We start from the raw sequence: 72089 nt of genomic DNA on the forward strand, positions 1-72089 counted from the left end.
TAATCCCAGGACCATTTTCCTTGGAATAGAAATATGAAGCAAAATTAATGTCTACTAATTCTACCTTCTCTACAATTCCTCTTATCATCATCCCATCCATATCAAGCACACCCAGTAATAAAGAAAACCCACATCATTCCAGTATTTTTAATCGCTTTTGGCATTTATTGCAGTCTTAGCTTTAGTACTGTTGATATGGTTCTTATAGGAACTATACATTTTTAAATTCATCTTTGATTATCTGTTCTTGATTTTTTTCTACATGTGCCTCACTTTTAATGTTATCTTTTGTTTTTACATTGCCTTTAATTTGATTACGTCTTTCCTTCCTCCTTTAGTTATCCTATGTAATGAAGAGTAAGAAAGAAAATAAATGAGTAAGCAAAATCAATCAACAAGTCAACTGTGTCTGATAGTGTATGTGATATTCCACATCTATGCTCCCTACATCTCTTCAGAGAAGGGACATAGGTACATTTTCTCTGCCTTTCTCTGGGACTAAGCTTGCTCTTATGATAATTATACTGTGTTTGGTTTAGTTGTTTTGTTCTTCCCATTTATATTGCATAGTCATTGCTATATGTGCCTTTTAAGAATCAGAGTGGTTAATTAATTTTCTTTGCATGACCATTAGTCTCTTTAGATGGTTTCCCTTCTTACTCCCAATTAGGATTATTTCTCCTCGTATCTTTAGAATTTCCTTCCTGAGAGCCCTCCATCTTTCATGAGCCGACTTACTCCACAAAGTGTTAAGTTATTTGGACCCTACTTATTCTTTTGCTAAGCCCTTTGAAATATGCTCTTGGAAAAACTGAGGGGACATGTCAGAATAGGATGGCTTTTCAGCTCCTTGCAAACATTAATGCTATCACGTATCAAGTGCCCTTTACCTTCTGTCATTTCCATTTCACCAAGTTCTTTGTTGATTACAATGAGGTGGAAAAAGCAACTTCCTTTATCATGTTCTCTACCTTCTCCACATAAAATTCTCATTTAGACAAATCATCAAAATTTCCAGCTACTCTGCTTCTGGCAGAGAAAAAGCTTCAGCATATATTTTCTTTCCATGGCTGTATCTGAACAGAGGCTGTCTCTATGGAATGCTATAGAAAAAGTTTTCCACATTAGATGGGAGATTGAGCTAGGTGACTGATAATTCTTCCAATTCCATGATTTTAATCAATACATACCTTTTTTAAATGTTACAAAAATGTGTACCTCTCCAAATCCTTTTTTCATAATCTCAGAATCAGCATAACTTTTGAGAGAAGACAAAAGAATACAAAGTCAATTGACCATGACCTCAAATGTCAAAGCTGCCACTAATTTGCTAAATTGCATTGAGCAAGCCACTCAAGCTTCTGCTTAGTGGCTTTAATTTCTCATGGGTAAAATGGCATAAGTAATACATCCCAAGTTTGAAAGTGCAAGAAAAAAAATAAATTCAAATTTTAAAAGTTGAAAGTATTATATATTGGTGAAGATTCCAAAATATTAGAGTAGTTGCTAAGAAGGATAATGGTATCAATGTATGTCATTCAAATAATAATATCCTTATGCTGAATAACCCACATAAGGATAACCTCCTTATAAAAACAAATTAGGCCTGGATTTCAAGTCAAGTCCTAATAAAGGAACTGATATCCCTGAGTTATCAGCAGAAGAAGGCAGATATGAACAAATGAATGAAAGAGAAGTTGAATGACTGCTACTCAGTACAAACCCTATAGTTAGACCTCAGAGAGGGGCGAGATAGTTTGAATTAAAATTATAACTCAACATCAATATTGAGTGTTATTTTATTTTTTCAATGACATGCAAAAATAGTTTTCAACATTCATCTCTTTTGAAGCTTTTGAATTCCCATTTTACTACCTCCCTCCCTTTCTTCTCCCCTCCCCATGACAGCGAATAATCAATCTGATATGGGTTATGCCTGTACAATCATAAACATTAGTATTGCATTTAACTCAGAGGCTCTAATTCTCAGAGACATCTTCAACAAGTAGAGACAGGTGGATGCTTGAAAAGGTCAAAATGAAGCATAGATTGACTCAGAACTATAACAAAATGAATGACAAACTAGAAAGGGTGCAATGTTGAATGTGGGAATACACAATCCTACTAGTCTGGCACACTAGAGTTCCTGAATAATATACATTATGCATGAAAAGACAGGGAGGAGAGCAATTTGTATTTAAATTAGAAGTGATAGAGAGCTATGGAAGCTTCTTGAGTCAAGGAATAACCTGATCAGATCAAATTTAGGAATATGTTGTCAACTGTATAAGATTTTTCTTTTTTACTGAATATGCTAGATATGGATGGGATGATGAGAGAAAATGTAGAGAAGACATTAGTAGTAGACATTATTTTGTTTCATATTTGTATTCCATTGAAAATGGTTCTTGGATTATAGATATCAGATTATAAGTGAAAAGCAATCAAGCAGTATCTAACCACCCTCAAAGGTTTCAGGTCACCAGCTTCAAACTAACCTTAAAGCACAAAAAGGCAAGAGACAGATCAAGAGACTAGATGCAGGTAGACTAATTAGGAAACTACTGTTATAGAATAGACAAAAGGACCTGAACTAGGGTGGTGGCCAGATGAATGAGAAGTGGGCAGATGTGGATGAAGGGAAAAGCATATTTTAAAGTGTTTATTATGTGCTAAGAACTGTTCTAAATAGGGAATGTGAATTAGAAAAGTAAAACAGTCTTTGCTTTCAAGGAATACTCCTCTGTACCTGGGAAAAATAACACATAAAATAAAGTTGATTTGATAGGATTTAGCAATTGTTTGGATATGAAAGGTAAAGGAGAGGGAAGAATTGAAAATAAATCTTGAGGTTGTAAACCTAGATGGCAGAGATGTAGGAGTTCCATGAAGGGAAAGTATGGAGAGTGGTGGTGTCCTTGACAGAAATACAAAAAATGTGGAAGAGAGTGAAAAAAGATAAAGAGTTCTGCTGTAGCACAGTTTTGTTTTGAGTTTTTTGTGGATCATCTCAATGGAGATGCACAATTGGTTGGTTGGTTGATTGTTCAAAGAACTAAAATAGCATCATTTTGTTGGAATCAAGTTACAATGTGCCCTACTGTGGCTGATGAGACCAATTGTATTATATTGTATCGTATTCCAAACTATAAGCTTGGAAGACTGTACCATAAGTTGGGCACAAGTAATCCATATGAACATTTGGAGTGGAGAAATACCTAAATTTGTACATCTTGAGGGTGTTTTTTCAGTTATTGCAATTCTACTTCACTCATAGAGTGATGTGAGCTTGCCATGCTAGGCAGTCCTTTGCTAATGTCTCCCATATCACTTCCAAAGTACTTCAGAGAGACAGATGTTCATTAGGTATTTGATGATGTGGAAATGGAGTTCAAGAGAAAAATAGGGATAATTGAATTCATAGGAGCTGATGCGGTTACCAAGAAAGAAGCTAGGACAGAGCCATGGAGATAAACTATGCATGTTGGGACACAATATGACTGATGATCCAGCAAAGGGAGACTGAGCAGTGGTCACAATGTAGGAGCAGAACCTGAAGAGTGTAATGTCAGAGAAGTAGAGGGACTGGTTAACAGCGACTGAAGACTGAGCAAAGATCATTGGATATAACAACCCTGGAGAGGGCTGTTTCAGTTGAATGCTGAGGTCAGGAGTCAGACTGCAAAGAGTTGAGAAATGAGTTGGATATGAAGAAGTGAGAGCAATATGTCTATAGATGATTTTTTTTTTTACATAGAAGTTTGGATGAAAAGGGAAAGAGGGGTGATGAGATAGACTTCTTCTTTGTAGCAAGGTGGAGAACTGTGGGAAGAGTGCTGCTTTTGTTATCAGAGAATTGTTTTTTCAGTTGGTTGTGTTTAACCTTTTTTCTCTGTTACAAAAGAGGGCTCAGTAGCAGCCAGGGTCATTAGTGTAGAGTAAAAGATATCCACAATCAATATAATTTAAGAAAAAATAAGATGAAAAATGAATAATAGTCATATCTTTGACTCCATTCCTTAATTTTACTATACAAAAAGTATCATTTTAGCTTTTCTAAGCTACTACAAATGATAGGAAACTGGGCAGTATCACAGGAATCTGATTTATGCTCACCTAATCAAGGAGATGGTGCATAATATCACAGGACCTGAGATTGAGTCCTGACTTGACCATGGACTAGCTGTCTGACTCTGAACAGATTTCAACCATCTAGAACCTCAATTTCTACATCCTTAAACAGGGATAATAATTGTACTACCTATCTCACAGGACTGTAGAAGATCAAATGAGACAATGTATACAAAATACTTTGTGCCATTAAAGTTGATCAGTGAGTCAAAAGAATTTATTGTTTGCTATGTATCAAACACTGTACTAAATGCTGGGGATCTAAAGAAAGGCAGAAGATGGCTCTGCTCTCAAGGATAAATCATTATATAAATGTGAGTAATTATTATCACAATGATGATGATATATCTATGGACTATAACGGTCATCTTCAAAACATGGAACAATCGAACATACTTTTAAAAAAAAATTTGTGATTTTCTCTGCTCCAAGAAACATTACAGAAATGGCCCTTATGATACTCTGCCATTCCTAATTATTTTAATTATAAAAATAAAAGTGTTTGACAGCTTCCTTTTCACTGCCTCAAAGGCATATGACAATCTCTTCTCCATAATAAAGCCCAGCAAAAAAGTAGATTGTGAATCACAGAAACTACGAAACACCACTTGACTTTATGCTTAAGGGAATCATAATCCTATATTCCATGATAACCTAGTTTGGTTTTTCTTGTTCTTTTTTTATTTCTATAGCTTCTGTTTTGATATTTCCATGCCCTATGTGATTCGCAAGTTAATAAGATTCTGTTTCTGTTCTTTAAGGTTTTTGCGAGGCAAACGGGGCTAAGTGGCTTGCCCAAGGCTACGCAGCTAGGTAATTATTAAGTGTCTGAGGCCGGATTTGAATTCAGGTCCTCCTGACTCCAGGGCCGGTGCTCTATCCATTGCGCCACCTAGCCATCCCATAAGATTCTGTTTTTGCTCTCCAGCTCTCAGTGTAAATCCTATTCAGTTCCCTCTATCAAAGTTTGGGACTCTCCTTTCTTTGCATTATTTCTTCTATGATTACAAAATTAGGTCTTATTCCCTTTGAGTATATCTCTATCAGTATTTGGGATTTATTAAGGGATTGTCAGAGGGGTTTTCCTTCTAGAAAGGGCTCTACTGGAAGACCTTATGAAGAATAGGAATATCAGATCCCTGAAGCAAAGCATTTTGAAAGAATCCAAACAAATAAGACATCAGATGTGGAAGATGACTATTGAACAAAAAACAAACAATATTTATTATGGATGGAGAGTATCTATCAGGTCATGCAAAATCCACTCTTTCAGAGACTGAACTAGGTCTATTACAGTTTAGTAGAAAGATTAGGAAACCTCAGTTTAAGTCTCAGCTGTACAATTGACTTACTATGTGCTTTTGGATAATTTTCATTCTTTAGCATCCTATTATTGCTACTATAATATTATTGTTCAGTCATTTGAGTAGTGTTTAATTATGACACCATTTGGAATTTTCTTGGAAAAGCTATTGGAGTAGTTTGTCACTTCCAGTTCATTTGACAGATGAGGAAACTGAGACAAAAAAGGTTAGGTGACTTGCCCAGAGTCATACAACTAGTAAGTGTCTGAGGCTGGATTTGAACTCAGCTGAATCTTCCTGACTTTAGACTTGGTGCTCTATCCACTATGGTACCACCTAGTTACCCATACTACTGATAACACTTGCTTCAGTTTGACTCAGTCTCATTCCACAAACATTTATTAAATTAAAATTTATTAAATTAAATTCTGTAAAGTGAATTGGAGACAGCTAGGTGGCGCAGTGGACAGAGCACTGGCCTTGGAATCAGGAGGACAGGAGTTTAAATCCAGCCTCAGACTCTTGACACTTACTAGCTGTGTCATTTAGCCCTGCTTGCCCTGCATCCAGGGCCATCTCTAGTTGTCCTAATTCATATCTAGCCACTGGACTCAGATGGCTCTGGAGGAGAAAGTGAGGCAAGCTGGTGACTTAGCACAGCCTCCCTCACTCAAATCCAATTCATGAGCTTGTTGTGGCATCACCTCCCTGATGTCATGATCTTCAAGAATGAAGGACACACATGATCACTGTGTAAAGAGCGCTGGGCTAGGCACTGGATTGGAGGGGATATAAAGTTCACCTTATCTCCACCCTCAGAGAATTTACAATCTAATAAGGAGATAAGATATAAACAGATTAAAGTATAAAACTTTCAATCAATTAATCAATTAGTAAGCATTTATTATGTGCCTGCCATACACTGAGTAGTGAGCTGGATACTGGAGATACAGAGACAAATGCTTGCCCTCAGGGAGCTTCTATTCTACTGGAGGAAATAATATCTATGCAAACAAAAATATGAAGCATACAAAATAAACACAAAGCAAATTTATATTGAGAAGTGGTATTAAAAGGTGTTTTTTTCTGTAGAACAGGGGTCAAATTTAAGAATACTTCAAAGGACCAAGCACATTGTTAATCTATTGATGCACCTGATTCTTCTGGTTTATACCTGAGGTTAGCACAGTGGATAGAGCAGCGGCTCTGGAGTCAGGAGGACCTGAATTCAAATTGGACCTCAGACACTTAATTGCCTAGCTGTGTGACCTTGGGCAAGTCACTTAACCCCAATGCCTTGCAAAAACAAAAAAAATCCCAATAACAACATCGAAAAAACCTGGGGTCATTAACTATACAAAAAAATCCTGGAATTTTATATGCCACCTCAAATTTATATTGAAGAGTGGGCACTAGAGACTGTTCAATCATAAAAAGTCTCATGTAGATCAGAGAGTCAAATTTAAGACTATCTGGAAGGACCAAGCACATTTTTTCTATCAGTTGGTGCATCTAGTTCTTTTGGTGTTAACCTGAAGTCATTAACTTTATAACTCCCCCCCCAACATGTTGATAATTATATTATATTTATATTATATTATATTATATTATATTATATTATTTTTATTATTTTACAGAAAACATATTTATATTATATTATAATTAGATAATTACATTTCAATGTGTCTGATTTCCTTTGTAATTCTATACATTTTAAAATGTATTTTACAACATGATTCATGGAATTTATACATTTTTAACAATGTATTTTACAACTTGGTTTTATTGGCTTCACTAGACCTCCAAAGAAATCCATGATACGGAAAAGTTAAACCTGCCCCAGATAAAGGCACCAGATGAGCAGAATCTTGGAGGAAAAGGGGATTCTTAAAGGCAGAGAGATAAGGAGTGAGAGCATTTTAAGTATGGATTACTAATAATGTAAACGTTTGGAGTAAAGCGATATTATGTTGTACATGAGAACCAGCAAAGCAGCCAGTTTGGCTGAATTGTAGTTTGTGAAGGTAATGCAGCAGAAAGGTAGAAGGGGAGTGATGGTGTCAGATCTGTCCTTTATATGGAAAAATATCAGAGAGATGAAGAATGAATACTTACTGGGGTGACGGTATCAGGGAAAGCTTCTTGTAGGAGGCAGCATCTGAGTTGTTCTTTAAATGATTAGCAGAAGTTAAATAGGTATAGTGGGAGAAGATACTGAGAACAGAGATAAAAGGCAGCCAGGTGGGGCAGTGGATAGAGTACTATGCTTAGAATCACAACTACCTGAGTTCAAATTCAGCCTCAGATATTTATATGCTATGTGGCCCTAAGACAGTCATTTTAACTCTGTTTGCCTCAGTTTCCTCAACTACAAATTGGGAATGATAATTGCACCTACCTCCCACAATTTTGTTTTGTTTTTAGTTTTTGCAGGGCAATGGAATTAAGTGGCTTATCCAAGGCCACACAGCTAGGTAACTATTAAGTGTCTGAGGTCAGATTTGAACTCAGGAACTCCTGCCTCCAGGGCCGGTGCTCTATCCACTGCGCCACCTAGCTGCCCCTTTCCCACAGTTGTTGAGAGGAACAAATGAGACATGATTTATAGAGTGCTTAGCAGAGATCCCTGGTACATATAATAGAAATAGTCCTTGTTTCCACATTCCCCATCCTGTACCCAGGCAGCATACAATAAGTAGGCTAGTTTGGTCGAAGTGCAGCATGTGGAGGGGACTAAGATGAGATTAGGCTGAGAAATTAAGGTGGCATTTAGAAATCCTTACAGTAAAGGAGCAGAAGGAAGGAAACCAAATATGAATGTCACGATCAGCTTTTTTATAGACCATCTCTTAGATCATTACAAATGTTTTCACCAATTTTCCCGACAGAGGGACTGTTCTGCAATCTAATAGATCTACCCATCAGAAAGACATTTTTTCATCAGCCAGTCTGTTGAAATTTGACTTAATTTCACACTATTCCTCTTCATTTTTCTCCTTTGTGATATACTTGAGACTTTAGAGGATTACCATCCCTTTTTCAGATGCTGCAAACAGTGATATGCTTTTTAACCACTGCTTAACCAGCTGCACGATTCCGATTCTCTCCATCTCTTTTTATTTATAAGCTGGCAAGAGCCATGCCCTTCCTTTCCCCTCCCTCCCTTCCTTTGGCTATTCCCGAGCACTGTTAGCAACTTTAAGGGGGAAGAAGGATGAGAATGAAACTAAGGTCTGATACCTGCCAACAGAATTACTGATTAAGAATATATTCAGTTTTTCAGATCTCTCTATTAAGAAAACAGGTGAATACCCATCATGGCTCCTCACCAGTACTTCTCTGAAATGCCCTTTTCCTTCTAAAGAGTAGCTCTAACTCCTGTGGACACTGACTTATCTGCCCCTGAAATGGCCATGGAAATGTTTGTTGTTTTTATAAAGTGGCACAAGGCTTTGAAGCTTCCTCTTTAACTCACCCCAGCATCTCCCAGCTAGTAATGAGGACGGCATTTCCCTAGTCAAAACATCCTGATTCTATTTATAGGTGTTCGGTTCTCTGAATAATAAACAGAGAAATGGCAGGCCATTCTTATCATATCATTTTACTCTCAATTCTCCTATTATCTCATGAAATACACTGATGATAAAAAAAATAATTCCAAAGCTAAAGTAGTTCTTTGGGAATGCTGTTAGACTCACTGGTGGGGATGCTGACCATCCCTGGCCACGCAGGATGCTTAGATCTGTCTTTTGTTTATCCGGGGTTCCAGCCTTCTGCCTGGATAATAATACACAGTACAGTCTAGTTCAATAAAAGGTTCAGTCTTTTAAATGATTCCAGAAATATCCAGTCCCCCGGTTGGGAAGTGGGGCTGTTATTCATCTAATAAGTCATATCCCTTAGCAGATGTTGCTTTAAATAGGGACAGCTGACAAGACAGCATCTGCAGAGACAGCTACAATCTACCTCTATTCTTTTTCAAATGTAAGTTTGTATTAGGTTATTTAATGGACCACAATATATTCAGTAGATACAGAATCCATAGCCCCAAATGGCTGGTGCTTAATTCTATCCCTCCAGTCTGTTTTAACTAAGACATTTTCTCCTGTGCATATAATCTTCATTATCATAGAAGTTATTTTAAATTTATAATTAACATAGTCTCCTTCTCATTATGTGCGCCTTGATCGACTCAGACCCTCCAGATATATGGGGCCGGCATGGTGGTTGCTGAGTCCTGTAGTACTCCAAATGGGCAGTAGGTGTCTATCTTAGCCTTTCCTTCATTTCTCCCCTCCTTGTCCCTGACATGGTGATATAGTGCAGAATTCCAAAATGGCAGCTTTTTGAAAATTCACCTTGATTATCAGACATTAAAAGTGACTCATCCCGCAGTGACTGTCTGGCAGAAGGGATGGGATCAGACAGCAAGACAATGAGAGACTGGCCGCATTAGCTCGCCAGATTACAGAGCCCATCAAAAATACCTTTGTTCTGTCAAAGACCCAATCATTTACTAGTTGTGTTCCTCTGAGGGGAAAGAATGAGGGGAAAAATCCACCAACCAACCAAACAAACAAAACCCATCTAAAAATTGAAAACCTCCCCAGATCTCTTTATATGAGATGGGGAGGCACCTGGTTTCTTAATAATTTCTGACCATCTACCACCAGAGCTGGGAGAAGAGGCAAATGGGTTGTTGGGGGACTAGGAAGCTGCACTACCACAATAGGACTTATTTGTCTGCTCTCTCTCTCTCTCTCTCTCTCTCTCTCTCTCTCTCTCTCTCGCCTCTCCCTTTCAATTTTTTCACTATACTCTGCTCACTGAAAACTCATTAATAGGGAAATTGGCCAACTCACTGTGCCCAGTCTTCCCCACAACTGCATTCAACCCATGCCTAATCTTATTCAAAAACTATGGATTTCACACTTTGACCATTAACATTTGTTTAAAAAAAAAGCAAAGCTTCAAATCACTATCCTACCACATTCTGGGGACTGCCAAGAAATACAGGAATACAGAAAGAAAATATCCTAAGGACTGCTACTGATAAATACTTTATAAGCAGCTTAGGCAGTTCACATAAAGACTGAGTGGCATCTTTGCATGAATGAATGTAACCTGAATTCCTGCAATGGGTGGGTATCAGAGAGAAAAAAAGGAAAGGGGGAAGGGGAGAGAGAGAGAGAGAGAGAGAGAGAGAGAGAGAGAGTGAGAGAGAGAGAGAGAGCATGCATTCATATTAAACCTCATGTGGGTGTATAATTGGGTGAGATTTGAGCTGAATCCTTAGCACAAATGTAAGCTTTTCTCATTCTCCAAGGAGACAAAATAGCCAAGTGGGAGGTTTTGGTATTGTGTTTTTTTCACCCTCCCCTTTTTTCTTCCTTTATCATTTCCATCATTTGCCTATGAACTTGGGGGAAAGCAGTTTATCAGTCATGGAAAATGCCCCAAAGGAGGATAATACTACAGATCAAAGGCAGTCTCTGTATTGTGTACTGATGTGTATTTCCCTGCCAAATATTTTAATATGATTAAAACACAAATTCCATAAACAATTATTTTCCATCTGCTTAGAAATAACAGTGATGTGTCATCAAGGGTTTCAATCTCTTTTCAAGATTAATTCATGCTCTATATAAACTCAAATACCATTCTGTCCAAAGTTGAGGTGGGATATTATCACTAAACGTAACTGGCCAATAATGACCTAGTGACCTTGATAATTCTGAGTAGAACTCTCTTAATAAAACTGGGTGATTCTATTTCTAATAATGATTACCTTTAACTACATAAATCAATAACCATATATGAGCTTTGTATCAACTGCTTAACAAGCCTTCTTTTCTTTTTTTCATATGCCCACTACCAGTTATGGAAAACATCCTTTATTTTAATGCCCCCACCCCCTTAACTGCCCCAGGGACAAATAATTTTATGCTTTTTAGTTAGGGCAGGAAGTAGATTCAGTAGGACTGCATGGGGTTGAGGGTGGGGAAGTAGCAGGGACAGATTGGGAGACCCACTGGCTTTTGTTTAGATTCCCAACAATTGCTCTGAGTAGAGAGAAATAGAAATCTGCAGGCTTTAAAATCACTGCCTAAACCTGATGGAGAGATTAAAGGGGAGGGCAAAAGGGGAGGGTCTAAACCAATTTCCACACATAGCAGAGGCAACATAGGGATAGATTCATGAAAGGGAAAACAGCGCGAGAGTTTTCATCAGTAGAATTTTAATGAGCCCTAAAGGTTATCCTTCGACTTCGTTAACAAACAGCTCTAGAGATAATTTCCAATTTTCACTGTTTATGGGGTAGTAGCTCCTCAGTTGTAATCAAATTCTGAGACAGTTTAGAGCACATTCTGCCTTGCCCAGCTGATGCTGAAATATAAACCATCAAAAATTATTAAATGTGTGTGTTCAAATTCTCATATGGAAAAAAATAAACTGGAAAAGATTCTGCAAATAAAAGTGATCAAATTAACTAATTATGATGAAATTAGCCCCATAACCTGCAAAATACTTAATTTGAAAAAGAAACTTCATGCAATTCTCACTCTTCACATGGCAATGATCATCTTAATTTTAAAAGGGAGATTAAAAGAAAGGTGGGGTAATCAACAAAAGAAGAGAAAGCTACAGTATAAAGAGCTGGAAGCCTAAGTCTCAGCTTGTATGTGAATGGATTTCAAAAGCTCTTGGTAAAGGAAATGGAGGGACAAGTTGCCAGGGTTATCATTGGATATAAGAATAGCTGTCCAGAAAAATGTAACTAGAAAGTTTAGACACACCAGAGAAGAAATCTCCCTTTGGGAGATGGCAGTCACTCTTAAGTTCTCAAAGGAGCAAGCTCTGATAGGTTCTTCTTCCAAGCAAGAAAGGGTTTGAAAATGGCACCTGGCTGATGAAGAGGAAAAAAAATCATTCATTGACCTCATCTTGCCCATAGTTCTTTGACGTTTGTCACAGGAGGACCAGTCTAGCAAAGTTCAGAAGCTCAGCCACCAGAAAAATGATTAGATTTTTGGCCAAAATAATTCATGAGATTGTCTATGGTGGTATGGAGGGACCTATGCTTTATGTGGGTTGAGGAACTAGTTCCTGATGTCCTCTTTTGAAAACAAAGGACAAACAAGAACAACACCTCTCCAGATCAAACCACATATCTTCTGAAGTATTTTAGTAAGGGGAAAAAAAGCAAGGGATAATTGAGACAAAGTACTATTTCCAATGGTTTGCAAGGAAAACTCAACTTTGTCCACAATGAATGGTTAACAGTTGTTTATAAATTATTTACTATGTGATCATTGGGGCTAAAAAAGAAAGACAAAACTATCTGTCCTATTCTCAGAAAGCTCACATTCTAATGAAATAGACAATATGAAAATACCTATGTTTATATAAGAAACCAGCTAGGTGGTTCAGTGGATAGAGCACTAAGGTCTGGAGTTAGGAAGACCTGAGTTTAAATTTGCTCTCAGACACTAACTGTGTGATCCTGGGCAAGCCCTTTAACCTCTATTTGCCTTACCTAACTGGAGAAGGAAATGGCAAACCACTCTAGCATCTTTGCCAAGAAAACTCCACAGACAGGGAGTGAGATGAGTACTGATAAAAAAAAAGGTGGGGTGTAACTTAAGTCTGGAAGGAAGTTAGGGATAGTAGGTAGGAGAATGGAGGTAGAACATTTCAAGTATGGGGACAGCCAGTGAAAATGCTTGCATGGAGTTTGGAGATGAAATGTCATTTATCAGAGTGTGAGAAAGGAATAAAATGTAAGAAGAGGAGAAATATAGGAAGGGCACTAGATTGTAAAGGACTTGAAATGGTAAAATGAGGATTTTATATGTGATACTTGAAGTAATAGGAATCTACTGAAGTTTATTGGGTAGGAGGATGACATAGTCAGAAATGTTCTTTAGAAAAATTCCTTTGGCAGGTGACTGAAAGGTGGATTGGAGTGGAGAGACTTGAAGTCAATTATTGCAATTGTCTATTTGAGAGATGGTGTGGGTCTGACTAAATGGAGAGAAGAGGATGAACTGAAGAGATATTGTGAAGATAGAAATGGTAAAGCTTGACAAATAAATGGATAGATGGGGTGAGTTTAAATGAATAACTGAATATAATACCAAATATAATATATATCTGAATACAATATATTCAAATATAATACCAAATTGTATTTAATACCAAATATAATACCAAATTTGTATAATATTTAATACCAAAATTATAATATCAAATATAATACCAAATTGTAATATATACCAAGTATAATTATAATATAATACCAAAATTGTAAAACTGGGTAACTGGGGTAGTGGTGGTGCCATTGTTGGTGAGGAAGGGAGGGTTTGAAGGGAAAGATAATGGATTCTATTTGAGACATGTTACATTTGAGATGCTTATGGGCATCCTTCAAAAAAGGTAGTTGATGTAGAACTGAGGTTCAGGAGAGAGATTAAGGCTAGAGGTATAGACCTGGGAATCATCTACATGATGTGAGAACCAAGTGAGAAGATATATGTTGGGAGAAGAGGAAAGAGATCAGATCAGAGTCTTGAGGAATACCCACAATTAGTAGGAATAATTTAGATAAGGAGATTGAAAAGAAGTAGTCAGATATGAGGAGAAAAAAGAGAACATTGTTATGAAAACCTAGGGAGGAGATAGTATTGAAAAGAAATATCAGTTATACCAAAGGCTGCAGAAAGGCCAAGAAAGATGAAGATTATGAAAAGATCATTTGATTTGGTAATTAAAAGATTATTGAAGAGGGAAATTTCATTTAAATGATTCTGGAAATCAGACTATAGAGGATTTAGAAAAGGGTGAGGAAAGTGAAGGTACTAGAGATGGCATTTTCAAGGAGTTTATCCTCAAGGAGGAGGGGAAATATAGAATAATAGCTAGTAGGTAGAGTGAGAAGAAGTGAGGTTTTGGTTGTTGTTTTAAAGGATAGAGGAGACGTGGTCGTGTAAAGCAGATTAAAAGCTCCATTTGCTTATCCTGGACTTATTCTGACTAGATCATTGTACCTTATAACAATATTATATATAGTATATTTGATATAATCTATGACAAAATATGCACTTGCATTCCTTTCTCATCATTTGATTGAAATGCCCCTTAAGTCATCAACAATCTGTCTAATACGATGGTGTCTCAGTACTCATTTTTCTCAAATTGTGTGTATATTGACTTCCTTCTCTTTATGGGTATACTCTCTTCTCTGAGTATTCATGACACTACTTTCTTCTAATCCTCTTCCTACCTATCTTATTGTTCAGCTTCTGTCGGACTATTTATCTTCTATGTTGGCTGCTTGATTGATTGATAGATATGCCAAGCTTTTGTGGGGAGCCCTCTTTAGTTTTTCTATACTCTTGCCTGGTAATCTCTTCAGTTCCCATGAGTTTAACTATCATCTCTATGCACAAAACTCACAAATCTATATAGGTCCAGCCCCAGTCTCTCTTCTGAGTGTCTATCCTGCACAATCAACAGCCTATTGGACATTTCAAACTGGAGACATCTCAGGATACACATTTTCAAAATAGAGCTGATTCTCTTCTCCCTTAAACATGCCATTTATTAAAACCTCCCTGTTTCTTTTGATGGTACACACATTCTCAAGTTAGTTACCTCATTATTATCCTTGACTCCTCACTCCACAAGCACTGTATAACCTATCATTCATCCATAACATCTCTGGGGTCTGATTCCTTTTATCAATTTTCTAGTTGCCATTTTAGGTTCACATCTTTATCATTTCTTACTTAGACTACAGACATCCTAATTGGTCTTTCTTCCTCAAGTCCTGTCTTTCCAAAGAATCTTCTACATAGTCACCAAAGATTTTTCTTAAGAACAGGTTTATTTCACTTCCCTCTTGAAACAAACTTTTATCTCCAGGGCTCTTAGTAAATCCTTGATTGATTATCTCATGTTAAGCATTATTAATGATCTTTTCTTTGGCTTATACCTTCTCTTTTTTGATCAAAATAGCAAAAATCAAAGAGTTCTAGGGATCCAAGAGGTCATTTAATTAAACCAGTACCTGAACAAGAATCTCCCATAGACTATTTAAGTGGCCCTCCAGTCTTTGAGTGACAACCTCTGACAAGGGCATGTAGCAGCAGATCAGAGGGGGATTCAGATCTTGCGAGCATGGCAGTAGGAATGTATTATGACTGCTTTTCGCTTTTCACAAAGCAAGCCTTAGGGCAAGGGATGGGTTGAGCAACATGGGATAGTGAACCAATTGTTTAAAAAGGTACCAGTCTAGAATAATAGGCATAATGATCAATATTTTTTAAACATTAGGACATCAATATGAAACCCAAAAAGAGAAAAAGAACCGAAATAGCAGAAGGAACTCTGGTAAGATAGAAATATTGCTAGATAAAGAATGTCACATAGAAGAGAATGGGAAGAAGGACCACAGCACACCTGAAGCCAAGAAAATAAAACCAAAACTCTTTCTGAAGAGGAGAGGGCTTGATTATTATTTTTTTTTTTGGTTTTTGCAAGTCAAATGGGATTAAGTAGCTTGCCCAAGGCCACACAGCTAGGTTATTACTAAATGTCTGAGACCGGGTTTGAACCTGGGTACTCCCAACTCCAGGGCCAGTGCTTTATCCACTGAGCCACCTAGCCACCCCCGGGCTTGATTATTTGAGAAGGAAGTAGTTGCTTGTCTGCTAAAAAATTAAGATATAGATCCAGGGGTGCTCTCAGATCATCTAGTGGAAATGAAGAGACAAGAAGATTTGTGGGCTGTTGAGGAATACTGAGGCAGCCATTTGTTAATCTGGTAAAAGTAGAGAGAGTTTCTGAATTCCTGAGATGTACATTCATCTAGAGTAGGATAGAAAACCTCCCACGACTTAGCAAATTGGAAAACTACAACCTACTTCTGTTGATTCATTCAACACAAATGAAACTCTGAGAAGAAATCAAGAAAGTACTACTAAAATTAGGCCATCTTTAGCACGGAGTAGATGAGCGCAGGAGCAGAGGTGGTTTTCAACACTACTGCTGTATATACTTTATATTCTCATATATAGAATTTTAGGGGAGAAAGATTTGGAAAATGACTGTTATTTGTATTGTGGTACCACAACTTAAACTATAGGACTCACAGGAAGGATACATTTGTTGGAGTTTTGTCAATCTAACTAAAAGTATTTTAAACTGAAATGGAAAGATGAAGGAGCATACATGTACATTCATAAAGACAGATATAGAGAGTAGATAAAATGATGGAAGAATAACTGTTGAAACAGAAATTCATGAGGCAAAATGCAATAAAAAGGAGTTAGTAATATTAGCCCATGACCTCAGATGTCAACACCAAAATATACAAAGTTTAGACAATGAGCTGGAATCATCTAAAGATATTAATTCAAGGAGAAAAATGTAACCTTACAGATATCCCTCTATATTGGTGAGATAATTACAAGGAGGGGATAAGACCTATGACTTGAATTTGTCTCTGGAATTTTCTTAATCAAAAGAAACAAGGTAGATTAAAGGGCAGTGGTATAGCATTGCATATTAAAAGGACATACTAGAGAAGAAATCCAGAAACCAGAGAGAGGAAGTAGGGAGGAAGCATCTGAGTAGGATCAATGGAAGTAGAATCAGAAAAGAAAGTATCACTAGAGCATCTCACAGATCATCTGCCCAGAAAAGAGGAAGTACTTTGAAGGACAGTTTGGGAAACATTACAAGCTTGGTATAAATGGGATCATGTGGGACTTCAATTATCTGGAAATCTGCTAAAGCTCTGTCAAAACAGAGAAACTAATGATAACTTGACTTGACTTAATGATCCAGCTTTTAAAGGTTGGAAGAGCAAATGGAAAAATTCTGTTCTGGGAAAATATAAGGGAGAGTGACTAACATACCTTTGAGTTTGTTATAAGAGGACAGGTAAAATTATTAGATTTTGGGAGAGCAGTTTCAGAATTAAAGGTAGGACTGGCAGAAATCTAAGGATTAAACTTCTATTGACACATCAGCTAAGAAGGGATAGGAAGTTATCAAGACTGAAATTCTGAAGACAATAATATGCAGCTGAGGTTGGTAAGGAAAGTAGAGAACACAAAGGGTGTTTTTCCTATGCTGAGGGAGGAGGAGAAGCAAAACAAGAGATAGGATTGGTCATTCTTATTTGGCTTGTTTTCTCTTCTAAAGGGAATGATCTTTGGACTAGAAAAAATTAGGCAAATATAGTAAAATGAAAGTTCACTCCCAAGATAATAGGGAAGATGATAAGAGAATGTTTAGCTCCTTGATGGTTTAAAATGACCTGGCATGGATAAAATCATTCCTCAGGTGGTAAAAGAATGGTTAAATGCAAATGTTGTATCACCATCGGTGATTTTTTAAAAGATTTGTGAAGATTGTCAATTCTGTGGAAAATTTTTTAAAGATTGTGGAGTATAAAAAAGGTATTATTGGTCAGAGGTGAAAAATGTCCTGAATTAAAAAAAAATCATGCCTATGTACAACCCACAAATCTATATATCCAGCCCCAAACTCTTTCCTGAGCTTCTTCCTAATTGTCCTTTGGTATTGAAGAGGATCATGCCAACCAACTAAGTGATGGGAGGCATGAAAGTTATAGTGAAATTCAACCATATATTAAGGATGGTTCTGAACTAGAAAAGCAAGTGGTCATAACAAAGAGCCTGACTTCATCATTAAAATGTCATTGGTGGACTCATTTTTATTTTGGGGGGATTTATTTCCTTTTAGGACTTATTTGGGACTTATTATCTTCTTAACTAGCTGATCTCTTCTAAAACCTTTGTCTTTAATCATCATCAACTGTAATACAAATACCACCTCTGTCCCTATGCATATCTATCTTTTGCTGTAGGCAACCTTTAGTAGCAATTTCTAGAGAATTTCTTGCAGGATTACATAAGTCAACCCCCCCCCCCAAATATTATTTGAGCCAAATGAATCAACATAAGTGGAGTATATACACACACTAGCGGAGGTAGGGTCTGAATATATATATTGGTCACTGTAATTAGATCATCGAGTAGATAGAAGGGAGGGAGGTGTAAGAATGGAAATTTAAGGAAGGGGTCAGATTGATAAAAGTTATAAGTACCAAGGAGATGATTTTATATTTGCACACAGGGTTCAAAAGAGACCGCTGGAGTTTGTTGGGATTGAAGGTGATTTGGTCAGACCTGTGGTTTAGAAGTAGCACTTCAGAAGCTGACTGGAAGAGGGATTAGAGTGTGGAGAGCCCTGAGGAAGACAGACCAATTAGAAAACTATTGTTATAAGTGAAATGGAGGATGGCAGAGGTATGGACAGAAAATACTTGATCTGATTAAGGTCTGGGGTTTCAGAGGGCTTTGAATTCAACAGGAGTTGATAGTATGTTATTACAGTCAGTATAAGACAAGTGATCTTAAGCTGAATTAAGAGAAGTATTGTATCCTGGAGTAAGAAGGTAGTAGTCGTGTACACTCTACCCTTGACTGGAACATTTCAGAACTGTTGTGGGTAGTTCTAGTTTTCACAGTATAAAAAGGAAACTTAACTAGAGTGTCCAGAAAAGGACAATTAGAATGGTAAGGAGACTCTAGTTAATACCCTATGAGGGTCAATTATACAAATAGGGATGTTTAGCCTGAAGAACAGAAGGTTTAATAGGGAATAGCCCCAGAAAGCAAACTAGCAAGTGGAATTAAAGGAATTTTAGGCTTGATGAGAGGAAAAACTTACAACAAAAGTTTTTTTCCAAAAAAAAATTGGCTGCCTCCAGAGGTAAGGGGTTTTCCCCTAGACCAGGGCTGTTCAAACTTAGGTTATCTTAAGGTCTCATTAAAATAAAGTAATTATTCGAGGGCTGTACCCAGCATAAAAAATACAGTACATTAATATAATAGTTAATTTGTAGTCTTAGTTAGATTTATCAAGTGTTATGAAAAGTCATGGTACCTTTAACTTCTTAGAAAGTGGGGGGACACAGAATATCAATACGACATGCAAAGGTATGACACATGAAAGCAAACACAAAACAACAAAGTGACAACACAACAGCATAAAGGTAGGTGTATACTGACTAGTCTGCATTGTACAAATGGAACACATCACAGATGGATTGAAAATTCTGTGCAATATGTCCATGATTACTTGTCAAATGCATTACTCTTTTTTTGGAGCAATGGGTTACACCAAATGACCATTCAGACACCTATAACTGAGACTCTATTATTAGAAGCCAAAAGAACTGGGGTCCTAACATTGGGAAAGTGACATCTTTCTAGGTTTCCATTTCTTTAAGAGAGAGAGAGAGAGAAATACTAGCTCTCTGTCCCTCAAAGGATGATTGTAAGGGTCATATGAGGTAAAATGAGAGTATGAATGTGAGAATGTACCCTCAAAATTATAAAGCACTATACAAAAGATTGTTGTTACTGATGAGACAGATAGTACCTGTTGCTTTGTACTCCTCTATGGAGGGGGTGTGCTTCATGTTTTCCCCAATGATTTACACTGACAAAGCCTGAAGCTCAATGGGAGTACTTTATCTTGAATACTGAAAACTCTTGATTGCCTCCATGAAGAACAACCATCACTCTTCTCAATTTTCTAGTCAGTGATGATGTAGTATAAAATGATGCCAGAATAGCACAGCCTCAGGCCATGCCATTAGCTGGACATTGGGTGACTTGAGTGAACATGGAATCTGTTCAGAAATCTTTCTTCTAAAACTCACCTTTGCCAAAATATAAGGATGTTGGATAATGGCTACAAATGGGCAAAGATGTTAGTCTTTGGAGAATATGAAGCTGACTTGGGAAAACCACACAGTTCTTTTAATGACCTCAAATTTCTCTCCAAAATAACAATTCCTCTTTTTAATGCCAAGATTCTTTTGGAGGTAATGTATCTTTGTAAGTCAAGAAACACTAGTCTCTGGAAAACTGAAGTTGAGGATCCTCCAATGGTAAAAGTCACATACAGAGTGGGTCTGATGGGCTTTACAAACAAAAGGTATAACAATAATAAAAAAGAGAATATAAGTGAAAGAGTTTAAAAAATGTCATTGCTACAAGGAATGATTAAGAAAAGATAGACTTGTCATGTAATGAGAAGTAGGGATAAATAAGGGATGATTGTTGTGTAGCTGTTTTTCAGTCTTGGCAAAGATACTGAAATAATTTGCCATTTCTTTTTCCAGTTCAATTTATAGATGGGAAACTGAGGCAAACAGGGTTAGGTGACTTGCCCAGGTTCCTACAGCTATTAAGTGTCTGAGGTCGAGTCCTTCTGATTGTAGGCCTAACACTCTATGTCCTATAGTGCCACCTAACTTCTAGTAACTTATGGACAGCAAGTATTCAGAAGAATATGGAAGATTTATAAGTAGATATGGCAGAAAGCTGGATAAGATGGTGGCATGGATGGGCTGTGATCAGCAATGAAGGAATGTTAATGTTAATGTTAATGAGATCACAGATCCCATGGAATAATGAAGAACTGCCAAAGTTCAAGGGTTCTTAAGGGGTTTTTTTTTGTGCCAAGGACCCCTTTTGGCAGTCTGATGAAGCCTATGAACTTCTCGGAATAATATTTTTCAATGAATGAACTAAAATATATAGGACTGCAAAGGAGACCAAGGATTGAAATTCAGTTAAAAGAACATGAATCTCCAGGTAAGAATCTCTGCTATAGATAATTTATTCATCGCTACAACATTAAGTGTAGTGATTGGAGAATCTGTATTTAAATGTAGCCAATTACAATATATTTGATTGGTTACCACCATCTAGAAGTGTCAGGAAACAAGATGGAGAAGAAAAGGCTATTCAAGTTTTTCCTTACATAATTATTTTTTTTTTAGTTTTTTCAAGGCAAATGGGGTTAAGTGGCTTGCCCAAGGCCACACAGCTAGGTAATTATTAAGTGTCTGAGACTGGATTTGAACCCAGGTACTCCTGACTCCAGGGCCAGTGCTTTATGCACTATGCCACCTAGTCACCCCTCCTTGCATAACTATTAAGTTCCTGGAGAAATATAGTTCTAGATAACAATGATCATTTAATGATAAACACTCTAATATGAAATTTAAATATCTAAGCTTTCCTCATAACTGTACGGCAGTGATCCAAAATCTCATGTTTGAATTGATAAGACTCTAAATAATGACATCCCATTTCCCTGGATCCTTTAAGATTTGGGCTTGAGTTTTGGGGAAAAGAAAATGGCACATGTGAAAAAACAGAAACCCTTCAGGGAAAAGTTACTGCTCATCAAGCTCTTGAGGCATGAGGAATCATTTAGTATTCTTAGGCCTTAGTAGAATTATGCTATAATTCTTAATAGCAATGAAAATTTTTTGGATCCCTTACCTGTGAGTATTCCTTTTTATTTCTTCCTCCCTCTGCTTTCCATTTTCACTATATTATAATGTAAATTCTATCCAACAACTTATTAAATATAGACTATATATAAGATACCTTGGAAGAGTTAGAAACTTAGAGGTCCCCAGAATTATCTCTGAAAGTAGCTGCATAGTGCCCCCTCCTCTTGGGAAGCAAAGGCCATTTTGGCATAGACTTAAAAGTTAAGAATAGAATGGAAAACAAACAAATAACAGAAAAAATTCTGACCGTAGAAAGTTACTATGGTGACAGAGAAGATCAAAACACACACTCAGCAGGCAACAAAGTCAAAATTCCTGCATCCAAAAACTCGAAAGAAAATATGAATTGGTCTCAGGCCATGGAAATGCTACAAAAGGATTTTGAAAAACAAGTAAGAGAGTTAGAGCAAAAATTGAGAAATGACAATGTAAGAACATCATGAAAAAAGAGTCAATAACTTGTTAAAGAAGGAACAAAAATATTGAATAAAATAACACCTTATAAAACAGAATAACTCAAATGATAAAATAGGCAAAAACATCTAATGAAGAGAAAGAAGAAAGCCTTGAAAAGTAGAACAGACCAAATGGAAAAATATACATAAAAATTCACTGAAAAGAAAAACTCCTTATCAAATAGAACTTATAGAAGATACAAAACTTCTTTAAAGAAAATAACTCCTTAAAAGGTAGAACTGGGCAAATGGTAGTTTATGTCTTTATGAGACATAAGAAACAATCAAACAAAATTTTTATGAGACAAAAAATTAAAAAAGGAGAAAAAATATCATTGGATAAACATCTGACCTGGAAAACAGATCCAGGAGAGATAATTTAAGAATTATTGGATTAGATGAAAATCATGATTCAAAAAAAAAAGAACCTAGACATCATCTATCAATGAAAACTGCCCTGATATACCAGAACCAGAGAGTAAAATAGAAATTGAAAGAATCCATTGATCATTTCTTGAAAGAGATCTCAAAATGAGAACTTGCAGGAATATTAGAGTCAAATTCCAGACCTCTTAGCTCAAGGAGAAAATACTGCAAGCAGCTGAAAAGAAACAATTCAAATATTGTGAAACCATAATCTGGCAGCTTTTAAATCTGGCAAGATTTATCAGCTTCTACATTAAAGAATTGTAGGGCTTGAAATATGAAATTTGGAAGGCAAAGGGCTAAGACTACAACCAAGAATCACCTACCCAGCAAATCTAAGTATAATCCTTCAGAGAAAAAAATGGATATACAATGAAATAAAGGACTTTCAAGAATTTCTGAACCACAAATTTGACTTTCAAATATAAAGGAAACATCTAAAGGTAAACAGGAAAGAGAAACCATAAGGGATTCAATAAAGTCAAACTATTTATATTCCTACATCGGAAAATGACATATCTCCTAAAATCTTTCCTGTTATTAGGGCAGTTAGAAGGAGTGTACACAGACAGAAAACAGAGAAGTGAGTTCAATGCGATGGTATAATAGCTAAAAAAATAAAAAGTGATGAGAAGATTGCATCGGAAGAAGGCAAAAGGGAGAGGTATTATGGGATAAATTATCTGTCATAAAAAAAGACCTGGAAAAGATTTTACACTGGAAGGGAAAATGGAAGAAACAGGGAGAACAACACATGAACCTTACTCTCATTGGAACTGACTCAAAGAGGCAATAATATCCATAGACAGATGGTGATAGAAATTTATTTTACCGTAGAGGAAAGGAGGAAGAGAAGGAAATAAGAAAGGGGAAGGAGGTGAGAGGAGGGAGGGTAGTTGGGGGAAGATAAAAGTCAGAAGCAAAACTTTTGAGAATAGACAGGGTAAAAAGGTGTGAGAGTTGGATAAATAGGAAAAATAGGATGAAGGGGAATATATAGTTGGTAATCATTCCTGTGGGAAAAAAATTCATAGTGAATTTCTCTGCCAAAGTCTTCATTTCTCAAATATATAGAAAATGGAATCGAATTTATAGAAATAAGAGCCATTCCTTAATTGATAAGTGGTCAAAGGACATGAACAGGAAGTTTTCATACAAAGAAATCAAAGCTACCTATAGTTATATGAAAGAATGTTCTCAATCACTATTGATGAGAGAAATGAAAATTAAAACAACTCTGAAACACTATCTCAAATCTGTCAGGTTGGCTAATATGACAGAAAAGGAAAAAGATAAATGTTGAAGGGGATATGGGAAAATTCAAAAACTAGTGTACTATTGATGAAGTTGTATACTGATTCAAGCATATTGGAGAGCAATTTGGAACTCTGGGAAAGTACTATAAAATCATGCATAATACCCTTTGAACAAGCATTATTACTACTAGATATGTATCCCAAAGAGATAAAAAAGCAAAAAGGAAAAGGACTATGTACACGAAAATATTAATAGCAGTTCTTGAGTGGTAGAAAATGATTGGAAATTGAGGGAGTGCTCATCAATTGGTGAATGATTAAACAAGTTGTTGCATTGATTGTGATAGAGTATTATTGTATTATAAGAAATGATGAGCATGATGATTTCAGAAAAACATGTAAAGACTTACATGAACTGATGCAAGGTGAAATAAGCAGAACCAAGGGAACATTGTTCACAGTGACTACAGTATTATATGATGATCTACTACAAATAACTTAGCTATTCTCAGGACTACAATGACGCAAGACCAATCTGTCTTATGATGAAAGGTGCTCTCCGTCTCCAGAGAAAGAACTGGTAGAGCCTGAATAAAGATAAAAGATACTTTTTTCATTACTTTATTTTTCTTGTTTTTCTTGTCTTTTCTTTCACAGAATGACTTACAGGGAAATGTGCTTTGTATATATTTGTAACCTATGTTAAAATGCTTGCCTTCTCCATGAGAAGGGTAGGACAGAGAGGAGAGAATTTGGAACTCAAAATTTGAAAAAAAAATGTTAATTTTGTTTTTACATGTAGTTGGGAAAATAAAATATTAAATAAGATGAAACTAGGCAACAGAAACAAATAATATTAATTTTAAAAGTTAGTATCTATGACTTTCTCTGCACCTATCCAAACTTAGAAAACATAAGGATTAAAAAAAACATTTTAGTGGATATACAATGAAATAAAGGACTTTCAACAATTCCTGATGAAAAGGAATTCAGATCTGTAACATGACTTTTCTACAATGTGTTAGAATTTCATTGCCAAGTATGTTTCTGAAAATGTTCTAAAATGCCCACAAGAATGTTGATTTTTAAAATAAAAGTAGAAAACAATAGACAGGATTATTTGCACTATTTTAGATTTTTTGCAACAATGGTATTTATTAAACCAATGGTTACACTATGATAGCTTAGATTTCTAGTATCAGGTAATGTGTTGGACATTTAAAATATAAAGCACCTAGGGTTTTCATGTGCTTGCAGAGTCTAAACAATCAAACCTACATATTACCCAGTGAGCCTATAGATGTTATTAGCAGATATAGTTTAAGTTTTCAAATTGTTTAGGAAGGCACATGATACAATGACAAAGAGGAAGGGAACAAATATTTGTTAAGTTTCTATTATTTGCCAGGCACTAAGTACTTTATGAACATTATCTTGCTTGATTTTCATAATATCCTTGAGAGGTAAGCATTATTAGATTTCTCATTTGACATTAGAGGAAACTGAGGCAAACAGGGTTAAGTGATTTGCCCAGGGTCGCTCAGATGTCTGAGTTTGCATTTGAATTTAGAGCTTCTTGACTCCAGGTCCATCAATCTAATCCACCATAAATCTTGCCACCTCTGGATTTGGAGTTCAAAATCTGTTACTTATTTACTACATATGACTTAGGGCAAGTCAGCTCCTGAGCCTTTCTGGGCCTTGATTTTCTTGGGTGTAAAATGAAGAAGTTATACTAGATGTCTTTATTGAGAAAAAAATGAATAATGAAGACCCTGAGGGTACATGATGCCACCATTACACCACTCTACTCCTGCCTCTTTAAGTGGGAAATTGCAACTGGCATTGTTTTTGAAATGAACACAATATGAATAGGTGAAACTGAGGAACATTGGGTCATCAAAGCATGCTTTTTTCCTAGTCAAGTGTATTTTGAAATTTTAATTAGTCCATTTGTTGTGCACAAAACATAAATACTATAAAAACTCTAGCATATCACTGTTAATCACTTAAATGCATTTTAATCTATAAATCCACTTATAATATCATCTATATTAGAATTGATAACTTTTAGGTACCCATTTATATTGATAATAAACTAAAGATAGATATTCAATAGTATTGGAATTACTCTTGCAATTCCTAATTCTTGTGCCTCACAAGACCCTACTCTATTATCTCCTCCATGTGTTATATTCCCTTAGAATTTAATGAAAGTGCCCCAAATGGTTATGACTGGCCAGACTGCAGAAGGAGGAGAGGAATTTAGGTTAATTATCTTTTGGAGTTTGAGCCTTTTAAATAGGCTACTCAAAGTAGTACCTTGGGAATAAACATGTCTGCTCTTAGGATGATTAGGTTGCTTCTTAAAATACTGATTAATGGCTACCAATGGTAAAAGTAGAAATAGTGTTGTGGAATAAAAAGGAAAAAGGGAGGATCTGATTCCCCTCTGTCCGAGATCTTTTCTAAGAGCTACCTACAAATGATACCTTTTTCATGTCTGGCCATACTGGCTCTTCATGGTCACTTCCTCATCCAGTTGAGTCTTTGATTCTTCTACCTGAGGGCCAGGAAGAGAAATAGGAATTTAGAACATCATAAGGACAAAAATCTAGAGACAAAAACCATACCCAACGATTGGGAAATGGCTGAACAAACTGTGGTGTATGAATAACAAATGAGAAATGAGAAGAATTCAACATGGGAAGACTGGTTTGTAGTGTTACAGCTATCTAAGAAACAAAAGGCACAATGACAACAATGCTCTACTAAAACAACAAAAGATAAATGTGAAGAATTCAACATGGGAAGGCCATAGGACAGCCATCTGAGAAACAAAGGCACGATAACTTCAACGATCTACTGCAACAATTCTGGTTAGATGTGATGATGAATGTTAATACTGTATTGTCAAAGGGGAAGGATCCCTCTCCCTCGACTAATTTTTTTCATTTTTGCAAGGCAATGGGGTTGTTGACTTGTCCAAGGTCACACAACTAGATTATTATTAAGGGTCTAAGGCCAAATTTGAACTCAGGTCCTCCTGACTCCAGGGTTGGTGCTCTATCCACTGCACCACCTAGCTTCCTCCTGCCTTGACTGTCAATAAGTAATGATCTCATTTCAGGGAATGTTCTCCATGGGGTACTTTTTTGGGGGGTATTAGCTGGGAAGCATTTGTGATGTCTCAACAAAATATTTACAAACTTAAACAAAAAGACATAACATGACCCAAAATGAACCAAACAAAAGGCATGAAAACCTGAGTTCATTGGAGTATAAGGACATCAACTCTAATTAGATATTATAGACGGAAGGAAAAATTTATTTTTAAAAGGATGAGACTGAGCAGAAGAAAAGGTAGGATTTTATACAGCACTGCTTATAATGGCAGATGGGGTGCAAGATTTGGAGTCAGAAGATATTAAGTTCATATAAGAGGAGAAGAGTATTTAGGATTGGAGTTGAATGAGAATTTGAGCCTAACACCTCATTTTACATATGGAGAAACAGGCCCAGAGACTCTGAAATGCCCAAGGTCACACAACAGAGCTGAGAGTCCAACCCAAATTCCATGACCTTTCCATTGGGTCACGCTGTCTTCTCAAGGCCTCAGTTCCCTCTTATTAAAAAATGATTGGATTAGATAATCTTTTAAGTTCCTTCCAATTCTAAATGCTGCGAATGCCAAAGCTATGAAATAAAGAAATACGCTGAAAATGAATATGGTGGTGTTTCAAAATTGTGCTTACATGTTTATGAGTCTGACTTTGCATTTCATTGAAAGGGTTGGACCACAAATAATAATTCATTTTACAATAGTACCATAATCTTTGTAATGCACTTTCCTTACAACTACCCTATAGAGTTAGGAATGCACTCTCCAAATATCAGCATCCTGAGAGGCATTAGACACACAATAAAGTCAGAGACTGATGTCCTCCTGGTGCCAAATCCTTCTAAGATACTACAAGGCTCCTTCTATGATACAATATGTCATGCTCTAATTAGCATATATTTTCCCCAATATTAAATGAATATTGAAAGTTTCCAAGGGGAAAGCTTAGCATAAATCTTGATTCTCTAAAAATGGAAAAATAAGTCAATACTTAGAAAAATTAATTTAGGTATTATTCTTTGGAAGGAAATATGGAAATTAAAGCTTAAATACTTAAGCCATATAATAAGAAGAAAGAATTCAATGGAAAAAACCTCTGATATTGGGAAAAAGCTGAAGGCAAAAGGAAAAGAGGATGGTAGAGGATGAAATGAGTAGATAGAGTTATGGGAGCTCCAACCATAAGCTTGGGCAGACTTCAGGAAATAAATCTAGAATGACTGGGCGTACTATGATCCATGACATCAGGAAGAGGTGGAAATGACTGACTAAATAGTAAACAAAAATAGACATCAATTCTTCTTTCACAACTCTACCATTGGCACTTTGGGGGTAAACTCAATCTAATCTATGGAGATATTAATAAAGATTCATTAGTATAGATGCCCAGGCAAATCTAATTATTTCTCAAATCCACTGAACTGCTATTACAAAGTTTGGAAAAAAATGCAATCTGTCTGACTGAGGCAATGTTCAAACAGGAGCAGATGAAACGATCTGCTTGTAAACTTTTTAAAATACCAGTGCCTGTCCCTTAAAGGGCTTCTCAGTTATCAATCTCTTCTGCTTTGACTTTTTCTTATATCATGGTTACTGGGGGGTTTTTCCCTCTCTTTTTATGGCAACTTTAGAGTTTCATGTGAGTTCACAGACTCAGTCTACTAAGGTTCTACTCAGCTACAGCTGCTATAGAAGGTCTAAAAAATCCGTAGGGGAGGCAATTAGTTAGCTAGTTATCAAGACTTTACTTAGTACATTTTTCAACTGTAGGAAAAATGAAGGGAACCAAAAATATTTCTATAGAAATGCACAGGAGACTCTTTTTACTCAAAGCTCAGCAGTTGAGGATCCCAAAGCAGTTATTATTGTCTATCATCTTCTGCTATTATGTGATGTCAAGGATTTATATAAGGATGGTGCAGTGTGGCTGGTGAAGCACCTGTTTTCTTAGTGTTAATTGATAGGAAAATGTCCACTTTCCCAAAAGTCTATTTTATGGAGAACTCACATAGGGCAAGTGCTCACCTGGGCATCAGAAAAAGTGAATCTTTTTGTTTGACTGCATGACCCAAGATCGTCCAGCATGGTGTGTCTTCATCAGAGAAGGTGTTGGGCTCTATGAGCAAAGCTGAATTGAAGTTTCTTCTCAAAATAAACTCAAGATATGAAAGTTTAGAGAATCTATTCCAGGTGTTCACTTGGACTATTTGTACCAGACATGTGGGAAAGCATGCTAAGCTTGTATTGGTCTGATCAACTCCAGGTGACACAATTTAACTTGACTATAACAGTAAAATTGGTGTGGTTCTCTTCAAGTATGAGGGGCAACAACCAACCAACCAAGATTTGTATTTATTTAGCTTTTTTTTAAATCATAATTTAAAGCATTTTAAAAATTCTCTATCACAAGCTAGATTGGGAGTGGCTGTTGCTGATAATTATCCACATTTTACTGATGAAGAATGAGGTTTAGAAAAGTTAAGTGATTTGTCTAGGACCCTATATCCTTGAGACAGTATTTGAAATTTAGACTTCCTCAGTCTATTGATTAGTTCAATAGGAATTATTGTGTATGAAAAATATCAGTGGATGTTTGCTGTTTGAGAGCTGGTACTCTTTTATATAGGTTAGGTATTTAATAGATGCTGCCTATGGTGACCCCAAGCATCCATCACAGATTCTTTAACATTTCAACCAAATATATATATATTTATATACTTTTTCACTCATATAGAGACACAAATGAGTCCATGGAAGAAAGGTTAAAAAACTGAATAAAGGGAAAGTGATAAACTGGACACAGAAGCCAGGTGCAAATATCAGGTGTCTATGGTAAAGCGAGAAAATCAAAATGCCCAATTCCAGAAAGGAAAAGGTAGATGATGTTGGAGGGAGAAATTTTTCTCCGTGAGACAGAGTGTGTAGAAGAGCAGGTCATGTTAGACTAACAACCAAGGACGTGGAGCTCAAGTACCCCGATAAAATATTCATAATTTATCAAATTAGTCATTTTAACTGCAACTACATCCTGATTGGAGTCTTTTAAAAATATTTAATTTTATTCACTCTGGCATATATAAAAGTCATGGTTAGCTCTAACCAGTTTTTAATACTTGGTTTTTGACAGTTATTTGGGTGCCCCAAGATCCCATGTGAAAAATGAACAAGTGAGTTATGTGTATTTAAAGACAATCATCTGAAGGTTATAAATTCGAGATACAAAATGGCGGTCGGCTTTTGCCAGAATTGTTCTATGTGGACACTATAATCTGTGAAAACTGGATAAAAGTACAAGCTGAAATGGGGGAGACTGTGGACTAGTTTAGGGATTTTCCCACATGTCCCTGGAGTCTGCTGTTAGAAAACAAAATCAAGATTATAAAATACAATTCTTTCTATGCTTTTCTCTTGCTCTGAATTAAAAAAATCACCTACTGAAGACTCTCTCACTTCAAAACCCAGTCAGGTACTTTCTAATATCAAGGAAAGTGCCTGAAGAATAAATTGCTCCTATCAGAAATAAAGCATTTTACTTCTGCCACAAGCGGTGAGATCTGTGTTTATAAGTCTCTCCAAAGGCAACTCCATTTTTGCTCTTCTCCTCTCATTTTCTTTTGATGCATAAAACCTGTAGACTGCAGTGCTGTGATTGGATTCAGCTTTGGAGCAGTGTAATTGTAAATATTCATTGGAATTCAAGCTAGCTTTGCCTAGTCTCTCCTAAGGGCTCTGCAGCTATGCAAACAGCAGCGGTTGGTGCACTAGGCTCCAGGCCTGAAGGCTGCCTATTTCCCCCATGCCCAAAGACCCCTTCTTTATAGAGAGTACATGTGGTGAGACCACCCCTAAACCCCACTCCAATATTCATTTCCACTTGCTTTTCCTATTCTCTCCAGGACTGCCTATTTTTGGTAGTTCTATCTCAGTCCTAAATATTCAATAAAATAGTATCTTGTACTTGCCTACAAATATGCACTTATGGAATGTGCATCTATATGGATGTGTATCTTATGTATCTAAATGGACATAGACATATGTGTATCTATGTAATATATATGTATACTTATATAAATACATGCATGTGTATATATTTTATATATAAACACATCTATCTATATCATCTATGCCAGATTTATTTGGATAATTATTCAGTTACCAAAATATAGTGAGTGCATATATGCTCATAGCAACTCCACAGGAAGACCCACATTTTTCAGGATTAAAAATCTAAAGACATAAAAATGAAAATGAATATTTTATGCTTGGGACCACTCTTTCCAAATTTTTAATTCAGTGTTTGATGATTTGAGTTAGAATTCTAATTTCAGTTTGACTTGCTCTACAAGACAGAGTTATTTCCATGGAAATGGAGTCAGAAGGGATCTAGTGATCATTGCTTACACCTTGTCAAAAAGCAACTGGCCTATTCTCTCTACCCCTCTTCCTATTGGAATACTGCTTACCTTAACTGGGGAGTGTCACACAATGAAGCAGATTGGGTCCCCTGGCAAATTGACACTACTGCACATAAATCCTTTTATTATTCTTCAATTGACTTCATTGTACTCCCTGAAGTAGCTAGTCCAAACCTTTTCTCCTCAAACTTTTCAACTTCTTGTCTTAGCAGAAAACCTTGGTTCCTGTGGTACTGAAAACATTGAGGTGGGCTCCTCTTTATCCCCTACTCTATACCTCAAAAGCCTCTACATAATTTCATTTTTCTCTTTTGTTCCAGTTTCTGAGGAAAAAAGTCTCCCTTTCCACCAGTGCCAACTCCCTTACCCTCCCCTAGATGCTGTGCTGTTTCCTCTAGAAGCCTGTCTCTCTTAAACATTTCATTCTTAATTATCTAATTAATTAATCCTTCAATCTTTCCTTATCTAGTGACTTCTTTCCTGAAGTCTACAACTATTAATTATATTGAGATATCTTCTATTAGGTCCAGCTAGCCCTTCAAACTATCATCCTGTTTTTCTGCTTCCTTAAACAAAGTTCTAGAAAAACTCACTAGAGATCCCCAAGTATTTCTAGATGCTAGGTAATGTGTTATTATCTAGGGTTACCAGGAAAGGGAAAAAATCAAAACCAGTCCCTGCTCTCAAGGAACTTCCATATGTATGGGAATAACAAAGGGGAAATAAAGAAGTGATACTGGATACATGTAGAAGGAAGCTAATATGGTAAGGAGGTGACAAGATAAAGGATGAACGGAGAGAAATTGACTTTGGCAAGGAGAAGGGTCATTTTTTCATCTGACAAAGAAGTGAGGGAGAAAATAGTGGGGGGCAATATATGAGTGATATAAGATGAGGAGGAGAGAAAGGGGAAAGCCAGATTGCAGAGGATATGGAGGTATCTGGTATAGGCATCATCACCCTATTACCTTCTCCACCTCTGTATTCTGGCTTCTGAGCCTATCAGTTGACAATTACTCTCTCAATGAGTGATTATCTGTTAGCTGGTTAACTTGATGTGTTTTTTTCCTTTATTCCAATCCTATTTGATTTTTCTGCAGCTTTCTGACAGTCACTCTTTCCTCCTTTTATTTCCTAGGCACTAATCTATCCTGTTTGTTTTTTACCAGACTTCTCCTTGGATACGTTTGCTGAATCATCTGCCATATCTTGCTCCAAAACCAGGGGCAGTCCTCAAGGTTCTACCATGGGCCCTCTTCTCTTCTATTGCAATATCATTCTAGTGATCTCATTGGTTCCCATGGTCCCAGTTTTCAATGATCAACTCTACAGAGATGAGTTATAAATCTGACTATCCAGCCTTCACTTCTCCCCTGAACCGCAGTTCTTTATTACCAAAGATCAGCTAGATAAATCCATGCTAATTCTGGGTGGGATCCTAAAACTCAGCAAGTCCCAAGTCTCATTAACTTGACTGCAAACCCGATCCTTCTTGAAACTTCTCTATTTCTATGAAAGCATCTCTTTCTAATCATCCACATTCAAAACCTCAGAGCCATCCTTAGTCCTTCTCTCTTCACCTATCCCACACTCTGTCAAAGCTTTCAAGTCTCTGATTCTTCCTCTGTAACACTGTGCAGATATGTACCCTTTCCCCCATGTATATGACCAAACCCTAGTCTGGGCCCTTATCACCTTGCACATAAATTACTGCAATCGTTTTTTAAAATTATTTTTCCATTTTTAAGGATTTATTTTTTCTCCCTCCCACTTCCATCTCCCCTAATGAAATAAAATTTCATTCATAGTCAAGCAGAACAAACTCCAATATTGCCCATATCCAAAAATGTATATCTCATTCTGTATATTGAGTCCATTTCTGGATTCTGGAATTTTCCTTCTTGAATTCAGCATTACATAGTTGTTAAAATCTTCTTCCTAAGGCACAATGCCACTCCTCTGTTCAAAAATCACAGCTTTTAGATAAAATACAAACTTTTTAACCTGAAATTAATAGCCCTTCACAGACAGGCTCCAATCTACCTTTCCAGATATTTTATGTTATTCCCATTGACACATTCTGTATTCCAGCTAAAAGGATCTACTAACTCTTCCCCAAACTGGAAAGCCATCACCTCCATTTTAGGGTCTGGAACAGCTTTGTCCTTTGGTCCTGGAATCTACTTCCTCTTTGCCTCTGCTTTGTAGAAGCCTCACCCACTTTTAAGGTCCAGCTCAGGTATCATCTCCTACAGGGAAAGTCTTTGCTGCTTGCCCCAGGTGTTAGTATTCTCATCCTCAAACTATCTTGCACTTTCTAACATGTATATTATCTCTCCCAGAGAATGCAAGCTCCCTGAAGGCAGGGATTCTTTTATTTGTATCTTTGTAGCCTAGAGCATATCATAGTGCTTTGCCCATAGCGAGCACATAACAGATGCTTTTTTATTTGAGTTAATTCTGCTAAGCTACAGCAACATGATGTTGATTCACAGGGCAATCCCTACACAAGCACATGATGGGTATAAGTGGATTGTTACATATTGCCAATGGCAACATGTACATAAGAAAGTGGAATAAAGATATTATTAATGAAATATTTGATTTGAATTCAAATCTGGCCTCATGTATTTGTTAGCTGTGTGCCTGGGCAAGTCACTTAACCCAAGTTTGCTTGAATTTCTTCTTCTATAAAATGGAGATAGTAATAGCACCCACTCCCAGGAACTTTGGGTGGGCCAAATAAGATAATTATTGTAAAGTGCGTAACTGTACCCTGCACATTCTATTGTTTAGTTAGATTTTAGTCATGTCCAACTCTTTGTGGGGTTTTTTTTTGGTTTGTTTTTTGGCAAAGATTAGTAGAGTGGTTTGTCTTTTCCTTCTTCAGCTATTTTACAGGTGAAGAAATTGAGGCAGACAGGGTTAAATGACTTATGCAGGGTCATGTGACAAATAAATGTCTGAGACTGGATTTGAATTTAGGAAAGAAGTCTTCCTGACCTTAGGTCCAGTGGCCTATCCATTGTGCCACGTAGCTCCCCTAGCCTGGAACATAGTACACTTAATAGTTACTTGTTTCTTTCCTTCTTTTCCCTCTCAGAGTGAGGGATAATGGATAGAGATTCAAACATGCCACAAAGGTACCCAGCAAATATTAAAAGACCTACAGATTTAGGGCTGTAAAAGACCTAGGAGGTAATAGTCCAAATGTCTCTTTTTACAGATGAAGAAACTGAGGTTTACAGATATTAAATATCTTGCTTAGGTTAGTAAACTGAATCAGAATGAAAAACTTGATGTGACTCTCAGTTCAGCACTCTCTCCATTGTAACATACTTTTCTATGGTGGATTTATGGGGCAGAACTTCCAAGAATGGCTCAGGTAGAGTTGGTTTGATCATCCCCAAGGAGTGAGTTACCCTTAAGATTACCCATGTGACCATCAAACTACTGAAAGAGGAACTGGTCTTTTCTGATAGAACTAATCAACTGATAATGAGAACTTTCTCAAGCTAATAGATATTTGCATTGACCAACAGAGCATGAGAAAATTCCTAGATATAAAAATCACCTGTAGAAAGTAGTGGAAACAGGTTTAAAAAGAGACATAATTAATATTGAGAAATGTTATTACTAAATCCCTTAATAGCTGAACTGTTTAGACTAAGTTCAAAACAGATTTAATGATCAAGATGAGAGGCAGACTCCTAAATTTCTGCTTAAGCAGCAACTTAATTGATAGCCAACATTCCATATCTACAAAAGAGAAAAAACAAAGAAAGTCGATATGGCTATCATGTGATAAGTAAAGACCAAGACAGATAACTGAGAAAAATGGGTGTTGTGGTTATAGAGTCATTTTTCAATTGAGACTGATTCTTTGTGACCCCATTTAGGGTTTTCTTGGCAAAGATGCTGGAGTGGTTTGCCATTTTCTTCTCCAGCTCATTTTATAGGTACAGAAACTGAGGTAAACAGGTTTTAGTGGCTTGGCCAGGATCACACAGGCTAGTAAATGTCTGAGACTAGATTTGAATTCACAAAAAAGAGTCTTCTTGACTCCAGGTCTGGAACTCTATCTACTTTGCCACTATGGTGCTCTTAAACGACTGTTACATTGACCTGTTGTGGTTGATGTCAGATCCTAAATATGTGTTGGTATCTGAAGCCAATGATGATTTTTTAACAAGAGCTGAGTTCTTAGAGTAAATGCAATAGAGATTTAATGAAACAATATATTAGGAAAAGTTCATGGAAAAGTATTATAAGGCATATTGCATGTCTGAAAGATGAAATTAATTTTGGCAAAAACTAAAAGGTTATAAAATGAGTTCTAAGACTCATTGATGACTGGATTGTTTTTTAAACATAGCACTTTTTGGAATATGATTAATACAAACAAACTGTTATAGGAAAGCTCAGGGAAACCATGAAGTAGTTATTTTCTGTTTTCCTATCCTGGCCTTGGGACCAAGTCTGTCCTCCTATTCCCTTCCTAAGAATACAGAATCCTTCTATATTCTTAACTCTCTCTATATGGCATCTGTCTCCTAAGCACATCAACGGTACTGGTTTCGATTAAAGGAACAACATTGAAAGGTTTATTCTCCAAAGAGCCGACAAGTAGAGTTCGGCACACAAGTTCTTTCAGAAGTAATGGGAACCGAAAACAAGTAAATCTACAAGAAATCTGTCTTCCCATCTCTACCTCATCTCCTCTCCTTATCTCCTTCCCTCAAGGCCTGCACTATACTATTCACTCCAAACCCTCAGGCATAATAACCACATGTCATACAGATGCGTACTGTTCCATAGCTGGTATCTAACTGACGCCAACCCATTTAAAGTAATTTTTGGCTGTTAGTCGGCTGTCAGTAATGTCTTCATTTCCTGAGTTCCCCTCCCTATTGTCTTCAGAGCCCACTGGGAAACAAGGAAATTGGTACCAGCCGACACGAATCTGGTACCTCAAGAAAAATTTTTGTATTCTCTTACTTGCCAAATTAGTCCTCTTGGAAGATTTAGTGTTGTGCCTATAATTCCCATGGGTTATTTTAAAAATGTATCACTTAGACTTCTAATCCTCACTGATGACAAGCATTTGCTACACTATAATTCAGCTCTTATTCCAGCAATGCCATTTTAGATACTATAACTTGAGAAAAGAATGGGGAGTGCCTAAACCAGGATTAACAGAGTCAACTTAGCAAATGAAAAGAAAGATAATAAGCAGAGCCCCAGAGTATTTCAGTATTTTGCCAAATGACTAGTAATTTAGTTCTTTTGGACTTGATTATTCTGTGGGATTTTAATTTGTTGGACAATTCACTTTTCTTCTTGCTGGATCTTGCTGTCTCCTTTTCTCCTTTCTTTTCATTAACTATTTGCTTTCCTGAAGACTATTCTGGGCTCGCAGATCTTTTTTCATTTAAACTCATTGCCTTGGTAAACTCAGCAAGTCCTAGTTAGTGATTCAATTTGAAGGTAGAGGACTCCCAAATCTGCAACTCCAGTTGCCTAAAGACTTTGCTCTTCTCTCTCTATATATACACACTCCTTTGGAGAGTTCTCCCACTAACAGTTTCAACCATTCACCCTTCTCTACCTTCTGCTTGTATCATTTCAAATTACCTAGCTGGATGTCCCTTTTCCTTTAGCATATACAATTGTGTGAATCATGTGTAGTTAAATGTCATTTTCATCCCGCCGTTCTCTTGATGCATATCTGTGATCTTACACAAATTATTAAGGTAGATGCAGTTCTTCACAGAATCAAGGAATCTCAGAATTGTAAGGGATTTCAATCCAACTCATAACTCAATAAGACTTTCTGCTACTATATATACAACCTTTCACTTTGATGATGGTGATGACGATGATGATAATGTTTGTCTTTTGTTCTTGAAGAAGACCATGACATCAGGGATGTGATGGGGGTTTGAATGAGGGGCTTTCTGTGCCAAGTCACCAGCCTTACTTTCTCCTCTGGAGCCATCTGGGTCCAGTGCCCAGATATGGATGTGAGGCCCTCAGGGATAAGTGACTTGTCCAAGGTCACAAAGATTGTAAATGTCATCTAGGTTGCACAATGGAGGACCTTAGTTCAAATCTCATCTCAGGTACTTTCGCCTTGATACAGCTTGAATCTTTAGGTAGTTTATCTTACATCGTTGTTTTTCTTCAACTTCCTTCTATTTCTTCCAACTCCATTCCTTTGTGGCCAAGCATAACAAGCCTAACACCTCTTTCATAGCCTTCCAGCAATCAATCAATCAATCAATCAGTCAGTAAGAATTTATTTAGCATCTTCTATGTGTTGGATACTGTGTCTTTAGTGCTGATAACATAAACATAAGTGAACTTTTAGTCCCTGTCTTGAAGGAGCAAATTCAAAATGCTCTGCTTCATGTCAAAGTCCTTCATAACCTAGCTCCCTCCGACCTTACCAGTCTTCTTATACCTCACTATCACATACTTTTCTATTCAATGGCACTGGACACCTGGCTATTCTGAGAAGTGGACACTCCATTTCTCTAGCATTCTTTGTGGCTGTCTGAGCTCATATTGGGCTGATCAGCCACAGTTGGACACACGTAATTTATCCTAAAGATAGCAATGCCATTTTGGTCTCCTTTGATAACAAAGGACAAGAACCAACCACTTATCCTGGCTTTCTTTTAAATCCCAACTAAAACCCCACTTTTATAGGAAGCCTTCCCTAACACTTCTTAATTCCAGTGCTTTTCCTCTCTTAATTATTTTCTATTTATCCTGTATATGTGCTTGTTCTCTATACATTTGTATGTTGTCTCCCCCATAAGATTGTAAGCTTCTTAAGGGCAGGGACTGTCTTTTGCCTATTTTTTTTGTATCATCAGCACCCCAAATCACTCTGACTTTGTCAGTAGTAAGCACTTAATAGATGATTCCTGATTTGAGTTAATCCTGCCAAGCTAATCTAACTCCCAACATGTTATGTTACAGCACCACATAGAGGATTCAGAGGCTAATAGAGAGTTCTTGGGGATAGCTCCTGTGAATCTCTTATGGTTTTTGTTGCAGGTTTATTCTACCCATTTTTTTTCCCTCTCTCTCTCTCTCTCTTTCACTGACTATGGACTAATCAAAACTCCTCTTAGGAAATTCTCTAATTAACCTAACCCTAAAAACTCAACAACACTGAAAAGATTATGCATTCAGCAGGAGCTATATAAATGTGCAATACTATATTGATTTGCAGTTGTTCTAATCTTATCTCTCATGGAAGCAAGTTGAATCTATCTAATTATATCATAAGCTACTTGAGGGCTGTGGCAATGTGTTCTTTTATTCATTTTTCTTGTTGTTGCTTTTTGGTTTTGGTATCCTTCAGAAAAGGGTTGCAGTACCTTTAATTGGTGCTTAGGAAATACTGTTAATTTACAATTGTTCTACTGGGGACAAGACTGTTGACTCATTGGAAAGAAAGACATAAGGAGCCCTAAAGTTATTTTAATCTATAGACAAACATGCAATTTTTCATATACAGTGACTTCTTTCTATAGTTAATTATTTTTTTTAAAAAAAGGGTCTTTAGCTAATGCAGTAATTCAAAGAATAAAATCATCCTAAGTTTTGATAGTTCAAAAGTATGTTGGAGAAGCTCCCCTGGTTAAGCCAAGTGGTCTTCTCAGAGCCATACTATCACAATTCTCTAGTGGATTCCTGATTGAGGTTTTTAGAAATCAAAAGTAAGATACATGCAGTCTATTTATAGAAAGAAGTAAAGAAGAGTGACCACATAATTACATTAAAGCTCTAGGATTTATTTCCTAGAGAATATACTTATTTTCATGGTGATGACTACCTACAATTATAGAATTACTGAAAATAAAACATAACTACTCTTTAAAAGTCACAGCAATTATGGCAATTTTGGAAATAGTGAAGACAACTCCTCCAAACCAAACAAAATTATAAAAGGAGCTCATTCATTTACTTAAAAGTACGACTATTCATTTAGGGCAAGAATAGGTCACAGAAGTCACCTATAGAGTTCTCAGTCTACAGATGGGAATGCTGAAACTCAGAGGTTAAATGATGGGTTAGAAATTTTATGCACCTTTTACAATACAAGGGGAAATGGTAAAAATAACCTGAATCTCAACTCAAAGACAAGTCTAATATCTGACTATATAAATGAACAAATTATTAACTCAGTACCCTTTCAGTTAAGAAGTCCCCCTCACATTCTCTATTCATTCTGCTATGAGGCTTTGCCTTTGGTCAAAGCCTTCCAAAGGCCCAAGTAAGTAGGGGAAAGGGTCCCTATTTTTGCTCACCACCACTTGGCCATGTTGAAATTTCGGTACACTGTGGGTTTTGTTTTTGCGATTCATGTTTGGTTTCTTCTAACCTCTCTTCCAAGTCATACTGGATTGAAGCTTGTGCATTCCTCTGTTGTGTTGCTTAGTCATAACAAAGGATCATGTTGATACCTTTAGGCAGCACAGGACTTGATATTGATTGTGTTTATTAATCTGGTAGAAAAAAACAAAATGCATTAATTTAACAAGATTTTTTTCCATTTTTTCATCATCTATTTTATGCTTATAATCATAAAATGAGAAATATTTTGTCTCCTTGGTTTTATGGTATTTCTTATTTTTGGAAATTGTTGTTAAAAAACACACTACCATTCATATCTGTAGGAGAAAACTATAATGTTTTGCACATAGTAATGATGTTTGTCCTTTGTTCCTGAAGAAGACCATGAACATCAGGAAAGGTGATACCATGGCAATTAGATTTGAGTGAGGGGGGGTGCTGTGCTAAGTCACCAGCCTTTCTTCCTCCTCAAGAGTCAATTGGGTCAGAGACCAGATATGAATCAGGACCACTGGAGATGGCCCTGGATATGAGGCAATCAGGGTTAAGTGAATTGCCCAAGGTCACACTGCTATTAAGTGTCACTTGTCTGAGGTTGGATTTGAGGACCAGTGTTCTATCCACTACACTACCTAGCTGCCCTGGCATTAATAAAATGCATTTTCATTCATTAAGTGCTATTCATATCTAAAATAGAAGTCTAAAGGTAGAATGAAAACAGTGCCTAACCATGGTAGACATCAGATCCTTAAGCTCTCCTTTAAATCAATGGTAATTAATTTCTCCTTTTTTGTTTTTTTGTTTTTTTTTGTAGAATATAAGTCCCTTATATTTGAGTTTCTGAAAAATCTAAACATTCCTTAAGACCATACACTGAAGGCCACATTCATGAATTTTAAAATATTGTAATGGTCTGTTAAACTCTTCAATATGGAATTTAAAATAACCAAAATGAAGAAATTTGCAAGACAAAGATTAAAAAAATCTTTCCCAGGGGTTATATATTCAGAAAGCTCAATTCCATTTCTTTCTTTACTCCTTTTTACCTAGAGACTCTCTACTAGACTCCATTGTAATCTCTTTGTTAAAGTCATACTTGCATTTATATGTTCTTCAGAAGGCAGAATCCTGAGTATCTGCTGTGTAGTTTAATGATGTTGACAACCATGCATTTATACAGCATTTAAGTTTACAAAACACTTTACATATATTATCTCACTTGATTATCAGAACAATCTGTGATTTAGATGTTCTCAATGTCCCCATCTTATGAATCAGAAAATTAAGGCTGGAAGAAGTTAGTTGACTTGCTCAAGGTTATAGGATTTGAATGAAGGTCTTCCTGACTTCCAGGTTTGGTGTTTTATCCACTAGGTCAATCTTATCAAACACCTGACCTACCACCAATACTCCCCAATCTGTCCCAAACCAGATTTAAATGTATTTGGGAATGATTTAAGAAAATAAATAAAATAATAGAATACAGATTTTGTTAATCATGTCGCTTTCTAAGTCATTATTAGGCAGCTTAGTGCTGCCTAATAGTGAGCCCTATTTCTATTTCACTGATGTCACCATGAATTGATTTTAAACACTCCAAGGTGTACCACTAATCCTCAGTGGAGGTTCCGGTAGGATGACTCCTTCATTTTTTATTTAAATCTGAGGAAACAGGAAGTAGTCATTCATCTCTATAATTAAAACCAACTCTCAATTATTCTGGGTTTACATAGTTTGTGAATTTTACAGAATTGATTTTTTTTCTTTCCTTCCTATGTCCTCTTTCATCATTTCATTGCACATTTGATCTTCCATCAAAGTGAGTAGATAATACAAGGAGATAAAACCCATATTTGTTCATTTTACTACCTGCTATGGGGCAGCTAGGTGGTATAGTAGATAGAGCACCAGCCCTGGAATCAGGAGAACCTGAGTTCATATCTGACCTCAGATGTATAACAATTACCTAGCTATTTGTCCTTGGGCAAGTCACTTAGCCCCATTGCTTTAAATAAATAAAATTAATAAAATTTTTACTATCTGTTATGATAATATTGATCAGAGGGAGAGGTAGAAACAAATTGAAATTATTAGCTAAAATGCAATTTGGGTATTATTTGTGAATTTTAATTATTTGTCATATTTCCTGGGAAAATTGAAATTGGACTGGATGTTTATTGTGATTGGGTCAAAGGAAATCACCATTGTCCCATATTTTTTCCCCTCCTTGAAATGGAACAGAGGAAAATAAATTTAGATCTCAAATCTTTGATGCCCTATGATTCCACTTTTGTCAATTTCAAAAAAAAAATTGATATCTCAGAACTAAGAAATGAATTCATAATTTGGTCTCTCATATCATTCCTCATTTTAACTTAAAACTTAAACTTAAAACTCCAGAGGAGTGTTCTTCTGGACTAACTGAAGAGAAAACCATCTCTCATGCTAAGTATAAGTCACTCCTGTAGGAAAGAAGTAAAAAACTCTTCACTGATTTCACATCTCTGTTCTTGTCACTTTGGGTGAGATATTTGGTTGGGCCTATGCCTGCTTCACAGGTCATTGGAAGTACAAGAAGAGTTCATAGCTGTCACTGTGAGCTTTGATTCATGTCTGGTATACCATAGGAACTAAGGGATTGTAACTATGATTCTAGTGCACATAGATGATTGGGAAGAAAACACAGTGGTCCTGAGTTACCATATGAGTCATCTTGCAATTTTAAGAATTCTAAGAGGATTCTGATCAATGCAATGATCTATGAGAATTCCAAAGGCTTCATGATGAAAAATCCTCTCCATCTTCAGAGAGAATTGATGATTTCTACAAACAGATTGAAGCAGATTTTTTTTTGAGGTTTTTGTTTTTGTTTTTAGGTTTTTGCAAGGCAGATGGGGTTAAGTGGCTTGCCCAAGGCCACACGGCTAGGTAATTATTAAGTGTCTGAGGTCAGATTTGAACTCAGGTACTCCTGACTACAGAGCCGGTGCTCTATCCACTGCACCACCTAGCTGCCCCGAAGCAGATTTTTTTTTTACTTTTTTCTTGCATCCCCCTTATCCCCACAAACATGGCTAATGGAGAAAGTCATTTTGCATGGCTTTTGTATATATAACAGGTATTGTTGTTCTTGCTTTCTTGATGGCTAAGGGAAGGGGTAGAAGGAGGGAAAGAATTTGGAATTGAAAATAAAAATTTTAAATTAAAAAAAATAATTCTAGGAGACAGAAATTTGAAAGTTATCTCCCTCCTTGATCAGCAAAGGAAAGGGAAGTAGCTGTAGACTTTTGTGACTCAAATCAAGACCCAAGAGAATCAGTCTTATTACCTGACTTTTTTTGTGCATCTGTCAGGTTATTTCACAACAGTGAAAAGACTTCAGTTCTCTTAGCTGGCTTATGGCTAGTAATGATTATAATTATAATGAAAGTTAACATTTATTTAGTACTTATAATTTCTATTATTCCCATTTTCACAGATGAGGAAATTGAGGTAAATAGGGGTGAAATCATTTTTCCAAGGTTACCCAGCTAATAAATGTCTGAAGTCAGATTTAAACTCAGATATTTCTGATTCTAGGTCTGATAGTCTATCCACCCTAGCCTGGGGACAAGTGAGTTATCTTTCAGGATTAAAAATTAAAGAAGCTGATTTCACATTTTGATGTCTAGCCCATTGCTGCTGTGATATTAGAAATGAGTTGTCCTTGAGATTCATTGGGATTCTCTACACAGGCACTTAAATTTATATATGGCGAGAGAGAGATTGACCCTGGGTAAACTCTGAAATACATAAAAATACACACATAGATAGATTCACATATAATTCAGGAAATTATATATATGTATATATGTATATATGTACATGTGTATGTATTTGTACATATATTTATATATGTGTGCATGGCAGGGTTTATGCAAAGCCTAGCTCTATATATAGGTACAATGCATGTATGAGTGTGTGATTGTGTGTATGAGTGTGAGTGTATATGAGTGTATGAGTGTGTGAGTGTGTGTATGAGTGTGAGTGTGTATGAGTGCATGAGTGTGTGTGAGTGTGAGTGTGTGAGCATGTGTATGTGTATGAGTGTGTGAGTGTGTGTGTCTGGGAGTGTATGTATGTGTGTTTATATGAGTGTATGTCTATGTGTATATATGAGTGTGTATGTGTGTATGTGTTTGTGTGTGTTATGTGTGTATGTAGGAAGAAGAGCTAAAGCCTGGGGAGGTGAAGGAGAGAAGGATCTATTATTTAAATGACTTTGTTAAGTCATTAAATCCTTTTTAAGGATCAGCCAAACCAAAAAGGTGGGATGAATGGCATTTATTTTTCAATCAAAGGAACTATAAATCCTAAGTCCTCTTCGGCCGAGAGGTCTGTTCTCCTGGCTTCTGCACTGCCCAGTCATTCATTCCCCAAAGCAATGACAATGGAGCTTTTCTCAGCTCCAGCACTGATGATTTATCCAGGTCATAGAGGGGACACCCGACTAACCGGGGTTAACAGCTTTCTCAGTTTCATTTCAAAAAGACATTAGCATGGTGGCTGCATTAAATGCTGATATGCCAAATACTGATTCATTCACCTGCAGAGTTCGCTAGAAGGCAGGGACCTATTTGACAGACAGGACTGAGCTTCCAGCCTATTCCTAAAGGGCAATCCCATAATTCATCTCCTATAATTCATCTTCCAGTGCTAAATTACACCTGTCACTTCATTGAAGATTTCAGGTACACTCACCCAACTGTAATAAGTTTAATTTAGGAGAATGTTTGAGAATTATAGGGATATTTTTCTCTAGATAAAGATATTTGAATCCTACAATTATATTAGTCACATTAATGTAACAGACTCTGAAGCAGAATATACTGAGGAACTAAAGGAAACCCACCTATCCATGTCTTTGTCTACTCAAGTTGGTGAGATCAGCCTCTATTACAGAAGACTACTCTATTGAATTTTATCAGAAAGACCTTATTAGATCTCATCACCACATCAGACCCCACCAACAAGGGACTTGGAACCAGAGCCTCATGCCACAGTAATATCCATTCTATGTCCTAACTCTTTGCATTTCTCAGAATTAGAGCTTTTATTCCAAATGCTGAAAATTGTTTGTCCAAAACTACTATTTTTCCATTCCCACTTTTCTTCTCTGCCATGGAAGCCAGAAGATCATGAAAAGACTGGAAGAATTCTTGGGAAATTTCTCTCTAGCTTTTTGGATGAGTTGACTGTGAGAAAAGCATGCTTGTTCTGAGCCCTTGGAAAAAAAAGGTGAGACACTGAAGCATTTTGATATGACTTTGTACTCCTTTTATCCACTTATATTAGAAGTTACACTATAGTTATCATATACATGTCTATCACTCCTACTAAACTGTAGTCTCCATGAGGGCAGGGACTGATTCACTTTATCATTTTATCTCACCAATCATATTACACAGATATTGCTTATCTACCAACCTGAATGAATGAAAGAGTGAATGAACAAATGAACCATACATACCCAGCCACTCAGAAAGTCATTGTGATAGAGGGAGAAGCAGAGAAAAGATCCACGGATCAGTTTCCTTATTCTGAATTAATTACTCCTTCTGAGGATTTCTGATCGAAGAGAAGAAACTTGGCAATAGCCATGGGGCCTTTTAGACTTGAGGAATACAGATTTCAGAATTCAGAGAAAGAATAGACTCCTGTGCTAATATTTTTATGGAGAAGTTATTCTAGAAATGGGGTAAGCTGAAGAATTAAATTCTAATAACATGAATGATTCCTGTTGTGAAATTAATGGAATTATTCTCTTATAAGACAGATCAATCAACTGAACTAAAGGTTAACTATCAAACTCTTAGAGTTGGAAGGGACCTCAAGTCCAAACAAGTCCTGAACAGGAATCTCTCCAACATCCTTTTCTGGATATTGTTACTTATAAGCTTGCACTCCAAGACAATGCCTAGATATGTTTCCTATGAACTAGCATTGGATGGCTAGGTGGCGCAGTGGATAGAGCATCAGCCCTGGAGTCAGGAGGACCTGAGTTCAAATTTGACCTCAGACACTTAATAATTACCCAGCTGTGTGGCCTTGGGCAAGCCACTTAACCCCATTGCCATGCAAAAATAACTAAAAAAAAGATCACATATGAACCAGCATCTTCCTAGCTTGTACTTGTTGATTTTTTTAATCCTATTGTAAGACTTTTACCTTTATATTGTTTCACCTTATTAGATGAACTTTATTTTTAAAATACAACACATCAACTCCTCCCCAAAGCACCAAAGAATTGAAATATAATGCATCATTCTAGTCTGTAGAATGATTCATCTAAAATGTTAGCTAATTGGTCTAGTTTTGAATTATGCCATTGACAGATCTCTGGGGGACTTCTCTAGAGAACTTCTTCCAAGTTGACATGGACTTATCATTGACAAGTGTTTTTTTTTAATTCACTGAGTCTTAGATCCACCTATCTCTAAGCCAATAGATGTTCTCTATTATCCCCTTGTATGGGTTCAAAGTTGCGATTCCTGAGTCTTTGATCTAAAAGTTTAAATACATGAAGCAAATGATATTTTGGAAATTCTGGAGGTTAGAGAAGATCCAACTATATTCTATGCCTTATATTGATATAAAACAAGAGACTTTTAAGTATCTCAAGTTTCTTGTAATCTTTATCAATGATTTCCAATCTCTAGAGACAAATATGTGGTCCCAAAATTATGTCAACCTATCTTTGTATTGAGGACAAACTGCTCAGGAAAACCTTAGAAGAGATTTCACCTTTCTGTCCTTTAACACTGTTGTTCTTAGATATTAGTAGGATCATGGATTACAGGATCGATGAGAGGCTGGAGCTAAAGTACTGGAAGACCTCCTGGGTTTATGCCCTGGCACAACTTCTTAGTAGCTGCGCCATCTTGGATATATAGTATCCAATAGATAGTCTTAAATGATATTACCTACCGCATCCAGATACGGTTAAAATGAGTATAAAATATGTGATATAGATGAAAATGTCATTCCATAAATATTTATTTGTCCCCCCCCACTTAAAATATTTGTCTATTGTTTTCTTAGTTTTGCCTATCATTGTTCTCAACAAATGATCTGTCTTAACTGATTTCACATTTTTGCAGGTTCATTTTTTTCCCAACTGTATTCTGTTCTTAGAAGAACTAAAATTGAATAGCACTCCAAAGAGCAATAGAAGGGTACACAATCGGCATGAGAAGGGTAAAACATTGCATAAATAAGAAATCTGACTAAAGAAACAATTACAGAAATTTATGAATGAAAAAGAAGAGTTGATTGTGGTCAAAATTAAGGGTAACTGATAAACTGCCTGTACTAAATATGGTGTTTTAGTGATACATCAGAAAGTTGATTGATATCCTCAAGCAAAGTTATATGAGATCATGGTTTAGAGTAACACTGGATAGGCAGACACTATTGAATTGTTGTAACCATTGGCAAGAATACCAAACATTCATAAGATCATAGGCTCTGTGTTGTATTGGTACAATGGTAATAGTCTTTTCCTCCTTAGTATTTTGCACATGGGTTTTTTACTCTAAACCAGTGAAGGCCTTGCCTGCCATATTTCTTGGTTTGGCATGGAGATTACATGCATGCTGGTTAACAAAGTTTCGGGGATCTTTTCGCCTCCTCATTGTGGTCACCATTTTGAAATAGCTATGCTTTCTGACAGTATCAGTGGTTAAATTTTGGCCCATTTCCTATTCTTTTGGAATCAACAGCTTGTCTAAGGAGGTTGGCTTGGACAGACTACAGTCATGCATAATATTTTCTTTTCATCTTTATTTTCCCTTCTAATTTGGTGTTTCCTTTGATCTTTGCTCTAACCACTTAGTCTAGCTACATACATACATCTGCTTCTAAACTAACTTACATCTGTTACCAGTCATTTCTTATCTGTTAATATAGAATGAATTTCATTTTTTATGATAAGCACCATCCAATATGTAGCACATCCTTTAGCTCTTTTCTTGAAGAAGGTCATTGTAGTCATGCCACACAAGTATTATGCTTTCTCTTTATTCCCTTGCCCTCATGGATTTTCTCTTTTCCTGCAAGATGCAGATGAAACCCTACTTTCTACATGAAGACTTTTATAATCCATTCCTGCAAGTGTCCTCTCTAATGGCTTTGTGTTTATGTGCTTATATATGTTCTTATATTTCTATGGACATATGATACAATGTATGTATATATTTTATATTATATATACTTCTTTATGATTTCTGGTTTCATTTGTAGTAAAATCAAAATCTATGTGGAAATCCCTTCTACATCCATAGTGCTGTCTACTACTCTCATCTCCATTATCTTCTCTAGATGCTTTTACTTTTTCTTTCTTTCTTTCTTTCTTTCTTTCTTTCTTTCTTTCTTTCTTTCTTTCTTTCTTTCTTTTAGGTTTTTGCAAACACAGCTAGGTAATTATTAAGTGTCTGAGGCTGGATTTGAACTCAGGTACTCCTGACTCCAGGGCCAGTGCTCTTTCCACTGTGCCACCTAGCTGGCCTGCTTTTACTTTTTTCAATTTTAATATCTGAGTCATTATTTCATTAGGGACTGAGGTTATGCTTAACAAATTTTAATTGCCAGGATCACTTTTTTTTCTGTTTGGAAAATACATATTGCCTTTCCTCCCTAGTTTTCTTTGAAAAATGATGACTCTATTGATGGGTAAATTGGTGAGTTTGACTTTCTTAAAACCATCTATTTATTTTAATCTACCAGGATGTACAAGGGGAATTTTCCTCAATTCTTTCTCATCTTCTTTTATAGTTAGTTTTACTTCTAAAGCATGATACAAGATTTAAATTGTCTTACCTGAAGTGTTTGCTCAAGCTGTTGGGTTCACAGAGCCTCGTTTTTACTCTCTGCCTGGGTAAGGTATCTGTTACATTCCACAAACTGAGAAAAATGACAAACAAAGCATTGTCACTCCAATATGACTATAACAGGCTCACCAAGCAATCATTTATACTCATTTGCAAAACCGCTTAGTAAATACTTTCTTCACATATATGTATCTAGAACAGTTTTGCTATTCCCTCTAGGGATATTTCCTATTCATCTTTTATGCAGCACCTCCACCTTCCCCCATCATATAGTGCTACATAGGATAGAACTTTGAAGCATATCAATTATTATAAAAACAATGAGCATCTAAAATGTGAAATGGTTGCAAGAGTATAAATAGAGGGGATGAGGATCTATGAAAGAAATGAGAAACAAACATAAATAAAACAAAACATAATAAGCAAGTTACATAATAATCAAAAACATTAAATAGATGCTAATTGAATTTATTAGCATGATGCTAACAGGGATTCAAAAAGTTACCAAAAAAGACAGACCTGCCCTAAGGGAGCTTGCAATCTCATGGAGGTGACAGCATGTGATCAAATACAGAAAACTATATATAAAGGATAGATAGGACAAAATTAAGAAAGGGAAGACAATAAAGTCAAGAGGAGTTGGGGAAGGCTTCCTAAGAAAGGTATAATTTTAGCTAGAAGGGGAAGGAAGCCAAGGGAACCAGTAGGCGGAAATGAGGGAAAGGAGCCTTCCACAGTAACAGCTAGAGAAAATTCCTGGAGCCGAGATGGAGTTTTGTTTGTGGAAAGCAAGAGTACATCTAAGAGTACATGGTAGGGAATAAAGTGTAAGAAGACTAGAAAGGTAGGAGGGGGCTAAGGTATAAAGAACTTTGAAAATCAAAAGAAGATTTTTTATTTCAGCCTAGAGATGTTAGTGAGTCATCAGAATATATTGAGTAGGGGTAACGTGACATAGTCAGTCTTGTACTTTAGGAAAATCAATTTTGTGGCTGAATAGGGGAGGGATTGAAAGAGGGAAAGAATTGAGTTTTGTAACAGTTAATGAGAAGCAACTGCTCTTCAATTTATAATTTTAGAAAGTTGCCTGGGGTACCTCAATGTTGTGATTTTCCACTGTGTGTCAGCCAGTGACAACTCATATTATATCTGAGGGAAGGACTTGGGATGAGAACTTCCTGACTTGTAGACCAGTTCTCTATTCACTACGTGATGTTGGCTTTCTTTATCTACTTTATAACAAATAAATCCATTGGAGATGAAAATATGAAAATATTTCTATTGGTTCTACTTGGAAGACTGAACATGATTTAGAGGTGACCTTTGGGGCTCTCAAAAGCTAAGTTACAGTAACATTAGCACTAATGGGTTCTCCTAAGCTGGAAAGAGGTGGGATAATGAATGGTGATGTATATTGCTCTTGTCTAAGGGCCAGATCCAGTCTTGCTAAGGTAAGGGATCCATCTTCAGATTTACTTTAGGGTATTAAATTTTTCAACTGTGACAACTCTTTTTTTATAGAGGATAGAATGAAGATTCATTTTAGCATTCTTTTTTCTTTATTTATTAATTCATCTATTTATTCATTGTGGATCTATTTATTTTTTTTAAAGGAAAGGACTTTTTTTAAACGTTCTAAATTCTCTTCATCTCTTCACCCATTAAGAAGCCAAGAAAAACCAAACTGATTACAAATTTGACTATATATACATACATATATGTACCTAAACATGTATATATATTAATGTAAAATAAGTTTTTTACTAGTCATGTTTAAAAAAGTAAGGAAAAAGAAGGAGAAAAATCCTTTGATTTGCATTCTGCATCCATTGGTTCTCTATCTAGAGGTGGATAGCATTGGTTATTGTAAGTCTTTTGGCACAGAAACTTTGAAGACCAATATTTACTAAAGTAAAGAGGGTTTGTGATCTATATTAGTCAAGGTGGTACCCATAATAAAATGAATCTAGATATCTGGAATAAAGGATTTGACACATATTCAAATAAAATATAGCCTCTCCCCAATAATTTGTAAATTCTTATTGGACAGGAGAATCAGATGTTTTTATTATTATGAATGAAGAGATATATGCATATTTAAGTTATTATAGTCATAGACAAGGATAGATTAAAATGTGTATTTTTGTACCAACATTTTTTAAAAAAATAAAGTCTCTAATATTTTTATCCCTAGAGTATTTTAACTAATGAAATAATAAGTATTTGTTCCAATAACTTGAACAAATGTTAAAGAATGTAAAAGGAACTTTAAAGTCATATCTCAGAATTTTTATTATATAATAAAAATTGAAAAATAATTAAATAATCATTTCCATTTTTAGTAATGAATCCTAACAGGTTTTGAAAAGCTTTTTTGATGATTTACTGCTTTTTAAAATTAAAATAAATAGAAGCCATTTATTTTTAGCCTTCTAGTGGCTTTGTAGCTTGTGTGAGCTAATAAGACCCTAGAGAATGGAAAGGGTTGACTTTGTGAAATCACAAAAACTTCCATATTAGGAATCAAATAGTGTTTTTCCAGGAGGTTTGAAATTGTTATGTTTAACCAGGAGGCAAGAAGCATAGAAGTAATCCTTTTCTGTGAAGGTTCATTTGAAATTAAAGTTGGTCAAAACAAAAATTCTGGCTAATACACTTCAAATTATTTTCCATATTTTTCTTATTTTTGTGATATAGGGTTCTTTTACTCATGTATGTTTCTGACTGAAATTATCATGATAAATATATAAGATGGTTTTCCTTTCCTTGTCCTTTTCATTTCTTTCCTTTCCTTTTCTTCCTTCTTCTTTTATTTCCTTTCTTTTTTATTTCAAAGAAAGAATTTCTTTCTCAGACCAGAGCTTCTCAATGGAATTTTTAAAAATTGTTCTTATTAACAAAACATCTTAAGGTTTGCAGTTTTTCTCTCTTTAAAATAAGATCATTCTCCTTCTAATTACATGTTAAAATAATTTTTTACATTAAAAAAGGTATTTTCTTCACAAAAATACTGTAAGATTGGTGGTAAAGTATAATTTTATAGATTTATTGCATTTATTATCTATTCACTAGACATTTATATATTTATTTATATGGCACATTTATTTATAAACTTTGTGTTTATATAGTATATTTATTCCTATACTATACATTTATATGGTATATTTATGCACATGATATATACTGAATATTATGTAATATATTCATTATATAGTTATATAAAGATTATATACTTATTAGTATACTTTTAATAGATTTATAGAGCAGTGAAGTGACTAACCCAGGGTCACATTTTTATTCCAGCTCTCTGTACTATATTTTATTGTGTCTCTTATAGAATATATGGATCTGTAGCTCAATGACTCCTTATCACAGGTTATTTGAGCTTCAATCTACCTCACACATCTGATAGGTTATTGAAAGAATAAAAGACCAAATAGTCCAAAGGAAATGTCATTTAAATATTCTGAAAACTTAGGACAGGGTCATTCTCCTAATGGTGATTGTGACAGGGGAAGGTGGAGGGACATTGAACAAGACCTAGGAGAGAATCTTTGGCTGTGTGAAGGCGGGAGAGTATCCCATGAGGGAAATGCTCTTTAGCTGACATCCCAATTTAGTTTTTTTCTTTTTTTTTTTGAAATTCAATATTATTTTATTTTTAGATCTGAATTGTTTCTTTCCAAACTCTCTTTCCTCCACTCCCATTGAGAAAGCAGGAAAATAAAAATCTATTATAAACATATATAGAGTCAAGGAGATTTAATGTTAGAAATGGCTATGTTCTGCAACCATCCCCCCTTTTCCAAAAACCATGCAACCAAAGAAACAAAACCAATGTTTTCAATCTATACTCTGAATCTATATGTGGTGGTCTTTTTCTATTGGCAACTATTATTAGTAGGCATAGAAAAATGCAATGTACAACCAATAAGTCAGGTCAAACACCAGATTCTCATGTACAAAAGCTCATGATGAGCCCAGATGCAGAAAACTTATTGGATGTGCATGTAGTGAACAATTTTTGGAGATAGTGGCTAAAAATGTTCAAATGACAATCTGCGCGTTCATATGGAGTAATGACAATAACTTATTAAAAGTCAAAGTTGTACTGACCCCTGAAACATTTTACTTATACACTGTTCCAGAGAAAATGGAAGTTTAATGATAGTTTAAGACCAACTAATATTTATGTATTTTTATGTATTATATATATATATATATATATATATATATATTCATAGTGCTGATATATATTCTTAGGTGTTAACGAGATTACATGAATATATCACAATTGCTGAGAAACTAGTGATATTTGTAGACATGAGATCTAGGCTTGCACAAATCAACTAATTTCTTGGTGACTCAGTTTTCTTGCCTATAAAGTGCAGATAACCATACCCCCTCTGGTGAGCCTTGTAAGGAGAAAATGAGACTATCTGCCAAAATGCTTTGAAAAGTATAAAGGATTACATAAGTAATAAATAATTCTCATTGGCAGAGTACTTTAAGCATAGCAAAGCATTCTTTCTCAGAGCACTGTGTGATGTAAGCCGTGCAAGTAGCATACCCATTTTACAGATAAGGAGAGTGTCAGTGAGCTTTAGTGCCTCGCTCTTGCCATGTGGCTAATAAGAGGTTGTAAGCTTTAACCTGGATCTTATGCTTCTTAAGTAAAATACTCTATCCATGGCTAACCTTAATATCATACAACCTCTACAAAGCATTATAAATATATCTTTTCAATTTGTTAAAATATATGGGATGGAGGAGCAGTGGATAGAGCACCAGCCTGGAGTCAGGAATACCTGAGTTCAAATCCGGCCTCAGACACTTAATAATTACCTAGCTGTGTGGCCTTGGGCAAGACACTTAACCCCATTGCCTTGACAAATATATATATAGGATAGGAAGAGATTAAAAAATAATTGGAACAGAAAATACAGACACATATTTGACAAAGGAAATACTCTCTGGTTTCCACTGTCTGGGAGACTGGAGACTGTTGGTCCACACCCCCAATGTGTTATTTCACTTATCCCTGCTAGAATAAGGTTTGAGATTTGATCTGGAATGACAATATTATAAGATAGGATGGTTTATGTAGCACACTCAACCAAACAGTTCCCTAACTCACATGTTACAAGTTTGCATTTAATTAGTGGTGATCATTAAAGTCCAAAACTTACTTCATTTCTACTAAATACACTCATTTCTAACTGCAATAATACCATTACTGACAAAAACTGTAAACACCAGGAAAAAAAATTGCCAAGGTCAGATTTTTCTTCCTAAACAGATCTTCCTCTGATTAATTATGTTTTTTATAAGCATGTGAAAGATTATAGTTTAATTACTAGGCTTTGTCTCCTGTTCCCCAGGCTAACATTAAAAGTTTATTTCGACAGTAGAATATACCTTTCACCTATTGGATGTCGCCATTTAAATCAAACAAAGAAAACCATATTGAATTTTTGGTGTTACTGCAGAAACATATAAGTTACCAATTATAACATTCTTCCATTTTAATTTAGAGTGTTTCTAAAGCTCATACACAAAGCTACCTAAAAACATTTTTACATCAAGGCTATTCTGATAATATCTGCTTGACTTATAGTCTATATGAATTACTGGAGTCAAGTGGAGTCCAAAAGACTGAACCTTGGCTTCCCATGGCAACAGCCTACTAACCCTGAACCTCTTTTTACAATTGGGAAAGGATCTAGTCTTGGACTCAATAACTATTTCCACTGAATAAAAAGACAAAGCTTAATGGGCAACCAGGACGGTTAATGCAGGAGAGGGATATACTGCATCCTCTAACTTGATTTACAGGTTTCTTTTTATAGGTACAAAGAGATATTTGCATGGAAATGGTACACATTTCAGTTCACATATGTATGTGCCACAATGATGAGTAACTGGAAACATGGGAAAGCAAACTCAGCTCTCATCACTTCATGTCCACAAAGTCACTAACACAACAACCTTATCTAGCATAAAAGCTGGGGACCCACCAAATAATTTTGCAAGTAGAAATTTGAAAGTGAATGAAAAACCCAAAGCAGGGATTAGCAGCATATGATTGACCAAGCTTTCCCAACACACCCACAGTTGTATCAGCTCATAAACCTGAGAAGAGCATTGTAAGTTCCGCAGACACAGAGTTGGTCTTTGGATATCAAACCCAGTAGTGATTTTGGGTTGACAAACTAAGCTTAATAAGCCATTTCAAGCTTGTGTGTTCAGATTCAACCTCAAATACCAAAAGTAAAGATGGAAAAACTTGAGTCCTTTAAAAGGTCACTGTTGGTCATGGAAAAGGCTTTGGTTAATGATTCTGGTCTTGCTATTTGGCTTCCTTTGCTCTGCTACCCAACCGATCATCCAAATTATTTTGTTTCCCCCATACTTTTGGGTGGGGCATGCTCTGAATTTCTCATATAGGTTGATAAATTTTCCTATTTGGGAGACACTGAGAATGTATGTATATGGGGTCGGATGAAGTATTTACTTAGGTTTCACATGCAGTTCTCATCATAAGCCTCATAAAGCTTCTCAACCCTGATTACTATGAGGTATATTTCCTATTGCGTCCACTTTCTGCCAAAGTAGAAAAAATTGGCAAAGAGATCATTATTTTCTCTGTCCTCTCTTGATCCTCACTCTTGCCCTAATCCCAATCCCTTTTAGAGTCTGGATTTCTAAATGTACCTTGGGTGGTGGAGATTTTTAGGGAGGAAGCGCCCATGGGAGTGGCACTTTCTCCCTAATGGGAATCTGCATTGAGGAAAAAAATAGATTTTTTCTGGCTTCTGCTAGAATCTGCAAGCTAAAGGCTTGCTGCACAGAGGCTTGGCAATAGTGGCACAAAATGGAAAAGCATGCACAAATAAAGGAGTGGGGGGAGGGGATGCTAAAAAGTAGAAGAGGAGAGGAGAGTAGTGTGAAGCTTACCCCATAAGATGAGTCACTTACTTGTGCCTGCAAGAGATTCCCAGGCTATTTTAATTATAAATATTTATATCCACTGAAGCAAATTCAGAAAGATTTATATCCCAAGGGAGTACGGATCAATAGATCTGAGCAAACCTCATCTCCTGGCTGACCACTTAACACTGTTATCACCGATTAGGGCTGCTCTGCCCTCTGGGAGGGTCTTGTTTTCCCCTCTTGTCTTCTATAGGGCCATCCTATTCTTGGCCCCTGGAGGAAATCAATAGTAGGAGGTGGGGATCAATACTCAGGCCATCTGCTTGGATACAGAAGCTAGACCTTGGAATGGGGGGTTGGATCAGAAGGCAGCATGGATATTTCATATTCTCCCTTCTATCTCGAGGCCCCTCGTTTCCCACAGAGCTTCTATTCCACTGGGGGAGCCAAGGTTCATATTTCTGATCTTTATAGATTCTTTGAAATTAGCTTAAAATTGTGAAATCTTAGAAGCCAGAAAGAAGGATTTTGCTACTATTAGCTTCTTCTTTCAAAGAGAGAAAAAAAAATAACTTACCCACTCCCGAAGATGAGATGGGAGCCTCTCTACCCACCTGTCTGTGGCGCTCCTCTTGGAGGCGGCAGCCGGCCTCCTGGTCCTGTGGGGGCTGCCAGATCGGGCTGCATTTCTGTTCCAATTCAGCTTGCGTCTCCCTCTGCTTGGGCTGCAGTGGATAACTCCTCTGCTCCTGAGCATCCAGCTATTGACCCGCCCAGGGAAAGGAAGGAAAAAAAATGGAAAAAAAATCAATTAATACTAAACAGCTTAACAAAGCCCCGAATAGCACAGGCCTGAAGCTACCTGGGCCATGAGTAGGGGTAGCTGTGGTGGTCACGGTGGTGGAGGGACAGCCCCGGACAACCACAAAGCCTGATGTTCCAGGGACAAGAAGCCAATATGGTAGGCGTGATCCCCCCTCCCCACTGCGCGCCCACACACACACACACATGCACACACACATATATACACACACATGCACATACACACACATCGGCAGCTCTGATATGACCTATTCTGAGGAGCAAAGAAGATTGCTGCAGGTACACAGTTCCTTGGGAAGGGGTGGAGGGAGAGAAATTGGCTAGACTTGAGGGAAGCAAAAGGCTGCAATTGGTTATAAGATTGTTGGGGATGCTTTTGGGGGGGCAAGGAGGAAGGGAATGGTTTGGTTTTGTTCTTAAAAGATCACCCTCTATACCATCTACGTGTTGCTGTGGAGGCTGACCCAGGGGCATCCATCCTAGCCAAGACTTCTATCTCTTCTGGTGCCCCCTGTTATCATGCCAGATAGAAAGCTTTTAAGGGTGAAAAGAAAATGGGTACCTTGGCTGCCAGGCCATCCCTCTTCTCATGGAGGAGCAGGATCTCGCTTTGAAGATTCAGAATTTTTGCATCTTGCCGTTCCAGCTGTAAAGAGTTCACATAGGGAGGGAGCAAAGGAAGGATCATGAATGTCAACCAATAAGCAATTAGCATGACAAGACTAAAGTATTGATCCAGGAAGGCTAACTGCACACACCGAGCTGGAGCAGCTCCCCTGTCACTAACCCTGACCGAAGCCCCTAGGACTGGCCCCTTGTTATAGCTTCCGATGCTGTAAGAGGTTAAGAGAAGACACAGCTAAGAAGATACCGCTGCAGCAGAAGTCGCCACTGCCACCGCCACCACCATGCTGCCCATCAGCCATGACCAGGGTGGCTCCTTTCCCTGGATAGGAAGCTGGAGGGACAAGAGTAAAGAGTCTACAGATTCTAGCTCCACTCGTTTGTTTTCTGAAATGAGACTAACCTCAGAAAGACTAGTAGGAAGCAGCATTAGGAAATTCTATGTATTGATTGGTGAATGGTGAAGGCAAAATCCTGGCCTGACAGGAAGGGCTGGAAGTACTTTAGTTTCCTAATTCACAGGGTCAGTTATATCAATGTGCTTTCAGTATTACCAGCCTCTGGCCAATCCAAACAGTGAAATTCCAAACAGTAATTCCTAACGGTTTTAACTATTTAAATGTAAAGATCTTTTTTTTTTTTTTTTGGTGATCTGGCCAATCAGATAAGAACGTCGTTTCACTATTAATAATGATTGATAATCATTAAAGACATAAATAGGATAAATCAAAAGTAGTAAACTTTTTACAAAAAAAGACGTGATATTTAGAAAACATCAGCCAGATATGGTTATGAGCTCTATATAAACTGGTCTCTATTTTTTATGCTTCTTCTCTTAATTATCCGATAACATCTTTAGTCTAAACTTCTTGCCATTCTCTTCATCTAGATTTCTTTCTTTGTGTCATCCCAAACGTCATTCTTTCATTGGCTTAATAAAGTGCTTTCCTACAAATCTTCAAAAATGTACACCTGCCCTACCTCCTACCCAAAGCCTTCCTTTCCTAAATGAAAGGGCAGTGATAATCACCTCTTTACCAATGGTATACCTTTTACACCAAAACTGCAAAGATAAAATAACTGAGAATAATGGTTGAAGAAAACTCTTTCCTGTCATTTATAGGAATTCACAGAAGGGGTCATATTATTAGACTCTAAGTACAATACGGCCAGGGATCAACTCATCTTCTTTGTCTTTTCTGCAACTCCTAGCATGGTTCCCATTCTATATGTTGCACTTAAAAAGGTATCTGGTGAATGAAGTTGTCAAATAATGGGATGTGGAGTGGAAAGGGGAGAGTTATTCTAATATTTCTCCCTTTTATTTTTTATCTATTATGGCTCTATAATTTATAGTTGTCTAATAGGACAAAACTTCTTTCCTTTTGGATTCTGTAGGCTCCAAATATTCAACAACGCCATGAATGTCCTACAGCCAGGGTACATTTTCCATATTTAAAACGGATGCTCAGCTTATAAGACATTCTCTCTGTTATGGTGGTTTAAATGTCTCATAAAGGAAAATATCATCTCAGCATGATTTCTTTGCTTCCCCGCACTCTTTAGCCCAATGTTCCTTCTCCAGCTGAGCACAAATTGAGGACACTGGCCTTTTCAGTGGTGGACAAAGAGTCATAATAGGGGGGCCAAGCATCAAAGCAAAGGGGAAAGGAGAGCTCAAAATAAGGAAGGCTCATTATTTTATCAGGAGCTAAGTTTTTTCTTGCTACTGTTTCAAGACTCAATCCTATTTCTCATGTCAATAATGAATGGAATAATATCAAGAGGTTAACAAGTCAGCATGATCTGGTGCCAAGTTTCATACGAACTATAGGAGAGACCTCAAAAGGAGAGAGACTGTGAAAATGGTGCTTCATAGCACTGGACCGATTACAACTTTGTGGCCCTGGGCTCTGAGCTGTAAGGGAGATAATGGTGGAAAGAGAGACCACAAGCTTGGATGGCCAATTTTACTAACCTCCAACTGACCTCTTCTTGTGTGAGAGAAAATAATATTCAATGAATCAAATTCCCCAATACTCAGAGATCAGAGCCTAGGGTGGAGCAAATCCACAGAGGGAAACCTCCCTAAGATTTTCTCCTTTTTGTGACTTTCAGTGTATAATGTTTTTTTACCTTAGAAGTTAGAATAAGAAAATCAGGGGCAAACAGCTAAACTTATCTTCCAATATCTTGTTCATATTATCAATGGAGGGATGGTATATTTTTAAGGGATTTGTACTAATATGAAAAAGGCAGAAAGCTCAGTGTAAGGAATCTGTAGTAAAGAAGGTTTGGTTCAATTTAATTCAACAAATAACCGAGCAATGCCATATAGGGATTGGTCCCAGGAAGGGGAAGGGAAAGAATAATCATTTGTGTAGCATTACTTTCAGAGCCAGAGACTCACCAAGCTTTTTTTTTAATTTAAGTTTTTAAAAAAATCTTATTTGATTCTTACAACAACCCTGCTGTCCCATTCTACAGTTGAAGAAATGGAGGTAAACAGACGTTTAGTGATTTGCCCATAGTCACATAGCTAGTGTTTGAGGTTGCATTTGAACTCTGGTCTTCCTGATTCCAGGGCTAGCACTCTATCTACTGGGTCACCAAAAAAACAAATATGAAGAAAATGAATCTGGGTCTTCAAGGTTCTTACAACTTTGTAGGATTGATGTACAGAAATAATTAATGTAGATAAGCATATGGTTACTGAATAGTAGTTATAGAACTGCAAAGTTCTATAACATATTAGAGCAGGGGTTCTTAACATGAGATCTAGGAACCATTTTGGGGGGGTGGAGTTATTCTTTTTTTAATTAATATTTTATTTGTTTTCCAATTATATACAATAGTAGCTTCTACCTATCATTTTTGTAAGGTTTTGAATTTTACATTTCCCCCCCACACCCTTCCCTCATCCCCCCACAGAAGGCCATCTGATAATCTTTACATTGTTTCCATGCTGTACATTGATCAAAATTGAATGTGCTGAAAAAGGTTTTTTAAGGTTTTCTCTCTTGTCATTCAAAAAGGTACTTGAAGGAAGGATATTTTGAAACTCTTGGGACCAGGTCCATATGCATGCTCTAATAAGACCTTTGAAATACTTAGACAAAAGTTTAATTAATCTTAATAGATTTCCAACTAGGGATGGTTACTGGTTTTCTACCTCTTTCTGTAGGACATCATTCCTCTTCACAGAGATGAACATTATTGGACTGCAAGAAAACAAGAACACTCAGTGGTAATCAGGTGACAGTCCTATTGTGCACCTGTCCTTATTTTGAATATTTCTAGAATGTTCACACAAATTTCATTTCTTGGGAATATTTTTGTAACATGGTCTTTAATCACTTTATAGATGACTTTATGAAAGACAGTGTGATACTGTAGAAAGAATGTTAGACCTGGAGCTATCTTGGACTGGGATTTCCACCTCTGACATTTACTAGTATAGCCACAGAAAAGTCACTTAACCTCTTGGAGCCTCAGTTTCACCATCTGTAAAAGGGAGAATAATATTAACTATACAATTCATCTCACAGGGTTTATCGTGAAGATTAAATGATATTTAAAAAGCATCAAAAGAAGCATTTCCTTTAGGAAAAGGATCTCTTCAGACAAATCAGATTTGATGAATTTAGAGGGTGGTTAGCCAGTTGCTAACTGAAGAATTAGCCACATAGCTGGTAGCCTTTAAAAAACAAGCTTTCTTTTAGTTGAGTCATTTCAGGCAATTGAGAAGAGAGTCAGCTATGTAAGAAAAATTCTGCTTTTGAGAAGAAAAATCCCTATCTTTTTTTCCCATTGTATACCTTAAACAGAATTCAACAGAGTGGGGCAGGGATTTGTTTTCATCTCTCATCTATCAGCAATGACAGTAGGGCAACCTGAACAGGACATCTCATGCCCAACATAAATGATTATATAAAGATATTTATTATTAGTATAATACCACTCATATCCATAGATATAGAGTTCTTTACAAACTCTGACAATTATCTCATTTATTTTCTGTTAGCATTACAGAAACAGAATTTTACAAAGAACAATGTATTTTTATTTTCGTTGCAGACTTGTGAATCTTATTGCTTCATTGAAACCAGGGTAATGATACAATAGTTCTTGGCATTTTTTATTGATGGAAGTGGTCTTCAGATACTAGATACTGGAGTCTTCAGACCCCATAAAGTTTTCTATGCACTATCTTCATCTAAATTCCATCATTTTTTATTTCATCCAGAAAAGGCTGAAATAAAGATTACATGGTAGAACAGGCCCTCGGCAAATACTTGCTCTTAACAATTCAAGTTGTATTTTGGTTTAGTTGTACTGCAAGAATACACAGTTGCACTTGCTATCACAGACTGTATGCTTACAAATGTCTTCTTCTGAACAAAAGAAGTCAGTGCATTGGACAAAACATCTAGGGTAGGATTTTTAGAGATTGGTGACATCATATGTCATGTCATGATGGAGTGAGATAAAGTTGGAGTTCAGGGCCCAATTATCCTTATTCTTTTTTGATTCATTGGAAAAGAATAGGTACTCTGCCTCATAATTTGTAAGGTAAATTGCCTCTGAAGGGTGATCTTTAGAAACTATAGCTTAGTTATAGCTGTCACCATCAACTTCCACCTGAAATATCCTCTGAAACACATTCAGCATGGGCAGGCTACTTAATATAGCAAGTGGATGGAGGGCTGGTGCCATAATCATGGAAAAAATTAAGAGAGGGTACAGAGAGCTAACAATTGTTCCCATACTCATATCCTCCTTCTTTAGAATTTTCAATTCCTTCCTTGCCACTGGTTCTTTTTCCTCTGTCTTCAGACATGCAAGAGACTCACTGATCTTCAAAAAAACCCTTTACTTTTCTCTTCTTTACTCTCACAATTGCTTTTTTCTGTAACTTTGACATATTTTCAAATGTGTGATTTTGATTTGATATCTTATTTTTTGCCAAATATTAAATTCAATGAACATTTAGCATATCTGTATTTTAGAAAAGTGCTGTCCCTATAATCTGACATATCATTATTAACATATAGCAACTTCTTTTAACTGACCATGAAAAATCAAAGGCCTTTACTTGGTCTTCATTTTCTTTGGCCTTGCTGTGACATCTCATACTGTTAACCACTACCTCATTTTGGACATTCTCTTTTGATATCTAGGACACTGTATTAACCCATTTATCTGACCCATTTCTTCCTTCTATACTCTGTAGGGGGCTCCCCACAATTGTTTTCATTTCTCTACTAGCATCTTGTTTCATTCTCTTAGAAAACATATCCACTCTCAAAATTTTAACTATCTCCTTTATGTAAATAACTTTCAATTTATAATTCAACCCTGGCCTCTTTTCTCAGTGCAAACCTCTTATTTCTCCTTGCCTACCAGATATACCTAATTGTCCTCTCAAATTAGATAAATTCCAAACTGAAACCATTCATTCCCTTCCTTTTCTGATTCCTTTCTTGTCATTCAGTCTCGTTGTCTTAAAGTCATCTTGGACTACATTTTTCTTATATCCAATCACTCTATAAGACTTGATTGACTATTTCTTTGAAATATTTCTCACATAAATTCCTTTATTCCATTCCAAATGAAATAACTTAATAATAACAATAAATTAATAATAATAATTAATAATAATGAACTGTTGTTGTCAGTATTCAATCTGAGATCTTTCAGGCTGATATCAGTCTTTTTTTGACAGTGATTCAACCAATTCCAATTCTACCTTGATATACTATCATCAACCTACATCCCTCCATAATGTCCATGAGAATATCATTATAGGTGCATAGTTTTAGAGCTGGAAGGAATTATGGAGGTCACTGAGTCCAGTCCCCTCATTTTATAGATGAAGAAATTGAATCCTGGGGGGCTTAAGTAATATAGGTAGCAAAATAGCAAAAAAAAAAAGGAATGAACTCAAGTCCACTTATTCAGTATTTTTTACACATATCACACTGCCTCTAAAATCCTCTTTTAGGTTGAACTTATGACTGTATGGCTTTGTAGTGTTACTGAAATCTAGATATATTAAATCTACAATAATCTCATTGTCCATCAGCCTAGCAACATTATCAAAGGGAGTGAGGTTTGTTTGTAATGCTTTCTTGTTAATGAACCCATACTGGCTCACAGTGCTTCCTTTTTTCCTTCCAAACTATTGGTTGTTTACCCCCAAAAGGGATGCAGGCTTAAAAGGGATAAATGTACAAATTCTGTATGAAATTCTTACAAGGAAATATTTAATCATTCTCATCAGAGAAAGGCAAAGAAGTTTTGGAATAGAGTGATGGACACTGAGGGACAGATAGAAATTTCAGGAAGTATGAACTTAGAAGGAACTTAAAGGAAAATGCATAAGATAGAGGCAAAGATCAGTAACTAAGGATGGGGGATGAAAGAATGACACAGCTCTGTAAGAATAAAATCAAAAAAAGTTAAGTAAGCAGTAAATTATAAAGATAACCAAAAAATCCAACATTTTTTAAAGCTTATGTTGGGTCAATTAGAGGAAAAATAAGAAAAATACAGGACCATCACTTGGGATTGATGGGGAAGGTTATTAGCACATAATAGAGAGAAGGAAGAACTTCCCAATTCCTGTATTACTTTATACATGCAATTTCTGTGTTGGCAAAAATCCAAAAAATATCTGTCTTATTTTGTGTCATGAGACCTTCATCTCTCTAATATTTCTGAGTCTTAGTTTCTTCACTATCCACCCCCCCCCACCTCAGGATGTTTATATGCTCTTCTTGCTCCCATAGGAGGAATGGTCTAGGCTTTAGGGGGACAGAAGAAAAGGCAGATTTTTGTCAATTGAAAAAAATATATATATAGTCAAAAAAAAGAAGCAAGGGTAAAAAACAAAAGATAATCCCATTACTCTTAGCAGGGAATTTGAGAAGGACGGTCCTAGGAAGAAGCTAGATATAGAGAACTTGAAGGGACATCTTAATTGCCAATGTTATCTTTATAATACGATTTATACAAAAATATGCTATTCTTCTGCAATTGGACATAGGAACAACAAAATAGATTTGATTCTGTTTGTGTAAAGGGATACAAATTTACCTGGCCACGGTGTTGGTAAGCAGCTCACTCTGACTAATTGTTAATTATATTACTATTGATCTTTTAGACTATGTTAACTCTCTTAGACAAATACAATATCATTTAGAGAGGAAGGAACTTTTCAAAGACTTGAATTAATAGTATTTCCAAATGGAAGATTGCATTTTAACATACATGGTCAAGGGCAGGCTTGTGACTCAGTGCTTTTTAATTCCTTCTTTAACTCTTAAAACATTTGTGCTTTTAAGAAGACTTAATTTGAGAAAGGTGCTGTGATTATTAAGATCTAACAAATGATTTCAGTTCATGGTTAATTGACATACTAAAAAAATTCTTTACCAACCCACCACATTTTCATCAGCTTTTACCACACATAGCAGGGCTAATTGAATGCCAGCTTTATTGGTATTTCCTATTTCAAAAAATAGAAGGATTTAAAAAAAGACAAGGGTGTTAGTTTTCTATGTTTTAGAATTTTTTTTTAATATTAAGGCTTGATTTCTTTTAGGCCCAGGTTGATTTCCTTTAGCCTTTGAGTTCACTGACATGTGCAAATTTGTATGGTTGGACTAAGACTACAAATTGCTGAATTTGAGGCATTATTTTGGGGTGGATCTTGCAGAATCACTGCCATGTTAAGCAAAATGTGGAATACTAATAATATCTTATCTGCGCAGTCGGCAAAGACTATTTGCAGTTTTTTTTTTTTTTTTTGGTTGAAAGGCAGACAACTGAATGAGGAGTGGAGTGTGCTAGGGAATGAATTACAATGTGAGTTTCTGCGTCCATAAAAATGAGGAAGCTATCAGGTCAGCCTGGTGGGTGATGTGTCATGGAGGCAGGTTAAATGGATTCAGCCCTCTGACATGATGATTTGAAGCTGACAAAAGGTGCTCAGCCACATGGCTGCATGGGGAATCATCTTCTCCTTTGTCTCCCATCACTCTGCACTGGGGGAAGCCAAAATGTCTTTACTATTTCTTCCTATCTTTGCAAACCCTAATCAGCTTTTGACCTATGGTAAGGATTTTGGTATGTTTTCAGGTAAATTCCCCATCCTTATCCCCTTCAGCATTGGACTAAATGGAATCAATTGTGCCTTCTCTGCTTTGCTTTTCAAAAGCAATGACTTCCCTGTCATTTCTAGACATTCAAGCAGAGCAAGGAGAAGAGTTGGTTTGATTATCCATCCTTTCCACTCCCCTCCCCCCCTTCTGAATCCTCTAGCTTCTGCATTGGGGGGAAAGGATTAAATTAAATGAGGTATCAATAGAACTACAATGGTTTCAGGTCAGAGACGTTATGTAAAAAGCTATAAGCCCATGTGCTCCTATGTATGTAAATGTATATATTTATAACACTGATGTCAACTTGCCTTACTCTTCCTCCTGTGCTTTTGGGTGATCAAAGATGAATGCTGAGGCAATTACTGCAAAGGAAAAGAAAATCAGCACCTTTCCTTTATCCCTCTCTCCTACCGGGGTTTAATTGCTTGCAGTAACTAGAGCTGCTGATCCTCTGCACTCAGACACTCAGATAGATGCATACACAGGCCTCTGCGCATGGCTGTACTCTTACACAAAGGCACATAGGAATTGGCATGTGGGAATATATGCAAGCACTATTCATTTCTAATGTACATACAAGCACAGACATTGGTAGGGAGATCAAGGGGGGAAATATCTACACTTTTGAGTTAATTCAATAAAGGTAAAGAGTTTGATCTTGTTCATGGGGGGAAAGAAGGAAACAAAAATGGTACCTTAATCCCAGATGGACAATTAAATTGAATGATTAACACAGCAGAAAATGGAAAGGGAAGATTCAAATATAAACAGCTTTTGTTAGTGGGGAGTCTGAGTATCCAAAGTGGCTATTATAAATATCCAAATTGAGATAGTGTCTTCCTTCATAGGGTCTTCATAATTACACAGAGAAAAAAATGATAAATAGCACAATTTTTCATACATTCATACATACTACATATATATACATATATATATATATATATATATATATATATATATGTATATATATGGGTGTATATAATGGTAGCCATCTCTAGGATGGGGAAAGAGGGAAGAAAAAAGTTAAAAAAGATAGTTATGTGTTCTATTTATAATTATATATTTAATACATTAATAATAAATATATACTTAATACATATATAATTATATATTTAATACATTAATACTATATTATATATTATATGTTTAAAAGGGCTACTAAGTAGTACATAATAGATTTGCAGTTTTATGTGCAATCATCTTATTTTTCTATTCTACTATGTTAGGAAAATGCTTGTTTTATTTAAGTTCAGAATAAAATAAATTAAAAAAATTTTAAAAACAGTGCCATAATTAAACACAAAAGGATGCTAGTTCTATAGATAATTAGGTCTCCCATGTCTAAGGCCTTACCAATTCAAGATTTGTTTGCCAAATAAATGCCATCCACTATGAAAGAAATCTCACTAAGTGAGAAGCATATCTACCTCCATTTCTTGTTCTAATGGGAATTGGGTAACAATCCATTATAATATTAATTCAATCATAGCTGATTTTATTTGTAATGAGGCTTTATGTATCCAGCTATTTGGGTAGTAAGAAAGTGAAGAATGTGAGATAATTGCAATAAAAAAAGTCACTCAGTAAATACATGATTTTGCATTGCTGTTACTAGAAGCCCCCCCCCCATCTCCTACCTTCTATGCAGTAAATAGAGAAGGATTTTGATATAGAACACAAGCCCATATTTTGAGGAGAGTTAAAGGTAGAAAACGATAAGTGAGCTCAAAGAAAAAACTAGATTTTTTACATGGCAGGGAATTTTAAAATTCCATTCATTATAAAAAATTATAGTGTATGTACCTGTGTTCAAACAACTTAAGATCAAAAAGGGATGGTTTTAAAAAGAGATTTAGATATGAATATTTTAAATGTGCTTATAGGAATTATACAGAAGAGAACAAAGATGGGGAAGGCATCATGAATGGACCAAACCAATGCAGAGGAAGTCTATGCTAGAGGTAAAATGATTGTGCAAAGGTTCACTTTTCAAGGTATCTGAAAGAAAAGAGTATGGCAAAGGTATGGGAAAATCTGACCTTATTTAAAAAATAGCTAGTAATAATTGGCAACCTATAGGCTTATAAAGGTTTTGTAATGAATGTATCCATAGCTATAGAAAGGAAATTCCCGATGAGGGTTTTAGAAGAAAATGTTTTTTTCAGTTGTTTTTCAGTCATGTCTGACTGAAAATTATAATTGGCTTTTAGTTTGCCATTTCCTTCTTCAGCTCATAGTTAAGTGACAAGTTAAGACAAATACTTAAATGAAACACATAGTACATGTCTGAGGCCACATTTGAAAGTTGGAAAATGAGTCTTCTTGACTCCAGGCCCAGGGCTCTAGGCAGTTGCCCATTAGAAGAAAACAGAATTTTGTAAATGCCATCAGTCATGTGACCCCAGGTAAGTCATTTAAGCTTTTTAAGACTCAGTTTTCTCATTTGTAATTGGGGATAATAATTAGTATCTACCCCAGAGAGTTGTTGGGAGCTTCAGATGAGTTTTATATGTGCAACATTTTGTAAATCTTGTCACTCTATAAATATTAGTTATAGTTTTACAAATTACATTCTACACTAGGATCACATCTTTGCTCTAATAAAATTTACTGAGATGTTAATAATATAAGATCCAGCTGTGCTTGTTCATTGTCAATAAAAATATTTGATTTGGTAGAGAACATTGTCACACTTAAAGGCTCTTCTCTGTCAAATATTATATAAGATTTCTTAAAAGATATTAGAGAGCATAAGCATGGATCATTGATCACTGATTTTGGATGAGGTACAAAGCAGGGGAGTGGCACAATGAAATAGAATGAGGAATAACTCACATCTCAACTTTTTTGAGTCTCATAACAGCCCTGAGAGGTCTATGCTTCCATGATTCCCAGTGGAGGACACTAAGGCAGGTACTATTTAAGTATACTCATCCACAATTGCACATTGAATTTTTGAGGTTAGAATTGAATTAGAGTCTTCCTGACTTCCATTGACCTGCCATGCTGTCCCTTAGGATAACCTTTGGAAATTGTGAAGTTTCTAAATGACCTCAAACTTCTCACTGAAATACAGGTGATCTTTTTAAATACCATTATTCTTGCAGTATTATTGCATGACAGACCCCAGAACAGAAGTATTAAAAGTGAATATCACCCAGAGACCAATGGAAAGGCATATGGACAATAATAAGGAAACTATAATACATAAAAAATGGAATTGTAAAGGAGAGTAGAGAATGTCATCAAGGAACCAGATGAACAAAAAAGAAGATAGCTTGGTCATTAGGGAAAGGAGATAAAAAGGGATAGATAACCCATATTTTGTAGTGGGATCCCTATAAGGGAAGACAAAGGAGGGGACCTTCAAAATTGTTGCTTTTGTGGTAAACTAATGGAAGTGTATGGACAGGCCTCATGGGAGATGGCCTGGGTGACTTCAGATCTACATTACTGGAGGAAATACATCAGTGAAGTCACAAATCCATTGGATTTGTTTTTGTTTTTTTGTGTTTTTTGGTTTGTTTTAGGTTTTGCAAGGCAAATGGGATTTAAGTGGCTTGCCCAAGGCCACACAGCTAGGTAATTATTAAGTGTCTGAGGCCAGATTTGAACCCAGGTACTCCTGACTCCAGGGCTGGTACGGTACTTTATCCACTGCACCACCTAGCCACCCCCATAAATCCATTGGAGAATATGAATATCGATCATATAAAACAAGATCTCAAAATAATGAATTATTTTTATTTACCTTGACTAAATAGACTAACTGTGCAAGCATGGCTCTAGTAAAAAGGATGCAGTCCCTATTCTTTTTTTTTTAATTTATTTTTTATTCTCATTTTGTACAAATGTTTGTCTTTACATTAATAAAATATACTTGTTTACAAGTAAACAAAATACCCCTCCCCGATGAATATAGATAGACTTGCTTGGGCAAAAAAGTAAAGGGGGGAGAAAAAAAATTAAAATTAAAAAAAATAATAGTAATAATTGTAGGTATGGCCAGGTGGCACAATGGACGAAGCAACAGCCCTGGAGCCACCAGCACCCGAGTCCCTATCCAGCCTCATAAACCCAATAATCACCCAGCCATGTGACATGCAAGCCACCCGATCCCCACTGCCCTGCAAAAACCAAAAAGAAGGAAAAAAAAAAGACCCAAAATAAAATAAAATAGTAATAATAGTAGGGGTGGCTGGGTGGCAGATAGAACATTGGCCCTTGAGCCAGAAACACCTGGGTCCGAATCCGGCCCCAGACACCCAATGATCACCCTGCTATGTGGCCCCAAGCAGGCCACCCAGCCCCACTTGCCCTGCACCCTCCTCCAAATAATAATAACAAAAAATGTGTTTCAGTCTTTGTTCCAACACCATCAACTCTGTCATGAGTGGATCACATTCTTTATGATAAGTCCATCACAAAAGTTACTTCCATATTTTTCCAACGTTGCCATTGCTGATCGCAACTCCCTCCTTTCTTATTTCTCCACTACCATGTACTATATTTTCTCTCTCCTTTCACTCTGACTCTGCTGTAGGGTTGCTGAGTGGCGCAGCAGACAGATCCCTGGTCCTGGGGCCAAGAAGCCCTGAGCCCCCATACCACCCCTTAGGCCCAGAATCCACCTGGCCCTATGGTCCTGGGCAGGCCATCCAATCCCAGCCCCTTGCAAGAAGTAAAAAAAGAAAATGTGTTATATCTGACCACTGTCCCCCCATGGTCCATCCTCTCCTCCTTTATTCACATCTCCACCCCTTCCCCCTGCTCCCCCCCTCCTTCTTACTCCAGATGTCTATACCCCATTGAGTATATTTGCTGTTTCCTCTCCTAGCCATCTCTGATGAGAGCAAAGGTTCCCTCATTCCCCCTTGCCTCCCCCCTTCCATATCATTGCAATAGCTCATTGTAATAAAACAAATCTTCATATTTCCCCCCTCTCCTCCAATCTCCATGCTTCACCTGAGTCCTGTATCTGAAGATCAAACCTTCTGTTCAGCTCTGCCCATTCCAAAAAGAACATTTGAAATTCCCCTGGTTCATTGAAAGTCCATCTTTTTCCCTGGAAGAGGACATTCAGCCTTGCTGGGTAGTTCATTCTTGGCTGCATTCTAAGCTCTTTTGCCTTCCAGTATATTGTATTCCAAGCCCTACGAGCTTCCAATGTAGCTGCTGCTAAGTCCTGTGTGATCCCAACTGCAGCTCCACGATATTTGAACTGTGTCCTTCTGGCTGCTTGTAATATTTTCTCTTTGACTTGGGAGTTCTGGAACTTGGCTATAATATTCCTGGGGGTTGGTTTTTTGGGATCTCTTTCTCAGGGGGATCGGTGGATTCTCTCCATTTCTATTTTGCCTTCTGCTTCTAGAATATCAGGATAATTTTCCTGTAGTAATTCTTTGAAAATGATGTCAAGGCTATTTTCCTGATCATGACTTTCAGGTATTCCAATAATTTTCAAATTATCTTTCCTAAATCTGTTTTCCATATCAGTTGTTTTTTCAGTGAGATATTTCACATTTTCTTCTAATTTTTCATTTTTTTGGTTTTGAAGTATTGATTCCTGATTTCTAGCAAATTCATCGATCTCCCTGAATTCTATTCTTTGTCTGAAGGATTTATTCTCCTCAGAGAGTTTTCTTATCTCTTTTTCCATCTGGCCAATTTTGCTTTTTAAAGCATTCTTCTCCTCAATAACTTTTTGAACTGTTTTATCCATTTGACCTAAGCTGGTTTTTAGCATGCTATTTTCTTCAGGATTTTTTTGGATTTCCTTGACTAAGCTGCTGACTTCATTTTCATGTCTTTGCTGCATCTCTCTCTTTTCTTTTCCCAGTTTTTCTTCCAACTCCCTCATTTGATTTTCAAAGTCTTTTTTTGAGCTCTGTCATAGCCTGAGCCCAATTTCTGTTTTTCTTGGAGTCTTTAGATGCAGGAGCTTGTGCTTCCTCATCTTCAGACTGAGTGTTTTGATCCTTGGGCTCATTTACAAAATATTTCTCTATGGTCTTCCTCTTGTTTCTTTGTTCATTTTCCCAGCCTAAGCCTGTTTTTTGGGGGTGCTTCCTGAGCTTTTGGGACACTCCCACAAGGGTCTCAGTGTGTGAGGCTCTGTCCTCCCTCCTGGACTGTGAATGACCATAAGCGCCCCCCTCTGCCACGGGGCTGAGGTGGGGGGGCCCTGCGGTTCTATGGGGGGGCCTAGACTGTGATCAGGATCTGAATGTGGTCAGAGCCCCAGAGTCCTGTTCCAGGGGCAGAGGACAGAGCTCTGCAGTCTCTCTTCACTCCCCTCCCTCAGCTCAATGGGCTCATGCCCTGGGGGCTCCTGCTTACCGGCTCCACCTGCTTCTGTTTCTGGGTCTAGGCTGCTGAAAGACCAGGCTGCTGGCTGTGTGCCCTGAGGGCTGGGCTCCAAGTGCTGGCCCGGCAGGGGTCCCCCACTGCTCCCCCACTCTGTGCAGGTGCTCCCCGGGGTGCAGCCCAGGAGACTCCCCCGCTGCTGCGAGCTGTGGCCCCCAGCACCCTGGGGCTGCCTCCAGGAGGCTGAAGTTCCTTGGCTCTGGTGGGCCACCCCTCTGGCAGGCCGCCCCTCCGGCCCCGGGGAGCAGAGCCTTTCTGCTCTTTTCCAGGTTACCTTGAGTAGGAGAACTGCCTCACTGGGTCCCTCTGTGGGTTCTGTCTCTCGAAAGTTTAGTTAGAGTCCTTAGTTTATGAGTTTTTATCAGAGAACTCCTAAGACTCGATCCCTTCATGTCGCCATCTTGGCTCCGCCCCTCTGCAGTC

At 36.7% G+C, this 72089-nt stretch overlaps 2 long non-coding RNA genes across 2 annotated transcripts; both read right to left on the reverse strand.

The window, feature by feature from the left end:
* Positions 1–11739: 11739 nt before the first annotated feature.
* On the reverse strand, positions 11740–40035 carry LOC141513249 (uncharacterized). Its single transcript, XR_012475747.1, has 3 exons — positions 39844–40035; positions 26476–26546; positions 11740–11822 (listed from the first exon to the last, which is right to left on the reverse strand). It is a non-coding gene; the product is annotated as an uncharacterized LOC141513249 (long non-coding RNA).
* An 8710-nt stretch (positions 40036–48745) lies between these two features.
* LOC141513254 (uncharacterized) lies at positions 48746–57148 on the reverse strand. Its single transcript, XR_012475748.1, has 3 exons — positions 57074–57148; positions 56304–56450; positions 48746–48829 (listed from the first exon to the last, which is right to left on the reverse strand). It is a non-coding gene; the product is annotated as an uncharacterized LOC141513254 (long non-coding RNA).
* Positions 57149–72089: the final 14941 nt, after the last annotated feature.

Source organism: Macrotis lagotis, chromosome 1, assembly GCF_037893015.1.
Source record: "Macrotis lagotis isolate mMagLag1 chromosome 1, bilby.v1.9.chrom.fasta, whole genome shotgun sequence".
Classification (NCBI taxonomy): Eukaryota; Metazoa; Chordata; class Mammalia; order Peramelemorphia; family Peramelidae; genus Macrotis; species Macrotis lagotis.